The sequence below is a fragment of the Syngnathus scovelli genome, unplaced genomic scaffold (genome assembly GCF_024217435.2).
Source record: "Syngnathus scovelli strain Florida unplaced genomic scaffold, RoL_Ssco_1.2 HiC_scaffold_36, whole genome shotgun sequence".
Lineage (NCBI taxonomy): Eukaryota > Metazoa > Chordata > Actinopteri > Syngnathiformes > Syngnathidae > Syngnathus > Syngnathus scovelli.
The window spans coordinates 441,129-513,217 of NW_026061455.1; the positions used below are offsets into that span (position 1 = coordinate 441,129).

Consider the following 72,089-nt stretch of genomic DNA (forward strand, 5'->3'; position numbering starts at 1 on the left):
ATGCATAACAACTGTAAATCTACTAAACAAAACAGCGGTTGCTATATGACATCTGCCACGTCGTGGTCACGTGACATACGTGACGTCGATGGGCGTAACTTTCGCCGGAATTCAAATCCGCGGGGAGAGTTAACTTGTTTAAAAGAGAGTGGGCAGAAGAATTATTTAATTTATTTAAATCTATTTGGTGTGTGCGCCATTATGTCAATGCATAACAACTGTAAGTCTACTAAACAAAACAGCGGTTGCTATATGACGTCTGCCACGTCGTGGTCACGTGACGCGGACGTGACGTCGACGCCTACTTTACATCCCACCGATCACAGGACCCCTCGGCTGCATAACCGTGCCCCCTTCCCAACCAATCGGATTTGCTATACGCGAAAACGACGCCAATGGAAAGAGCTTCCGCCCAAATTTAAATCCGTGGGCGTGGCTCGCAGCAGGAAGTAGGAAAATGGCGGCGATGTTGACAAAGACACAGCGGATGGTAACATACGACTAACAAGAGAAATATTTTTATTTTCTGCTTGCAACTGGACCGTCCAGAGCGTACACGGTAAGTACAACTCATCGTTTTTAAAAAGAAGTACTTTTGTTGTCCTGAAAAGCGAGTGAGCGTGGCGTTTGTGGGGGACGTCGAATTTCGACGATTCTTTCTGGTCAACGGTTGTAAATGATTGTGTTGATTAAAAAAGAAAACTTGATGTAACTCTACTTTTAACTGCCGTTTCAGATAGATTTGGAATTGCATCACATCCAATTTTGCCTAGAGCGTACACGGTAAGTAACACTCGTTGTGTTTAAGGAGATTTACGTTTGTAATAGCAGAAGTGTAGCCGCGTTGCGTTGTACGTGTGAATGTTGGTCCAGGCGAAATGTTAATGTTTAATTTCATTCCTTTAGGTTCCACGGTGTTTGTTGGCTGCAAGTTTTCCACTGCAAGAAGAGGCTCATATCATTGACCAGGAGCGAGCTACAATGGTGAGTAGCCATAACATTTATGTTAAACACTTCCTATTTCATGTCTAACAGTACTTGATTTAACAAATAACCATAAATAAATACAGTGTGGGCACTGAAGTTAACATATGTGATTATACTGCCTAATCTGTCACCGAGTAGATTGTTGCAAAGTAATATAAGATCCAAAGTTGTAATTCAGAATAGTTTTCAAAAGAAGGCCATTAGAATTATATACAAGTCTGATTACCCTGAACAAGCTATTAATTAAATCACAAATTCTTCAATTCAAAGATTTGGTAGATTATCAGACAAATAATGTCTAACAGTAATTGATTTAACACATCACGATAAGTAGATTGAGTGTGGGCACTCTCAAATTAACATATATGATTATACTGCCTAATCTGTTACAGAGTATGTTGTTGCCAAGTAATGTAGAATAGATCCAAAGTAGTAATCCAGAATAGTTTTGAAGAGGCCATTAGAATAATAAACAAATCTGATTACCTTGAACATAATAACAAGCTAAGTGTTTAATATGTCCTATGAAGTCGAAATTGGGCACCGTCATGTGGTGAAATTTGGAATTGCATCACATCCAATTTTGCCTGGGAACAAACAGATTAAATAAATCTTAGTTTTGAATAAGCCACTCCTTCTCAAACAAGTAAACTCTGCCCATTTCGCGCAGTAGATGTTCTGTTAATATCTAGTATTTATACAAAGTCATAATTTAAATTGCTTTCAACCTTCATTCATCGGTTCAACCAACATTACTCGCTCTTACTACCAACTTGTATTGATTTAACTAAGCGTTTAATACTTCCTATCAGGTCTCAAGGCAAGATTTGGCAAAATACAGTTTCAGCAAATCCAATTTTGCCAGGGAACAAAAATAGATTAAATAAACTAAATAAGTCTTCTTCCCAATAAATAAATCAGAAAAGTCTGTCTTGTAACCAGTCCTCTTCAAACAAGTAAAGTCTGCCCATTTTGTGCCGTAGATTTTGTGTCCATGCCTAGTATTTAAACAAAATCATAATTTAAACGACTTCTTGCCTTCATTCACTTTGGAAATTTGGAATTGCAGCAAATCGAATTTTGCCAGGGAACAAAAATAGATCAATTAAACTAAGTCTTCTTCCCATTAAATAAATTAAAAAAGTCTGTCTTGTAACCAGTCCTTTTCAAACAAGTAAAGTCTGCCCATTTTGTGCCGTCGATTTTGTGTTAATGCCTAGTATTTATACAAAATCATAATTTAAAGGACTTCATTCCTTCATTCACTTTGGAAATTTGGAATTGCAGCACATCAAATTTTGCCTGGGAAGAAAAGTAGATTAAATAAATTTAATAAGTCTTACTACTTCCCATTAAATAAATTAAATACGTCTTACTTGTTCCCACTCCTTTTCAAAACAGTAGTTTAAAACGAGGGCCCTTCACTCAACCTTTAACCCTATTTATTCACCTTCTAGGCTAAGTGTTAAAGGCTAAGTGTTAAAGGCTAAGTGTTAAAGGCTAAGTGTTAAAGGCTAAGTGTTAAAGGCTAAGTGTTAAAGGCTAAGTGTTAGAGGCTAAGTGCCAGAGGCTAGGCGCCAGAGGCGAGTTTTTGTGGGCTGAAGTTTTAGTGGGGTTAGTGTGAATACAATCCAAAAGAATACAACAGAATACAATACAATAGAATATAATACATAGATTAAATTCAATAGCTCTTACTACTTCCCATTAAATAAATTAAATACGTCTTACTTGTTCCCAATCCTTTTCAAAAAAGTAGTTTAAAACGAGGGCCCTTCACTCAACCTTTAACCTCAACCCCGCACGTCACATTGTGTTGTATCTGTGAATGTTGGTTGTGGCCAAATGATAGTTTTCTTTCATTCGTTTAGGTTCCACGGTGTTTGTTGGCTATGTTTTCCACTGTCAGAAGGATGAAAATACAAAGTACAACGCTTGGACGTGGGCGAAGACGTCACCGGTGAGTCCTTCCTTCCTATTTATTTACCTTCTAGATGCTAGAGGCTAAGTGTTAGAGGCTAAGTGTTAGAGGCTAAGTGTTAAAGGCAACACAATACGAACAACACAACACAATACGAACAACTCAACACAATATGAACAACACAATATGAACAACACAACACAATACGAACAACACAACACAATACGAACAACACAACACAATACGAACAACACAACACATTACGAACAACACAACACAATACGAACAACACAACGATACTGCACTGAACAACACGATACCGCACTGAGAAACACGATACCGCACTGAACAACACGATACCGCACTGAACAACACCATGCCGCACTGAACACCATCCCGCACTGAACAACACCATGCCGCACTAAACAACACCATGCCGCACTGAACAACACCATGCCTCACTGAACGACACCATGCCGCACTGAAAGACACCATGCCGCACTGAACGACACCATGCCGCACTGAAAGACACCATCCCGCACTGAACACCATGCCGCACTGAACAACACCATCCTGCACTGAACAACACCATCCCGCACTGAACAACACCATGCCGCACTGAACAACATTATGCCGCACTGAACAACATTATGCCTCACTGAACATTATGCCGCACTGAACAACACCATGCCGCACTGAACAACACCATGCCGCACTGAACAACACCATGCCGCACTGAACAACACCATGCCGCACTGAACAACACCATGCCGCACTGAACAACACCATGCCGCACTGAACAACATTATGCCGCACTGAACAACACCATGCCGCACTGAACAACACCATCCTGCACTGAACAACACCATTCCGCATTGAACACCATGCCGCACTGAACAACACCATCCCGCACTGAACAACACCATCCCGCACTGAACAACATTATGCCGCACTGAACAACATTATGCCGCACTGAACAACACCATGCCGCACTGAACAACACCATGCCGCACTGAACAACACCATGCCGCACTGAACAACACCATGCCGCACTGAACAACACGATCCCGCATTGAACAACACCATGCCGCACTGAACAACACCATCCTGCACTGAACAACACCATCCCGCACTGAACAACACCATGCCGCACTGAACAACATTATGGCGCACTGAACAACATTATGCCGCACTGAACAACACCATGCCACACTGAACAACACCATGCCGCACTGAACAACACCATGCCGCACTGAACAACACCATGCCGCACTGAACAACACCATCCCGCACTGAACAACACCATGCCGCACTGAGCAACACCATGCCGCACTGAACAACACCATCCCGCACTGAACAACACCATGCCGCACTGAACAACACCATTCCGCACTGAACAACACCATGCCGCACTGAACAACATTACGCTGCACTGAACAACACCATGCCGCACTGAACAACACCATGCCGCACTGAACAACACCATGCCGCATTGAACAACACCATGCCGCATTGAACAACACCATGCCGCACTGAACAACACCATCCTGCACTGAACAACACCATGCCGCATTGAACAACACCATGCCGCACTGAACAACACCATCCTGCACTGAACAACACCATCCCGCACTGAACAACACCATCCCGCATTGAACAACACCATCCTGCACTGAACAACACCATGCCGCACTGAACAACACCATGCCGCACTGAACAACACCATTCCGCACTGAACAACACCATGCCGCACTGAACAACACCATCCCGCACTGAACAACACCATCCCGCACTGAACAACACCATGCCGCATTGAACAACACCATCCTGCACTGAACAACACCATCCTGCACTGAACAACACCATGCCGCACTGAACAACACCATGCCGCACTGAACAACACCATGCCGCACTGAACAACACCATGCCGCACTGAACAACATTATGCCGCACTGAACAACATTATGTCGCACTGAACAACACCATGCCGCACTGAACAACACCATGCTGCACTGAACAACATTATGCCGCACTGAAAAACACCATGCCGCACTGAACAACACCATCCCGCACTGAACAACACCATGCCGCATTGAACAACACCATGCCGCACTGAACAACACCATGCTGCACTGAACAACACCATGCTGCACTGAACAACACGATCCTGCATTGAACAACACCATGCCGCACTGAACAACACCATCCTGCACTGAACAACACCATCCTGCACTGAACAACACCACCCCGTACTGAACAACACGATCCCGCATTGAACAACACCATCCCACACTGAACAACACCATGCCGCACTGAACAACACCATTCCGCACTGAACAACACCATGCCGCACTGAACAACACCATGCCGCACTGAACAACACCATGCCGCACTGAACAACACCATGCCGCACTGAACAACACCATGCCGCATTGAACAACACCATGCCGCACTGAACAACACCATCCCGCACTGAACAACACCATGCCGCATTGAACAACACCATGCCGCACTGAACAACACCATCCTGCACTGAACAACACCATCCCGCACTGAACAACACCATGCCGCACTGAACAACATTATGGCTTACTGAACAACATTATGCCGCACTGAACAACACCATGCCGCACTGAACAACACCATGCCGCACTGAACAACACCATGCCGCACTGAACAACATTATGCCGCACTGAACAACACCATGCCGCACTGAACAACACCATGCCGCACTGAACAACACCATGCCGCACTGAACAACACCATGCCGCACTGAACAACACAACGTCGCACTGAACAACACGACGCCGCACAGAACAACACGACGCCGCACAGAATAACACAATACCGCACAGAACAACACAATACCACACAAACAGTTTTAGATAATATTACGTCGCAGTCATGTCACGCGGACATGACGTCAATAGGCGGAACTCACGGCAAAATTATAATCCGTGGGCGTGGCTTGCAACAGGAAGTAGGAAAGCGGCAATTCTGGCAAACAAGACACAGCGGTTAGTAACACGATGACTTACAAGGCAAATATTTTTGTTTTCAGCTTGCAACTTGACCGTCTAGAGCGTACAAGGTAATTACAACTGTTTTTTTTTAGCCCTGAAAAGCGAGGGAGTGTGGCGTTTGGGAGGAATGTCGAACTCGGCGTCTGCTTCCAGCCACAGACGCCAAATTTCGACGATTATTTCGACTGGTCAACGGTTGTAAATTATTGCGTTGACTAAAAACTTTATTTAACTCTACTCTTAACTTTGCCGTTTCAGATATGCGGGTATTACACCGCGGAAATGACGTCAATAGGCTGAACTCTCGCCAAAATTCAAATCTGTGGGCGCAATGGCCTTGAGCGAGACACCGGATACAAACACGACGATTATCAACAGAAATATCTTTATTTTCTGCTTGCAAGTGGACCGTCTAGAGCGTACACGGTAAGTACAACTCATTGTGTTTAAAAAGATTTACGTTTGTGTAGTTTGCGTTGCGTTGTATCTGTGAATGTTGGTTGAGGCTAAATGTTAATGTTTAATTTCATTCCTTTAGGTTCCACGGTGTTTGTTGGCTGTATGTTTTCCACTGCAAGAAGAGGCTCGTATCATTGACCAGCAGGAGCTACAATGGTGAGTACCCCTTTCGTCTTCCATTTATGTTAAACACTTCCTATTTCATGTCTAACAGTACTCGATTTAACAAATAACCATAAATAAATACAGTGTGGGCAGTCACGTTAACATATGTGATTATCCTGCCTAATATGTCTATCACAAATATGTCACTAATCACTAATATGTTTATTTGTTTATCACAACACCTTTGGACCTTCAGCAATCGATTATTTCCCTTCATCTACATAGAGACAGAACGATGGTGTCTTAAACATCTCATTCATTTCACCAAATAACTTCACGCAGGTGGATAACGGCCGTCTCGGTCACGCTATGTTGCGTGATGCAGTTTTGAAGAACCAAATGCATTTATTCAATGAATAAGTCAAGCTAGTTCTATGTTTATGATGTTGTAAGTTACGGTACCGATTGAAGTTGAGTTCGAAGCCAGTGGAAAACAGCGCTGCGTTTGTGCTCTCCAGGTACAAATGTTGTGATCTCTGACTGACGACCGGGCGAGACTCGAGTAAGAGATGTCCAAACGAGCTCCGGCAGGGCGGGCCAAGGCGGAGCGAACGGACGCCCTTCAGGCCGCCAATGACGAGCTGAGAACCAAACTGATGGACGTCCAGTTAGAACTTCAGCAGGAGAAGAACAAGGTGAAAACCTCAACAGACAGACACTGCCTGCCTCCCTGCCTGCCTCCCTGCCTGCCTCCCTGCCTGCCTCCCTCCCTCCCAGTTTTCCCGATGTAGATTAGACATGCGTGTGCCATGACTGTGTCAGCCTACATCAACAAATGCACCGAGGACGTCAGCACCACTAAGAATATCATCACCCGGGGCAACCAACGACCCTGGATGACTGAGGAGGTACGTCAAACGCTACGAGCGCGGAACTCTGCCTTCAAGTCTGGCGACAAGGAGACACTGAGGACAGCGAGAGCCAACTTGAACCGTGCCATCAGGATAGCGAAGCGAGACCGCAGTCGAAAATTTCAGGATCGTTTCCACGACGTCAAAAACATCAGGAGTATGTGGCAAGGCATACGGGCGATTACAGACGACAACTCACCCTCCCCCCCCCGGTGGGTGTAGTTGATGCTGACTTTCTAAATGGTCTAAATAACTTCTTTGGGAGGTTCGAGGCACTAAACGGCACTCCAGCAGTTAAAACTGTCCCCCATCAGGAAGAGGAGGTACTCTGCCTTGACTCCGCCGATGTGTTGAAGACCCTGAGGAGAGTCAACCCCTGTAAGGCCCCTGGCCCGGACAACATTCCTGGGCGTGTGTTCAGGGAATGTGCAAGTCATCTGGCTGGGGTCATCACAGACATTTTTAACACCTCGCTGGGCCAAGCCACAGTGCCGGCGTGCTTTAAGACTGCCTCCATCATTCCGGTGCCGAAGAAACCTCAAATCACCTCATTTAATGATTACCAGCCTGTTGCACTGACTCCGGTTATGATGAAGTGCTTCGAAAGGCTGCTTAAAGGTCACATCGTTTCCAGACTCCCCCTATTATTTGACCCGTTCCAGTTTGCCGACCGGCAAAACCGCTCCACTCAGGAAGCCATCTCCTCCGTTCTTCACCTGAGCCTGGCTCACCTGGAGGAGAAGAACACCCATGTGCGGAGGCTGTTCCTGGACTTCAGCTCAGCGTTTAACACCATCATCCCACAGCATCTGGTAGGAAAATTGGAACACCTGGGCTTCAACACCCCCCTTCGCAACTGGCTGCTAGACTTCCTCACCAACAGACCTCAGTCAGTCCGGGTCGGACAGAACACCTCTGATGTCATCACCCTCAGCACAGGCTCCCTTCAGGGCTGCGTCCTGAGCCCCCTGCTGTGCACCCTGATGACACACGACTGCGTCCTCAGGTTCACCACCAATCACATCGTGAAGTCAGCAGACGACACAACGGTGGTGGGGCTCATCAGAGACAACAACGACCTGGACTACAGAGAGGAGGTGGAGCAGCTGGTGGGCTGGTGCAGAGAAAACAGCCTGATCCTGAATGAGGAGAAGATGAAGGAGATCATCGTCGACTTCAGGAAAAAACAGCCTCACCACGCTCCACTGATCATCAACAGCTCAGCTGTGGAGGTGGTCAGCAGCACCAAATTCCTGGGGGTCCACATCACAGAAGACCTCACCTGGACTATGAACACTACGGCACTGGTCAAGAGGGCACAGAAGCGCTTGTACTTCCTGCGGAGGATGAGGAGAGCCCACCTGCCCCCACCCATCATGAGGACGTTCTACAGGAGCACCATAGAGAGCATTCTGACAAGCTGTCTCTCTGTGTGGTGTGGAGGCTGCACCGCCTCCGATTGGAAGAACGTGAGGAGAGTGGTGAGGACAGCAGAGAGGATCATAGGGGCTCCTCTTCCCTCCATTCAGGACATTTCATCATTTCATTCATCTTTATACTTATTTTTAATATATATATATATATATATATATATATATATATATATATATATATAGTATATGTATATATATATATATATATATTTTCATAGGATATGTTACTTCTATTCAACTGCAATATCACTACTTTGTTGTAAGACGTATGCAACGGAATTTCGTTTTGTATGCACCATGTGCAGACAAGATGACAATAAAGTTTGTCTAAGTCTAAGTCTAAGTCATGTCAGGTCAGCTGTCTGGAGAGAGAGAGAAGTCAGGACCTGCGGGCGGAGCACCACCGTGCCACCGCCGCCATGACGGAACTCAAAAGCAAACTCCATGAGGAGAAGCAGAAAGAGTTAGCCATTACCAGGGAGACATTACTGCGGCAGCATGAAATGGAGCTGATGAGAGTGATCAAAATCAAAGATGGAGAGATCCAGCGACTGAATGCCTTGGTCCTCAGCCTGAGGGACGGCTCCATGGACAAGGTGATCCGCTCTATCCGTGTCTGACTATCCGCACGCCACGTCGGGCTTCGATGCGGCCGCTACCGTATTGTGTAGCTTGTCCCCAGTAAGCGTCGCGGCGCTCCGTTGCGGTCTCAACGGCCCGGTGTGGCGCAATGTCTGCTCAGGTGAGGAGGGGGGGCGCTTTGCTGGCGGAGGTGGAGGAGACGCGGCGGTGTCGGGAGACCGAGCGGTGTCGCCTCCACCAGGAGCGCGGAAGAAGCCCTGGCAGCGGCCCAGCAGGCCTGGCAGTCCCGAGCGGCCGAGCTCCGATCGGCTCATCACCAGCATCGGGAGGAGATGAGCCGAACCAAGAGAGACTGCGAGAGGGAGATCCGCCGACTGGTAGGACTGATCAGATGCGCGGTGCGTGGCTATGTTCCCAATTTCGTTGTATACCTGCAGTGCAATGACACCTAAGGCATTCTATTCTATTCTATTTCACAAGAAGAAAATGTCCGGTTGCTCGCTTCGCTTTTGTCACAGCAAAGGTGTTCTAGTCGATTCAAGAAAAAAATTGGCCGGTTGCTCTCTTTGTTTTTGTCACAATTCTGGCAAATGAGTTTGCCCGCCTGCCTGAGCGCTCCCCGTTTGTACATCCAGACGGATGAGATCAAGCTGAAAGACAGAGCGGTTAGTGTTTTGGATGAAGCCCTGGGGCCGGCCACGTCCACCGCCTTCAGCTGCAGACTCAGGCTGCCGAGCAGCAGATCGCTGCCCTGAGGGATTCCCAAAGGGCGGGCCTAAACTACCCTGGAAGTGGGGTCAACGCCGCTACTAGCAATCCTCTTCATTGCATAAGCCACCTCATCACACACTTGCAGTACGCATGACTTAGTTCGTTGCTGGAGGAAGGTAGCACAAAAACAGTTTTGAACTTTGAACGAGTGCTTGTGTGTGTGTGTTGCGGGGCGTTTTCAGTCTCAGGAGGATCGGGACACGCGACGGTTTCATCTGAAAATCGCTGAGCTCAGCGCAGTCATCAGGAAACTGGAGGATCGAAACGCCCTGCTTTCTGAAGAGCGCAATGAACTGGTAATTTATTGACGGCACGCTTGAAGGTTTGCGCTACGTTTGATGCGCGCCATCCAGCGAGGCACCCATTGCGCTTGCTTATTAGTTGAGCGGCGCGGCGAGTCGGTTGCCTGGTAGATGTCTTTTATTGGGAGCCAAAGCCACGATTCCGTTCAAACCGATGCAAAAGGAATGGATACGTTCTGGCCCGCGTGTTGTGCGTCTTTCACATCCCGCACTTCATGCTTGCAGCTAAAGCGACTGAGAGAAACAGAAAGCCAGTTTCTGCCACTCCTGTACAAAAACAAACGCCTGAGCAGGAAGAATGAAGAACTCTCGCTGGTGCTGTGTCGCCTTGAAAACAAAGTGCGCTTTGTCACCCAGGAGAACGAGGAGATGGCAAGCTTGGTAAGTCGACGCGGACAACGGCGGCGTGCCAACAGAGTCCACTGCATTTGTGTTCCACAGAGAAGGCCTAGTTCGCTCAATGACCTGGACCGCGGTTGCGGCCAGCAGGACGGTGAAATGGAGTTCCTTCAAGTTGTGGAGCAGCGGCACATCATCGACGACTTGTCCAAGGTCTTCAGGCAGGCGACTCGGTGCACGTACGGCAGCGCCGCGCTCGCTCGCTGTCGCCAGGAAACCTTTTCCGTCCAAAGCTTGGCCGGCGGCCGCCATCCAAAAAATTGGCCCCTTAAATTCCGACCTTTCAAGCAGGAGCATTGTGCGCACGCGTTTGAACACGCTTTAGACTTGTTTTGCCGTTTTCAGCAGCTCAAAGCTCCCGTTTTGTCAGCGCCTTTGCCACTCGCTGTGCGCTGAAAACGACGGACTTGCCCGGCTGCTCAGCCCGTCAACCATGAGCCGCGAGCGCGACGTCATTGTCCGTAGGCAGCTAGTGGCAAAATGCACCCTGTTAGAGTTGCGCTCGCTCCAACTTATTTTGCAAGAACCACACGGGAGACAAGTAAGTTCTTTTGGACACCTGCAGGTGGAGAGTCCATCCGTTGTACGAATGAAGTCTGACTCTCGGCTCCTGCACGAGCATTTTAATTAAGAGAAACAGGGTGGGTGTAAGAGTGGATTGAATAGAGGAAGCCCTTGACCTCTAGTCAAAACATAGCAAGGGGTGTTTTACGACTTTGTGTAGGAAGGGATAAGCGATAGGGATAAATAAGGGATAAATAATATTATTTATTACAGGTCGCAGTCAAAGTCAAAGCAACACAATGATACGATAAAGATAATCTGGAAAACCCTGACACACCCTGTAGTTGTCACTTTTGGAAAAGACGAGCGTCCCTCCAATCATCGCCGGTGACGTGTTTTTCAGGCTCTGGAGACAGGAGCTCATGTCAGAAATGTCATTGTGAGTCGCGTTTGTTTCTGCGCCGGAGCCGTTCGTTCCCTTTGCATCCAAAGAATCTCAAAGGCGGATTATTTGTGTCGACAGGAGAGAGATTTGCTGCTACGATACCGACGTCGAGAATCTCTGAGGAGGAACAAAGCGTGAGGTCCTGCAAGGTGAGTCTGTTTGTTTGCGGCTGCTTGGTGTTGCGCAAGATGAAATGGCCTTTTTCTCGCTATCGTTCCTCTCGTCGATTCATCGTGAGGTGTCGCTTCAGTTTGTTCAGAGAGATGTTTGCTTCCGCGCCCGCAGGTCATCGAAACATTTTACGGCTACGACGAAGACGTGTTGGTGGACTCGGACGGATCGTCCTTGTCTTTTCACACCGACAGAACCCCCGACACGGAACCCGAAGAGGTAGCCCGCCATTTCTGCCAGCGTATTGGCACCAAACATTCCTCTTCAGCCTGGAATCGGACTCGTCTTTGCGTCGCGGGTGCTTTGTCGCCGGTCTGACTGATTCTGGTACTAGTGCTGTGTTGCATTGGTGTGTGCATGAAGAGGCGGAGCTTCGCTACCGCCAGCTGACGCAAGAATATCAAGCGCTGCAACGAGCCTACGCTCTGCTAGCCCAGACCAGCGAAGGGGACTACGACGCCGAGAAGGAGATCAAGGTGGCGCCCCTTCCCGCAACCCCCGGCCGGGTCGCAGCCTCCCCGTTCTCACCCAGCCTCGGGTGTTCTCTGGTCTGAAAGGAGGAGGAGGAGCCTCCCTCCTCCTCCTTTCAGACCAGAGAAAAGCTGATGGTAGAAATGGGTCACTATCAAAGCAGAGTAGCAGATCTGGAGTCAGCGCTGAAGCAACAAGGACAGGTAAGCTCATCAATGAGCACACCTTTTTCTCAGACAAAATAGCTACATTCTTCAGTCACTCATCCGTCTGGCATTACTGGACCAGAATCTCACCAACGAGGAGCAGGTGGTCGTGATTCACGCCAGGACCCTTCTCACCCTAGCCGAGAAGGTAACGCGCACGTCCACGCACGCTCTCGCATTCTGCTTATGTGACAGCAGCCTTTCCTCAGTGGTTAGAATACATCAAAGTGACCAAGTCAGCACTTCAACAGAAGATGTTGGACATTGAAAGTGAGAAGGTAGACAGACACGCGACATCAGCCAAGGGGAACTCCGGCAATGTGCCCCAACAATTCTGACCTTGAGCTGTGCTAGGATATGTTCTGCAAGCAGAAGGGCTACCTGGATGAAGAGTTGGACTTCAGGAAGTGTTCCATGGACCAGGCTCATAAGGTAAGCCGCCCTCAAATCTCCCGCCGGACCACTGATGGACGAGGATTGCGGCCCAGAGGATCCTGGAGCTGGAGGCCATGTTGTACGAGGCGCTACCGCAGCGGGACTGCCCCGCCACGGACGGCGAAAAAGCCAGCCACGCTGGCGTGAATGACGTGCTGACGGCGGATCAGAGAGAAGAGCTTAGGAGCGCCGTGGACCAATGGAAGCGAGCCCTGATGTGCGAGTTGAGGGAGCGCGACGCTTGCATCCTCCAAGAGAGAATGGATCTGCTGCACAGCGCGCAACAGGTAAGGGCCCAAAGCCAGCCCGGCACTTACTTGCACGCTTACTGGCTTTTGAATGCCACTTTCCATTTGTCCGTCCTAGAGGAACAAAGAGCTGAAAGAATTCATCGAAGCTCAGAAGAGACAAATCAAACAATTGGAGGAGAAGTTTCTGTTTCTCTTTCTATTCTTCTCCTTGGCCTTCATTCTGTGGCCCTAACACCAGCTGGTGAGTGAGCTCCAGCGGCACCGCACTCGACACCTCCGATACACTGCCAGCCGGTCTCAGACGTTGGCAGACGCTCCGATGCCAACGTATACCCCCCGCCACGGTGACAGAGGCACCGCGTCACACCGGCGCTCATCCAATCAGAAGGCAGGAAAAGCAAATTCACATGCAGGGCACTTTTGAACCAGAAGAGAGCGCCACAAAAAACGGTTGTTGCCCCAAACGCGCACTAAAAAGGGTCAGAATAACAAGAGTCCCACTGGCCAGCCGGGGCCACCCGTCCAGCTGTTTCTTCAGGGGGGAAAAAAATTGGAGTCACCGGTGAGTACATTTTGCATTTAGCTCTGCTTTTCTGCTTCTGTCTTCAAGTGTGTGGCATCCTGCGATCAAAGATTCAGCCAACCCCAAAGCGGTTGACCTCAACGTCCCACCACCATGCCTACCAGAGCAGGTGACGTGATGCTTTGGACATCCTTCCGTCTCAGATGCCCAAAAGTACTCTTTGCCACATCTGCGGCAATACGGTGTCTTTTCAAAGGTGCAAATAAATCCAGCGTGGGCGGAACACGCACGTCTTCGGTTTTTCCCGCTTTGTTTGTGTGACAGCTGTTGTGAAAATTTTATACAAATAAAGTTGTATAGTACAGGTTTGGCCAAGCCGCAACTCCCGAACCGCATGCGGCTCTTTTATGTTCATATCAACATTTGTGTGTGTGGGGGGGGTTGTGCGTGTTGGCTTCACTTGAGTTCAATTTGGTATTTTGGTCAAAAGCGCATGTGGTGAAATTCCACAAAGTAGGATGGGCAAACACATTTCTTTAAACTATGAGTGTCAATTGGGCTCTCGAAATGGCAGGGAAAAGATGCACAGCAAAACGAAAATACGTAGATGAACACAGGACGTTTTAATCAGAGTGGGAAAGTTTCTATTTTTTGTTGAACGTGATGGCAAACCATTCTGCCTGATATGTCAGACCTCAGCGCATTTCAAAGATTCAAATCTTCAGCGCCATGCGCTTCAGCTCACTCCATGCTAACATTGATCAGGCGTCGAACCCGCAACATCATGCTTAAGAGGTGGCCATGCTAACCAGTGCGCCATTATGTCAACGCATAATAACTAAGTCTACTGATCAAAACAGCGGTTACTATATGACGTCACTACGTCGTGGTCACGTGACGCAGACAAGACGTCAATGGACGTGGGCAGAGTTAACTTGTTTAAAAGGGAGTGGGCAGAAGAAATATTTAATTTATTTAAATCTATTTTGAGTGCACACCATTATGCCAATGCATAACAACTGTAAATCTACTAAACAAAACAGCGGTTGCTATATGACATCTGCCACGTCGTGGTCACGTGACATACGTGACGTCGATGGGCGTAACTTTCGCCGGAATTCAAATCCGCGGGGAGAGTTAACTTGTTTAAAAGAGAGTGGGCAGAAGAATTATTTAATTTATTTAAATCTATTTGGTGTGTGCGCCATTATGTCAATGCATAACAACTGTAAGTCTACTAAACAAAACAGCGGTTGCTATATGACGTCTGCCACGTCGTGGTCACGTGACGCGGACGTGACGTCGACGCCTACTTTACATCCCACCGATCACAGGACCCCTCGGCTGCATAACCGTGCCCCCTTCCCAACCAATCGGATTTGCTATACGCGAAAACGACGCCAATGGAAAGAGCTTCCGCCCAAATTTAAATCCGTGGGCGTGGCTCGCAGCAGGAAGTAGGAAAATGGCGGCGATGTTGACAAAGACACAGCGGATGGTAACATACGACTAACAAGAGAAATATTTTTATTTTCTGCTTGCAACTGGACCGTCCAGAGCGTACACGGTAAGTACAACTCATCGTTTTTAAAAAGAAGTACTTTTGTTGCCCTGAAAAGCGAGTGAGCGTGGCGTTTGTGGGGGACGTCGAATTTCGACGATTCTTTCTGGTCAACGGTTGTAAATGATTGTGTTGATTAAAAAAGAAAACTTGATGTAACTCTACTTTTAACTGCCGTTTCAGATAGATTTGGAATTGCATCACATCCAATTTTGCCTAGAGCGTACACGGTAAGTAACACTCGTTGTGTTTAAGGAGATTTACGTTTGTAATAGCAGAAGTGTAGCCGCGTTGCGTTGTACGTGTGAATGTTGGTCCAGGCGAAATGTTAATGTTTAATTTCATTCCTGTAGGTTCCACGGTGTTTGTTGGCTGCAAGTTTTCCACTGCAAGAAGAGGCTCATATCATTGACCAGGAGCGAGCTACAATGGTGAGTAGCCATAACATTTATGTTAAACACTTCCTATTTCATGTCTAACAGTACTTGATTTAACAAATAACCATAAATAAATACAGTGTGGGCACTGAAGTTAACATATGTGATTATACTGCCTAATCTGTCACCGAGTAGATTGTTGCAAAGTAATATAAGATCCAAAGTTGTAATTCAGAATAGTTTTCAAAAGAAGGCCATTAGAATTATATACAAGTCTGATTACCCTGAACAAGCTATTAATTAAATCACAAATTCTTCAATTCAAAGATTTGGTAGATTATCAGACAAATAATGTCTAACAGTAATTGATTTAACACATCACGATAAGTAGATTGAGTGTGGGCACTCTCAAATTAACATATATGATTATACTGCCTAATCTGTTACAGAGTATATTGTTGCCAAGTAATGTAGAATAGATCCAAAGTAGTAATCCAGAATAGTTTTGAAGAGGCCATTAGAATAATAAACAAATCTGATTACCTTGAACATAATAACAAGCTAAGTGTTTAATATGTCCTATGAAGTCGAAATTGGGCACCGTCATGTGGTGAAATTTGGAATTGCATCACATCCAATTTTGCCTGGGAACAAACAGATTAAATAAATCTTAGTTTTGAATAAGCCACTCCTTCTCAAACAAGTAAACTCTGCCCATTTCGCGCAGTAGATGTTCTGTTAATATCTAGTATTTATACAAAGTCATAATTTAAATTGCTTTCAACCTTCATTCATCGGTTCAACCAACATTACTCGCTCTTACTACCAACTTGTATTGATTTAACTAAGCGTTTAATACTTCCTATCAGGTCTCAAGGCAAGATTTGGCAAAATACAGTTTCAGCAAATCCAATTTTGCCAGGGAACAAAAATAGATTAAATAAACTAAATAAGTCTTCTTCCCAATAAATAAATCAGAAAAGTCTGTCTTGTAACCAGTCCTCTTCAAACAAGTAAAGTCTGCCCATTTTGTGCCGTAGATTTTGTGTCCATGCCTAGTATTTAAACAAAATCATAATTTAAACGACTTCTTGCCTTCATTCACTTTGGAAATTTGGAATTGCAGCAAATCGAATTTTGCCAGGGAACAAAAATAGATCAATTAAACTAAGTCTTCTTCCCATTAAATAAATTAAAAAAGTCTGTCTTGTAACCAGTCCTTTTCAAACAAGTAAAGTCTGCCCATTTTGTGCCGTTGATTTTGTGTTAATGCCTAGTATTTATACAAAATCATAATTTAAAGGACTTCATTCCTTCATTCACTTTGGAAATTTGGAATTGCAGCACATCAAATTTTGCCTGGGAAGAAAAGTAGATTAAATAAATTTAATAAGTCTTACTACTTCCCATTAAATAAATTAAATACGTCTTACTTGTTCCCACTCCTTTTCAAAACAGTAGTTTAAAACGAGGGCCCTTCACTCAACCTTTAACCCTATTTATTCACCTTCTAGGCTAAGTGTTAAAGGCTAAGTGTTAAAGGCTAAGTGTTAAAGGCTAAGTGTTAAAGGCTAAGTGTTAAAGGCTAAGTGTTAGAGGCTAAGTGCCAGAGGCTAGGCGCCAGAGGCGAGTTTTTGTGGGCTGAAGTTTTAGTGGGGTTAGTGTGAATACAATCCAAAAGAATACAACAGAATACAATACAATAGAATATAATACATAGATTAAATTCAATAGCTCTTACTACTTCCCATTAAATAAATTAAATACGTCTTACTTGTTCCCAATCCTTTTCAAAAAAGTAGTTTAAAACGAGGGCCCTTCACTCAACCTTTAACCTCAACCCCGCACGTCACATTGTGTTGTATCTGTGAATGTTGGTTGTGGCCAAATGATAGTTTTCTTTCATTCGTTTAGGTTCCACGGTGTTTGTTGGCTATGTTTTCCACTGTCAGAAGGATGAAAATACAAAGTACAACGCTTGGACGTGGGCGAAGACGTCACCGGTGAGTCCTTCCTTCCTATTTATTTACCTTCTAGATGCTAGAGGCTAAGTGTTAGAGGCTAAGTGTTAGAGGCTAAGTGTTAGAGGCTAAGTGTTGAAGGCAACACAATACGAACAACACAACACAATACGAACAACTCAACACAATATGAACAACACAATATGAACAACACAACACAATACGAACAACACAACACAATACGAACAACACAACACAATACGAACAACACAACACATTACGAACAACACAACACAATACGAACAACACAACGATACTGCACTGAGAAACACGATACCGCACTGAGAAACACGATACCGCACTGAACAACACGATACCGCACTGAACAACACCATGCCGCACTGAACACCATGCCACACTGAACAACACCATCCCGCACTGAACAACACCATGCCGCACTAAACAACACCATGCCGCACTGAACAACACCATGCCTCACTGAACGACACCATGCCGCACTGAAAGACACCATGCCGCACTGAACGACACCATGCCGCACTGAAAGACACCATGCCGCACTGAAAGACACCATGCCGCACTGAACAACACCATCCTGCACTGAACAACACCATCCCGCACTGAACAACACCATCCCGCACTGAACAACACCATGCCGCACTGAACAACATTATGCCGCACTGAACAACATTATGCCGCACTGAACATTATGCCGCACTGAACAACACCATGCCGCACTGAACAACACCATGCCGCACTGAACAACACCATGCCGCACTGAACAACACCATGCCGCACTGAACAACACCATGCCGCACTGAACAACACCATGCCGCACTGAACAACACCATGCCGCACTGAACAACACCATGCCGCACTGAACAACATTATGCCGCACTGAACAACACCATGCCGCACTGAACAACACCATCCTGCACTGAACAACACCATTCCGCATTGAACACCATGCCGCACTGAACAACACCATCCCGCACTGAACAACACCATCCCGCACTGAACAACATTATGCCGCACTGAACAACATTATGCCGCACTGAACAACACCATGCCGCACTGAACAACACCATGCCGCACTGAACAACACCATGCCGCACTGAACAACATTATAACGCACTGAACAACACCATCCCGCACTGAACAACACCATGCCGCACTAAACAACATTATGCCGCACTGAACAACATTATGCCGAAATGAACAACACCATGCCGCACTAAACAACACCATGCCGCACTGAACAACACCATGCCGCACTGAACAACACCATGCCGCACTGAACAACACGATCCCGCATTGAACACCATCCCGCACTGAACAACACCATGCCGCACTGAACAACACCATGCCGCACTGAACAACACCATGCCGCACTGAACAACACCATGCCGCACTGAACAACACCATGCCGCACTGAACAACACCATTCCGCACTGAACAACACCATGCCGCACTGAACAACATTATGCTGCACTGAACAACACCATGCCGCACTGAACAACAACATGCCGCACTGAAAAACATTATGCCGCACTGAACAACACCATGCCGCACTGAACAACACCATCCCGAACTGAACAACACCATGCCGCATTGAACAACACCATGCCACACTGAACAACACCATCCTGCACTGAACAACACCATCCCGCACTGAACAACACCATGCCGCACTGAACAACACCATGCCGCACTGAACAACACCATGCCGCAATGAACAACACCATCCCGCACTGAACAACATTATGCCGCACTGAACAACATTATGCCGCACTGAACAACATTATGCCGCACTGAACAACATTATGCCGCACTGAACAACATTATGCCGCACTGAACAACACCATGCCGCACTGAACAACACCATGCCGCACTGAACAACACCATGCCGCACTGAACAACACCATGCCGCACTGAACAACACGATCCCGCATTGAACAACACCATGCCGCACTGAACAACACCATCCTGCACTGAACAACACCATCCCGCACTGAACAACACCATGCCGCACTGAACAACATTATGGCGCACTGAACAACATTATGCCGCACTGAACAACACCATGCCGCACTGAACAACACCATGCCGCACTGAACAACACCATGCCGCACTGAACAACACCATCCCGCACTGAACAACACCATGCCGCACTGAGCAACACCATGCCGCACTGAACAACACCATCCCGCACTGAACAACACCATGCCGCACTGAACAACACCATTCCGCACTGAACAACACCATGCCGCACTGAACAACATTACGCTGCACTGAACAACACCATACCGCACTGAACAACACCATGCCGCACTGAACAACACCATGCCGCATTGAACAACACCATGCCGCATTGAACAACACCATGCCGCACTGAACAACACCATCCTGCACTGAACAACACCATGCCGCATTGAACAACACCATGCCGCACTGAACAACACCATCCTGCACTGAACAACACCATCCCGCACTGAACAACACCATCCCGCATTGAACAACACCATCCTGCACTGAACAACACCATGCCGCACTGAACAACACCATGCCGCACTGAACAACACCATGCCGCACTGAACAACACCATTCCGCACTGAACAACACCATGCCGCACTGAACAACACCATCCTGCACTGAACAACACCATCCCGCACTGAACAACACCATGCCGCATTGAACAACACCATCCTGCACTGAACAACACCATCCTGCACTGAACAACACCATGCCGCACTGAACAACACCATGCCGCACTGAACAACACCATGCCGCACTGAAAAACACCATGCCGCACTGAACAACATTATGCCGCACTGAACAACATTATGTCGCACTGAACAACACCATGCCGCACTGAACAACACCATGCTGCACTGAACAACATTATGCCGCACTGAAAAACACCATGCCGCACTGAACAACACCATCCCGCACTGAACAACACCATGCCGCATTGAACAACACCATGCCGCACTGAACAACACCATGCTGCACTGAACAACACCATGCTGCACTGAACAACACGATCCTGCATTGAACAACACCATGCCGCACTGAACAACACCATCCTGCACTGAACAACACCATCCTGCACTGAACAACACCACCCCGTACTGAACAACACGATCCCGCATTGAACAACACCATCCCACACTGAACAACACCATGCCGCACTGAACAACACCATTCCGCACTGAACAACACCATGCCGCACTGAACAACACCATGCCGCACTGAACAACACCATGCCGCACTGAACAACACCATGCCGCATTGAACAACACCATGCCGCACTGAACAACACCATCCTGCACTGAACAACACCATCCCGCACTGAACAACACCATGCCGCATTGAACAACACCATGCCGCACTGAACAACACCATCCTGCACTGAACAACACCATCCCGCACTGAACAACACCATGCCGCACTGAACAACATTATGGCCTACTGAACAACATTATGCCGCACTGAACAACACCATGCCGCACTGAACAACACCATGCCGCACTGAACAACACCATGCCGCACTGAACAACATTATGCCGCACTGAACAACATTATGCCGCACTGAACAACACCATGCCGCACTGAACAACACCATGCCGCACTGAACAACACCATGCCGCACTGAACAACACGACGTCGCACTGAACAACACGACGCCGCACAGAACAACACGACGCCGCACAGAATAACACAATACCGCACAGAACAACACAATACCGCACAAACAGTTTTAGATAATATTACGTCGCAGTCATGTGACGCGGACATGACGTCAATAGGCGGAACTCACGGCAAAATTATAATCCGTGGGCGTGGCTTGCAACAGGAAGTAGGAAAGCGGCAATTCTGGCAAACAAGACACAGCGGTTAGTAACACGATGACTTACAAGGCAAATATTTTTGTTTTCAGCTTGCAACTTGACCGTCTAGAGCGTACAAGGTAATTACAACTGTTTTTTTTTAGCCCTGAAAAGCAAGGGAGTGTGGCGTTTGGGAGGAATGTCGAACTCGGCGTCTGCTTCCAGCCACAGACGCCAAATTTCGACGATTATTTCGACTGGTCAACGGTTGTAAATTATTGCGTTGACTAAAAACTTTATTTAACTCTACTCTTAACTTTGCCGTTTCAGATATGCGGGTATTACACCGCGGAAATGACGTCAATAGGCTGAACTCTCGCCAAAATTCAAATCTGTGGGCGCAATGGCCTTGAGCGAGACACCGGATACAAACACGATGATTATCAACAGAAATATCTTTATTTTCTGCTTGCAAGTGGACCGTCTAGAGCGTACACGGTAAGTACAACTCATTGTGTTTAAAAAGATTTACGTTTGTGTAGTTTGCGTTGCGTTGTATCTGTGAATGTTGGTTGAGGCTAAATGTTAATGTTTAATTTCATTCCTTTAGGTTCCACGGTGTTTGTTGGCTGTATGTTTTCCACTGCAAGAAGAGGCTCGTATCATTGACCAGCAGGAGCTACAATGGTGAGTACCCCTTTCGTCTTCCATTTATGTTAAACACTTCCTATTTCATGTCTAACAGTACTCGATTTAACAAATAACCATAAATAAATACAGTGTGGGCAGTCACGTTAACATATGTGATTATCCTGCCTAATATGTTTATCACAAATATGTCACTAATCACTAATATGTTTATTTGTTTATCACAACACCTTTGGACCTTCAGCAATCGATTATTTCCCTTCATCTACATAGAGACAGAACGATGGTGTCTTAAACATCTCATTCATTTCACCAAATAACTTCACGCAGGTGGATAACGGCCGTCTCGGTCACGCTATGTTGCGTGATGCAGTTTTGAAGAACCAAATGCATTTATTCAATGAATAAGTCAAGCTAGTTCTATGTTTATGATGTTGTAAGTTACGGTACCGATTGAAGTTGAGTTCGAAGCCAGTGGAAAACAGCGCTGCGTTTGTGCTCTCCAGGTACAAATGTTGTGATCTCTGACTGACGACCGGGCGAGACTCGAGTAAGAGATGTCCAAACGAGCTCCGGCAGGGCGGGCCAAGGCGGAGCGAACGGACGCCCTTCAGGCCGCCAATGACGAGCTGAGAACCAAACTGATGGACGTCCAGTTAGAACTTCAGCAGGAGAAGAACAAGGTGAAAACCTCAACAGACAGACACTGCCTGCCTCCCTGCCTGCCTCCCTGCCTGCCTCCCTGCCTGCCTCCCTCCCTCCCAGTTTTCCCGATGTAGATTAGACATGCGTGTGCCATGACTGTGTCAGCCTACATCAACAAATGCACCGAGGACGTCAGCACCACTAAGAATATCATCACCCGGGGCAACCAACGACCCTGGATGACTGAGGAGGTACGTCAAACGCTACGAGCGCGGAACTCTGCCTTCAAGTCTGGCGACAAGGAGACACTGAGGACAGCGAGAGCCAACTTGAACCGTGCCATCAGGATAGCGAAGCGAGACCGCAGTCGAAAATTTCAGGATCGTTTCCACGACGTCAAAAACATCAGGAGTATGTGGCAAGGCATACGGGCGATTACAGACGACAACTCACCCTCCCCCCCCCGGTGGGTGTAGTTGATGCTGACTTTCTAAATGGTCTAAATAACTTCTTTGGGAGGTTCGAGGCACTAAACGGCACTCCAGCAGTTAAAACTGTCCCCCATCAGGAAGAGGAGGTACTCTGCCTTGACTCCGCCGATGTGTTGAAGACCCTGAGGAGAGTCAACCCCTGTAAGGCCCCTGGCCCGGACAACATTCCTGGGCGTGTGTTCAGGGAATGTGCAAGTCATCTGGCTGGGGTCATCACAGACATTTTTAACACCTCGCTGGGCCAAGCCACAGTGCCGGCGTGCTTTAAGACTGCCTCCATCATTCCGGTGCCGAAGAAACCTCAAATCACCTCATTTAATGATTACCGGCCTGTTGCACTGACTCCGGTTATGATGAAGTGCTTCGAAAGGCTGCTTAAAGGTCACATCGTTTCCAGACTCCCCCTATTATTTGACCCGTTCCAGTTTGCCGACCGGCAAAACCGCTCCACTCAGGAAGCCATCTCCTCCGTTCTTCACCTGAGCCTGGCTCACCTGGAGGAGAAGAACACCCATGTGCGGAGGCTGTTCCTGGACTTCAGCTCAGCGTTTAACACCATCATCCCACAGCATCTGGTAGGAAAATTGGAACACCTGGGCTTCAACACCCCCCTTCGCAACTGGCTGCTAGACTTCCTCACCAACAGACCTCAGTCAGTCCGGGTCGGACAGAACACCTCTGATGTCATCACCCTCAGCACAGGCTCCCTTCAGGGCTGCGTCCTGAGCCCCCTGCTGTGCACCCTGATGACACACGACTGCGTCCTCAGGTTCACCACCAATCACATCGTGAAGTCAGCAGACGACACAACGGTGGTGGGGCTCATCAGAGACAACAACGACCTGGACTACAGAGAGGAGGTGGAGCAGCTGGTGGGCTGGTGCAGAGAAAACAGCCTGATCCTGAATGAGGAGAAGATGAAGGAGATCATCGTCGACTTCAGGAAAAAACAGCCTCACCACGCTCCACTGATCATCAACAGCTCAGCTGTGGAGGTGGTCAGCAGCACCAAATTCCTGGGGGTCCACATCACAGAAGACCTCACCTGGACTATGAACACTACGGCACTGGTCAAGAGGGCACAGAAGCGCTTGTACTTCCTGCGGAGGATGAGGAGAGCCCACCTGCCCCCACCCATCATGAGGACGTTCTACAGGAGCACCATAGAGAGCATTCTGACAAGCTGTCTCTCTGTGTGGTGTGGAGGCTGCACCGCCTCCGATTGGAAGAACGTGAGGAGAGTGGTGAGGACAGCAGAGAGGATCATAGGGGCTCCTCTTCCCTCCATTCAGGACATTTCATCATTTCATTCATCTTTATACTTATTTTTAATATATATATATATATATATATATATATATATAGTATATGTATATATATATATATATATTTTCATAGGATATGTTACTTCTATTCAACTGCAATATCACTACTTTGTTGTAAGACGTATGCAACGGAATTTCGTTTTGTATGCACCATGTGCAGACAAGATGACAATAAAGTTTGTCTAAGTCTAAGTCATGTCAGGTCAGCTGTCTGGAGAGAGAGAGAAGTCAGGACCTGCGGGCGGAGCACCACCGTGCCACCGCCGCCATGACGGAACTCAAAAGCAAACTCCATGAGGAGAAGCAGAAAGAGTTAGCCATTACCAGGGAGACATTACTGCGGCAGCATGAAATGGAGCTGATGAGAGTGATCAAAATCAAAGATGGAGAGATCCAGCGACTGAATGCCTTGGTCCTCAGCCTGAGGGACGGCTCCATGGACAAGGTGATCCGCTCTATCCGTGTCTGACTATCCGCACGCCACGTCGGGCTTCGATGCGGCCGCTACCGTATTGTGTAGCTTGTCCCCAGTAAGCGTTGCGGCGCTCCGTTGCGGTCTCAACGGCCCGGTGTGGCGCAATGTCTGCTCAGGTGAGGAGGGGGGGCGCTTTGCTGGCGGAGGTGGAGGAGACGCGGCGGTGTCGGGAGACCGAGCGGTGTCGCCTCCACCAGGAGCGCGGAAGAAGCCCTGGCAGCGGCCCAGCAGGCCTGGCAGTCCCGAGCGGCCGAGCTCCGATCGGCTCATCACCAGCATCGGGAGGAGATGAGCCGAACCAAGAGAGACTGCGAGAGGGAGATCCGCCGACTGGTAGGACTGATCAGATGCGCGGTGCGTGGCTATGTTCCCAATTTCGTTGTATACCTGCAGTGCAATGACACCTAAGGCATTCTATTCTATTCTATTTCACAAGAAGAAAATGTCCGGTTGCTCGCTTCGCTTTTGTCACAGCAAAGGTGTTCTAGTCGATTCAAGAAAAAAATTGGCCGGTTGCTCTCTTTGTTTTTGTCACAATTCTGGCAAATGAGTTTGCCCGCCTGCCTGAGCGCTCCCCGTTTGTACATCCAGACGGATGAGATCAAGCTGAAAGACAGAGCGGTTAGTGTTTTGGATGAAGCCCTGGGGCCGGCCACGTCCACCGCCTTCAGCTGCAGACTCAGGCTGCCGAGCAGCAGATCGCTGCCCTGAGGGATTCCCAAAGGGCGGGCCTAAACTACCCTGGAAGTGGGGTCAACGCCGCTACTAGCAATCCTCTTCATTGCGTAAGCCACCTCATCACACACTTGCAGTACGCATGACTTAGTTCGTTGCTGGAGGAAGGTAGCACAAAAACAGTTTTGAACTTTGAACGAGTGCTTGTGTGTGTGTGTTGCGGGGCGTTTTCAGTCTCAGGAGGATCGGGACATGCGACGGTTTCATCTGAAAATCGCTGAGCTCAGCGCAGTCATCAGGAAACTGGAGGATCGAAACGCCCTGCTTTCTGAAGAGCGCAATGAACTGGTAATTTATTGACGGCACGCTTGAAGGTTTGCGCTACGTTTGATGCGCGCCATCCAGCGAGGCACCCATTGCGCTTGCTTATTAGTTGAGCGGCGCGGCGAGTCGGTTGCCTGGTAGATGTCTTTTATTGGGAGCCAAAGCCACGATTCCGTTCAAACCGATGCAAAAGGAATGGATACGTTCTGGCCCGCGTGTTGTGCGTCTTTCACATCCCGCACTTCATGCTTGCAGCTAAAGCGACTGAGAGAAACAGAAAGCCAGTTTCTGCCACTCCTGTACAAAAACAAACGCCTGAGCAGGAAGAATGAAGAACTCTCGCTGGTGCTGTGTCGCCTTGAAAACAAAGTGCGCTTTGTCACCCAGGAGAACGAGGAGATGGCAAGCTTGGTAAGTCGACGCGGACAACGGCGGCGTGCCAACAGAGTCCACTGCATTTGTGTTCCACAGAGAAGGCCTAGTTCGCTCAATGACCTGGACCGCGGTTGCGGCCAGCAGGACGGTGAAATGGAGTTCCTTCAAGTTGTGGAGCAGCGGCACATCATCGACGACTTGTCCAAGGTCTTCAGGCAGGCGACTCGGTGCACGTACGGCAGCGCCGCGCTCGCTCGCTGTCGCCAGGAAACCTTTTCCGTCCAAAGCTTGGCCGGCGGCCGCCATCCAAAAAATTGGCCCCTTAAATTCCGACCTTTCAAGCAGGAGCATTGTGCGCACGCGTTTGAACACGCTTTAGACTTGTTTTGCCGTTTTCAGCAGCTCAAAGCTCCCGTTTTGTCAGCGCCTTTGCCACTCGCTGTGCGCTGAAAACGACGGACTTGCCCGGCTGCTCAGCCCGTCAACCATGAGCCGCGAGCGCGACGTCATTGTCCGTAGGCAGCTAGTGGCAAAATGCACCCTGTTAGAGTTGCGCTCGCTCCAACTTATTTTGCAAGAACCACACGGGAGACAAGTAAGTTCTTTTGGACACCTGCAGGTGGAGAGTCCATCCGTTGTACGAATGAAGTCTGACTCTCGGCTCCTGCACGAGCATTTTAATTAAGAGAAACAGGGTGGGTGTAAGAGTGGATTGAATAGAGGAAGCCCTTGACCTCTAGTCAAAACATAGCAAGGGGTGTTTTACGACTTTGTGTAGGAAGGGATAAGCGATAGGGATAAATAAGGGATAAATAATATTATTTATTACAGGTCGCAGTCAAAGTCAAAGCAACACAATGATACGATAAAGATAATCTGGAAAACCCTGACACACCCTGTAGTTGTCACTTTTGGAAAAGACGAGCGTCCCTCCAATCATCGCCGGTGACGTGTTTTTCAGGCTCTGGAGACAGGAGCTCATGTCAGAAATGTCATTGTGAGTCGCGTTTGTTTCTGCGCCGGAGCCGTTCGTTCCCTTTGCATCCAAAGAATCTCAAAGGCGGATTATTTGTGTCGACAGGAGAGAGATTTGCTGCTACGATACCGACGTCGAGAATCTCTGAGGAGGAACAAAGCGTGAGGTCCTGCAAGGTGAGTCTGTTTGTTTGCGGCTGCTTGGTGTTGCGCAAGATGAAATGGCCTTTTTCTCGCTATCGTTCCTCTCGTCGATTCATCGTGAGGTGTCGCTTCAGTTTGTTCAGAGAGATGTTTGCTTCCGCGCCCGCAGGTCATCGAAACATTTTACGGCTACGACGAAGACGTGTTGGTGGACCCGGACGGATCGTCCTTGTCTTTTCACACCGACAGAACCCCCGACACGGAACCCGAAGAGGTAGCCCGCCATTTCTGCCAGCGTATTGGCACCAAACATTCCTCTTCAGCCTGGAATCGGACTCGTCTTTGCGTCGCGGGTGCTTTGTCGCCGGTCTGACTGATTCTGGTACTAGTGCTGTGTTGCATTGGTGTGTGCATGAAGAGGCGGAGCTTCGCTACCGCCAGCTGACGCAAGAATATCAAGCGCTGCAACGAGCCTACGCTCTGCTAGCCCAGACCAGCGAAGGGGACTACGACGCCGAGAAGGAGATCAAGGTGGCGCCCCTTCCCGCAACCCCCGGCCGGGTCGCAGCCTCCCCGTTCTCACCCAGCCTCGGGTGTTCTCTGGTCTGAAAGGAGGAGGAGGAGCCTCCCTCCTCCTCCTTTCAGACCAGAGAAAAGCTGATGGTAGAAATGGGTCACTATCAAAGCAGAGTAGCAGATCTGGAGTCAGCGCTGAAGCAACAAGGACAGGTAAGCTCATCAATGAGCACACCTTTTTCTCAGACAAAATAGCTACATTCTTCAGTCACTCATCCGTCTGGCATTACTGGACCAACCCCCCCCCCCCCCCCCCCCGAACGTGGCTGGGAAAATGCGGAGAAAAGCAAATGTCATTTTCCAGTCAACCAAAGAATTTGTGGATGAAAATGACACAACATTCCAAAGCTGTCCACGCGTTTGTCTCTTCTAGAATGTCAAGTGGGTGGAGGAGAAGCAGCTGCTGCGTCAGAGCAATCAGCAGTTGGCCGAAAAGGTGACGGAAAGAAAGGCGCTGGGCGGAGTCGCTTGGCGTCACACCTGTCGGGAAGCCCCGCAGATGAGGTCTGACTGTCTTTTCAGGTCAGGCGGATGGAGGCGGAAGAAGCGCGTCTGAAAGAGCACATCCAGGATATCCGAGACCAAAACGAACTGCTTGAGTTCCGCATCCTGGAGCTGGAGGTGGGAAGACTCGCACAAGCGTGTTGAGGCCAGAGATGTGACGGACGGACGGACGGACGGATGCATGCCTCTGCCTTTCAGGAGAGGGAGTGGCGCTCCCCCGTCTTGAAGTTTCTGCAAGTCCGTTTCCCAGACGGCCTCAGCCCTTTGCAGATCTACTGCGAGGCCGAGGGCGTGAGCGTACGTAAGGCGTCCCTCGCAACCCTAACCTTAACCCGAGGTCCCAGAACACCTTACATTGCTCCTTGCGCCTTTCCCCCGGACATCGTCATCAGTGATCTGATGAAGAAGCTGGACATCCTGGGCTATAACGCCGTAAGTGTATGTCGAACTCCTTATGTTCGCACTCCACGAGACTCGGCGGCTCAAATGTGACTTTTGGAAGGCTTTGCGCTGAAAGAAGCTTGTTGACGCTGTGCCTTTGGGCTCTTGCAGAATCTCACCAACGAGGAGCAGGTGGTCGTGATTCACGCCAGGACCCTTCTCACCCTAGCCGAGAAGGTAACGCGCACGTCCACGCACGCTCTCGCATTCTGCTTATGTGACAGCAGCCTTTCCTCAGTGGTTAGAATACATCAAAGTGACCAAGTCAGCACTTCAACAGAAGATGTTGGACATTGAAAGACAGACACGCGACATCAGCCAAGGGGAACTCCGGCAATGTGCCCCAACAATTCTGACCTTGAGCTGTGCTAGGATATGTTCTGCAAGCAGAAGGGCTACCTGGATGAAGAGTTGGACTTCAGGAAGTGTTCCATGGACCAGGCTCATAAGGTAAGCCGCCCTCAAATCTCCCGCCGGACCACTGATGGACGAGGATTGCGGCCCAGAGGATCCTGGAGCTGGAGGCCATGTTGTACGAGGCGCTACCGCAGCGGGACTGCCCCGCCACGGACGGCGAAAAAGCCAGCCACGCTGGCGTGAATGACGTGCTGACGGCGGATCAGAGAGAAGAGCTTAGGAGCGCCGTGGACCAATGGAAGCGAGCCCTGATGTGCGAGTTGAGGGAGCGCGACGCTTGCATCCTCCAAGAGAGAATGGATCTGCTGCACAGCGCGCAACAGGTAAGGGCCCAAAGCCAGCCCGGCACTTACTTGCACGCTTACTGGCTTTTGAATGCCACTTTCCATTTGTCCGTCCTAGAGGAACAAAGAGCTGAAAGAATTCATCGAAGCTCAGAAGAGACAAATCAAACAATTGGAGGAGAAGTTTCTGTTTCTCTTTCTATTCTTCTCCTTGGCCTTCATTCTGTGGCCCTAACACCAGCTGGTGAGTGAGCTCCAGCGGCACCGCACTCGACACCTCCGATACACTGCCAGCCGGTCTCAGACGTTGGCAGACGCTCCGATGCCAACGTATACCCCCCGCCACGGTGACAGAGGCACCGCGTCACACCGGCGCTCATCCAATCAGAAGGCAGGAAAAGCAAATTCACATGCAGGGCACTTTTGAACCAGAAGAGAGCGCCACAAAAAACGGTTGTTGCCCCAAACGCGCACTAAAAAGGGTCAGAATAACAAGAGTCCCACTGGACAGCCGGGGCCACCCGTCCAGCTGTTTCTTCAGGGGGGAAAAAAATTGGAGTCACCGGTGAGTACATTTTGCATTTAGCTCTGCTTTTCTGCTTCTGTCTTCAAGTGTGTGGCATCCTGCGATCAAAGATTCAGCCAACCCCAAAGCGGTTGACCTCAACGTCCCACCACCATGCCTACCAGAGCAGGTGACGTGATGCTTTGGACATCCTTCCGTCTCAGATGCCCAAAAGTACTCTTTGCCACATCTGCGGCAATACGGTGTCTTTTCAAAGGTGCAAATAAATCCAGCGTGGGCGGAACACGCACGTCTTCGGTTTTTCCCGCTTTGTTTGTGTGACAGCTGTTGTGAAAATTTTATACAAATAAAGTTGTATAGTACAGGTTTGGCCAAGCCGCAACTCCCGAACCGCATGCGGCTCTTTTATGTTCATATCAACATTTGTGTGTGTGTGTGTGGGGGGGGGTTGTGCGTGTTGGCTTCACTTGAGTTCAATTAGGTATTTTGGTCAAAAGCGCATGTGGTGAAATTCCACAAAGTAGGATGGGCAAACACATTTCTTTAAACTATGAGTGTCAATTGGGCTCTCGAAATGGCAGGGAAAAGATGCACAGCAAAACGAAAATACGTAGATGAACACAGGACGTTTTAATCAGAGTGGGAAAGTTTCTATTTTTTGTTGAACGTGATGGCAAACCATTCTGCCTGATATGTCAGACCTCAGCGCATTTCAAAGATTCAAATCTTCAGCGCCATGCACTTCAGCTCACTCCATGATAACATTGATCAGGCGTCGAACCCGCAACATCATGCTGAAGAGGTGGCCATGCTAACCAGTGCGCCATTATGTCAACGCATAATAACTGTAAGTCTACTGATCAAAACAGCGGTTACTATATGACGTCGCTACGTCGTGGTCACGTGACGCAGACAAGACGTCAATGGACGTGGGCAGAGTTAACTTGTTTAAAAGGGAGTGGGCAGAAGAAATATTTAATTTATTTAAATCTATTTTGAGTGCACACCATTATGCCAATGCATAACAACTGTAAATCTACTAAACAAAACAGCGGTTGCTATATGACATCTGCCACGTCGTGGTCACGTGACATTCGTGACGTCGATGGGCGTAACTTTCGCCGGAATTCAAATCCGCGGGGAGAGTTAACTTGTTTAAAAGAGAGTGGGCAGAAGAATTATTTAATTTATTTAAATCTATTTGGTGTGTGCGCCATTATGTCAATGCATAACAACTGTAAGTCTACTAAACAAAACAGCGGTTGCTATATGACGTCTGCCACGTCGTGGTCACGTGACGCGGACGTGACGTCGACGCCTACTTTACATCCCACCGATCACAGGACCCCTCGGCTGCATAACCGTGCCCTCTTCCCAACCAATCGGATTTGCTATACGCGAAAACGACGCCAATGGAAAGAGCTTCCGCCCAAATTTAAATCCGTGGGCGTGGCTCGCAGCAGGAAGTAGGAAAACGGCGGCGATGTTGACAAAGACACAGCGGATGGTAACATACGACTAACAAGAGAAATATTTTTATTTTCTGCTTGCAACTGGACCGTCCAGAGCGTACACGGTAACTACAACTCATCGTTTTTAAAAAGAAGTACTTTTGTTGCCCTGAAAAGCGAGTGAGCGTGGCGTTTGTGGGGGACGTCGAATTTCGACGATTCTTTCTGGTCAACGGTTGTAAATGATTGTGTTGATTAAAAAAGAAAACTTGATGTAACTCTACTTTTAACTGCCGTTTCAGATAGATTTGGAATTGCATCACATCCAATTTTGCCTAGAGCGTACACGGTAAGTAACACTCATTGTGTTTAAGGAGATTTACGTTTGTAATAGCAGAAGTGTAGCCGCGTTGCGTTGTACGTGTGAAAATTGGTCGAGGCGAAATGTTAATGTTTAATTTCATTCCTTTAGGTTCCACGGTGTTTGTTGGCTGCAAGTTTTCCACTGCAAGAAGAGGCTCGTATCATTGACCAGGAGCGAGCTACAATGGTGAGTAGCCATAACATTTATGTTAAACACTTCCTATTTCATGTCTAACAGTACTTGATTTAACAAATAACCATAAATAAATACAGTGTGGGCACTGAAGTTAACATATGTGATTATACTGCCTAATCTGTCACCGAGTAGATTGTTGCAAAGTAATATAAGATCCAAAGTTGTAATTCAGAATAGTTTTCAAAAGAAGGCCATTAGAATTATATACAAGTCTGATTACCCTGAACAAGCTATTAATTAAATCACAAATTCTTCAATTCAAAGATTTGGTAGATTATCAGACAAATAATGTCTAACAGTAATTGATTTAACACATCACGATAAGTAGATTGAGTGTGGGCACTCTCAAGTTAACATATGTGATTATACTGCCTAATCTGTTACAGAGTATGTTGTTGCCAAGTAATGTAGAATAGATCCAAAGTAGTAATCCAGAATAGTTTTGAAGAGGCCATTAGAATGATAAACAAATCTGATTACCTTGAACATAATAACAAGCTAAGTGTTTAATATGTCCTATAAAGTCAAAATTGGGCACCATCATGTGGTGAAATTTGGAATTGCATCACATCCAATTTTGCCTGGGAACAAACAGATTACATAAATCTTAGTTTTTAATAAACCACTCCTTCTCAAACAAGTAAACTCTGCGCATTTTGCGCAGTAGATGTTCTGTTAATATCTAGTATTTATACAAAGTCATAATTTAAATTGCTTTCAACCTTCATTCATCGGTTCAACCAACATTACTCGCTCTTATTACCAACTAAGCGTTTAATACTTCCTATCAGGTCTCAAATCGAGATTTGGCAAAATACAATTTCAGCAAATCCAATTTTGCCAGGGAACAAAAATAGATTAAATAAACTAAATAAGTCCTCTTCCCATTAAATAAATCAGAAAAGTCTGTCTTGTAACCAGTCCTCTTTAAACAAGTAAAGTCTGCCCATTTTGTGCCGTAGATTTTGTGTCTATGCCTAGTATTTAAACAAAATCATAATTTAAACGACTTCTTTCCTTCATTCACTTTGGAAATTTGGAATTGCAGCAAATCGAATTTTGCCAGGGAACAAAAATAGATCAATTAAACTAAATAAGTCTTCTTCCCATTAAATAAATTAAAAAAGTCTGTCTTGTAACCAGTCCTTTTCAAACAAGTAAAGTCTGCCCATTTTGTGCCGTCGATTTTGTGTTTATGCCTAGTATTTATACAAAATCATAATTTAAAGGACTTCATTCCTTCATTCACTTTGGAAATTTGGAATTGCAGCACATCAAATTTTGCCTGGGAAGAAAAGTAGATTAAATAAATTTAATAAATCTTACTACTTCCCATTAAATAAATTAAATACGTCTTACTCGTTTCCACTCCTTTTCAAAACAGTAGTTTAAAACGAGGGCCCTTCACTCAATCTTTAACCTCAACCCCGCACGTTGTGTTGTATCTGTGAATGTTGGTTGTGGCCAAATGATAGTTTTCTTTCATTCGTTTAGGTTCCAAGAAAACTTGATGTAACTCTACTTTTAACTGCCGTTTCAGATAAGCGGGTATTACGTCGCAGTCATGTGCCGCGGATATGACGTAATTGCCGGAACCTCCGCCAAAATTCAAATCTGTTGGCGCGATGGCCGTGAGCCACTGAGCAGCGACGATTATCAACAGAAATATCTTTATTTTCTGCTTGCAACTGGACCGTCTAGAGCGTACACGGTAAGTAACACTCATTGTGTTTAAGGAGATTTACGTTTGTAATAGCAGAAGTGTAGCCGCGTTGCGTTGTACGTGTGAAAATTGGTCGAGGCGAAATGTTAATGTTTAATTTCATTCCTTTAGGTTCCACGGTGTTTGTTGGCTGCAAGTTTTCCACTGCAAGAAGAGGCTCGTATCATTGACCAGGAGCGAGCTACAATGGTGAGTAGCCATAACATTTATGTTAAACACTTCCTATTTCATGTCTAACAGTACTTGATTTAACAAATAACCATAAATAAATACAGTGTGGGCACTGAAGTTAACATATGTGATTATACTGCCTAATCTGTCACCGAGTAGATTGTTGCAAAGTAATATAAGATCCAAAGTTGTAATTCAGAATAGTTTTCAAAAGAAGGCCATTAGAATTATATACAAGTCTGATTACCCTGAACAAGCTATTAATTAAATCACAAATTCTTCAATTCAAAGATTTGGTAGATTATCAGACAAATAATGTCTAACAGTAATTGATTTAACACATCACGATAAGTAGATTGAGTGTGGGCACTCTCAAGTTAACATATGTGATTATACTGCCTAATCTGTTACAGAGTATGTTGTTGCCAAGTAATGTAGAATAGATCCAAAGTAGTAATCCAGAATAGTTTTGAAGAGGCCATTAGAATGATAAACAAATCTGATTACCTTGAACATAATAACAAGCTAAGTGTTTAATATGTCCTATAAAGTCAAAATTGGGCACCATCATGTGGTGAAATTTGGAATTGCATCACATCCAATTTTGCCTGGGAACAAACAGATTACATAAATCTTAGTTTTTAATAAACCACTCCTTCTCAAACAAGTAAACTCTGCGCATTTTGCGCAGTAGATGTTCTGTTAATATCTAGTATTTATACAAAGTCATAATTTAAATTGCTTTCAACCTTCATTCATCGGTTCAACCAACATTACTCGCTCTTATTACCAACTAAGCGTTTAATACTTCCTATCAGGTCTCAAATCGAGATTTGGCAAAATACAATTTCAGCAAATCCAATTTTGCCAGGGAACAAAAATAGATTAAATAAACTAAATAAGTCCTCTTCCCATTAAATAAATCAGAAAAGTCTGTCTTGTAACCAGTCCTCTTTAAACAAGTAAAGTCTGCCCATTTTGTGCCGTAGATTTTGTGTCTATGCCTAGTATTTAAACAAAATCATAATTTAAACGACTTCTTTCCTTCATTCACTTTGGAAATTTGGAATTGCAGCAAATCGAATTTTGCCAGGGAACAAAAATAGATCAATTAAACTAAATAAGTCTTCTTCCCATTAAATAAATTAAAAAAGTCTGTCTTGTAACCAGTCCTTTTCAAACAAGTAAAGTCTGCCCATTTTGTGCCGTCGATTTTGTGTTTATGCCTAGTATTTATACAAAATCATAATTTAAAGGACTTCATTCCTTCATTCACTTTGGAAATTTGGAATTGCAGCACATCAAATTTTGCCTGGGAAGAAAAGTAGATTAAATAAATTTAATAAGTCTTACTACTTCCCATTAAATAAATTAAATACGTCTTACTCGTTTCCACTCCTTTTCAAAACAGTAGTTTAAAACGAGGGCCCTTCACTCAATCTTTAACCTCAACCCCGCACGTTGTGTTGTATCTGTGAATGTTGGTTGTGGCCAAATGATAGTTTTCTTTCATTCGTTTAGGTTCCAAGAAAACTTGATGTAACTCTACTTTTAACTGCCGTTTCAGATAAGCGGGTATTACGTCGCAGTCATGTGCCGCGGATATGACGTAATTGCCGGAACCTCCGCCAAAATTCAAATCTGTTGGCGCGATGGCCGTGAGCCACTGAGCAGCGACGATTATCAACAGAAATATCTTTATTTTCTGCTTGCAACTGGACCGTCTAGAGCGTACACGGTAAGTAACACTCATTGTGTTTAAGGAGATTTACGTTTGTAATAGCAGAAGTGTAGCCGCGTTGCGTTGTACGTGTGAAAATTGGTCGAGGCGAAATGTTAATGTTTAATTTCATTCCTTTAGGTTCCACGGTGTTTGTTGGCTGCAAGTTTTCCACTGCAAGAAGAGGCTCGTATCATTGACCAGGAGCGAGCTACAATGGTGAGTAGCCATTACATTTATGTTAAACACTTCCTATTTCATGTCTAACAGTACTTGATTTAACAAATAACCATAAATAAATACAGTGTGGGCACTGAAGTTAACATATGTGATTATACTGCCTAATCTGTCACCGAGTAGATTGTTGCAAAGTAATATAAGATCCAAAGTTGTAATTCAGAATAGTTTTCAAAAGAAGGCCATTAGAATTATATACAAGTCTGATTACCCTGAACATAACAACAAGCTATTAATTAAATCACAAATTCTTCAATTCAAAGATTTGGTAGATTATCAGACAAATAATGTCTAACAGTAATTGATTTAACACATCACGATAAGTAGATTGAGTGTGGGCACTCTCAAGTTAACATATATGATTATACTGCCTAATCTGTTACAGAGTATGTTGTTGCCAAGTAATGTAGAATAGATCCAAAGTAGTAATCCAGAATAGTTTTGAAGAGGCCATTAGAATAATAAACAAATCTGATTACCTTGAACATAATAACAAGCTAAGTGTTTAATATGTCCTATGAAGTCGAAATTGGGCACCGTCATGTGGTGAAATTTGGAATTGCATCACATCCAATTTTGCCTGGGAACAAACAGATTAAATAAATCTTAGTTTTGAATAAGCCACTCCTTCTCAAACAAGTAAACTCTGCCCATTTCGCGCAGTAGATGTTCTGTTAATATCTAGTATTTATACAAAGTCATAATTTAAATTGCTTTCAACCTTCATTCATCGGTTCAACCAACATTACTCGCTCTTACTACCAACTTGTATTGATTTAACTAAGCGTTTAATACTTCCTATCAGGTCTCAAGGCAAGATTTGGCAAAATACAGTTTCAGCAAATCCAATTTTGCCAGGGAACAAAAATAGATTAAATAAACTAAATAAGTCTTCTTCCCAATAAATAAATCAGAAAAGTCTGTCTTGTAACCAGTCCTCTTCAAACAAGTAAAGTCTGCCCATTTTGTGCCGTAGATTTTGTGTCCATGCCTAGTATTTAAACAAAATCATAATTTAAACGACTTCTTGCCTTCATTCACTTTGGAAATTTGGAATTGCAGCAAATCGAATTTTGCCAGGGAACAAAAATAGATCAATTAAACTAAGTCTTCTTCCCATTAAATAAATTAAAAAAGTCTGTCTTGTAACCAGTCCTTTTCAAACAAGTAAAGTCTGCCCATTTTGTGCCGTCGATTTTGTGTTAATGCCTAGTATTTATACAAAATCATAATTTAAAGGACTTCATTCCTTCATTCACTTTGGAAATTTGGAATTGCAGCACATCAAATTTTGCCTGGGAAGAAAAGTAGATTAAATAAATTTAATAAGTCTTACTACTTCCCATTAAATAAATTAAATACGTCTTACTTGTTCCCACTCCTTTTCAAAACAGTAGTTTAAAACGAGGGCCCTTCACTCAACCTTTAACCCTATTTATTCACCTTCTAGGCTAAGTGTTAAAGGCTAAGTGTTAAAGGCTAAGTGTTAAAGGCTAAGTGTTAAAGGCTAAGTGTTAAAGGCTAAGTGTTAAAGGCTAAGTGTTAGAGGCTAAGTGCCAGAGGCTAGGCGCCAGAGGCGAGTTTTTGTGGGCTGAAGTTTTAGTGGGGTTAGTGTGAATACAATCCAAAAGAATACAACAGAATACAATACAATAGAATATAATACATAGATTAAATTCAATAGCTCTTACTACTTCCCATTAAATAAATTGAATACGTCTTACTTGTTCCCAATCCTTTTCAAAAAAGTAGTTTAAAACGAGGGCCCTTCACTCAACCTTTAACCTCAACCCCGCACGTCACATTGTGTTGTATCTGTGAATGTTGGTTGTGGCCAACTGATAGTTTTCTTTCATTCGTTTAGGTTCCACAGTGTTTTTTTTGGCTATGTTTTCCACTTTCAGAAGGATGAAAATACAAAGTACAACGCTTGGACGTGGGCGAAGACGTCACCGGTGAGTCCTTCCTTCCTATTTATTTACCTTCTAGATGCTAGAGGCTAAGTGTTAGAGGCTAAGTGTTAGAGGCTAAGTGTTAAAGGCAACACAATACGAACAACACAACACAATACGAACAACTCAAAACAATATGAACAACACAATATGAACAACACAACACAATACGAACAACACAACACAATACGAACAACACAACACAATACGAACAACACAACACAATACGAACAACACAACACATTACGAACAACACAACACAATACGAACAACACAACGATACTGCACTGAACAACACGATACCGCACTGAGAAACACGATACCGCACTGAACAACACGATACCGCACTGAACAACACCATGCCGCACTGAACACCATGCCACACTGAACAACACCATCCCGCACTGAACAACACCATGCCGCACTAAACAACACCATGCCGCACTGAACAACACCATGCCTCACTGAACGACACCATGCCGCACTGAAAGACACCATGCCGCACTGAACGACACCATGCCGCACTGAAAGACACCATCCCGCACTGAACACCATGCCGCACTGAACAACACCATCCTGCACTGAACAACACCATCCCGCACTGAACAACACCATGCCGCACTGAACAACATTATGCCGCACTGAACAACATTATGCCTCACTGAACATTATGCCGCACTGAACAACACCATGCCGCACTGAACAACACCATGCCGCACTGAACAACACCATGCCGCACTGAACAACACCATGCCGCACTGAACAACACCATGCCGCACTGAACAACACCATGCCGCACTGAACAACATTATGCCGCACTGAACAACACCATGCCGCACTGAACAACACCATGCCGCACTGAACAACACCATCCTGCACTGAACAACACCATTCCGCATTGAACAACACCATTCCGCATTGAACAACACCATCCCGCACTGAACAACATTATGCCGCACTGAACAACATTATGCCGCACTGAACAACACCATGCCGCACTGAACAACACCATGCCGCACTGAACAACACCATGCCGCACTGAACAACACCATGCCGCACTGAACAACATTATAACGCACTGAACAACACCATCCCGCACTGAACAACACCATCCCGCACTGAACAACACCATGCCGCACTAAACAACATTATGCCGCACTGAACAACATTATGCCGAAATGAACAACACCATGCCGCACTGAACAACACCATGCCGCACTGAACAACACCATGCCGCACTGAACAACACCATGCCGCACTGAACAACACCATCCCGCACTGAACAACACCATGCCGCACTGAACAACACCATGCCGCACTGAACAACACCATGCCGCACTGAACAACACCATGCCGCAATGAACAACACCATGCCGCAATGAACAACACCATCCCGCACTGAACAACATTATGCCGCACTGAACAACATTATGCCGCACTGAACAACATTATGCCGCACTGAACAACATTATGCCGCACTGAACAACATTATGCCGCACTGAACAACATTATGCCGCACTGAACAACACCATGCCGCACTGAACAACACCATGCCGCACTGAACAACACCATGCCGCACTGAACAACACCATGCCGCACTGAACAACACGATCCCGCATTGAACAACACCATGCCGCACTGAACAACACCATCCTGCACTGAACAACACCATCCCGCACTGAACAACACCATGCCGCACTGAACAACATTATGGCGCACTGAACAACATTATGCCGCACTGAACAACACCATGCCGCACTGAACAACACCATGCCGCACTGAACAACACCATGCCGCACTGAACAACACCATCCCGCACTGAACAACACCATGCCGCACTGAGCAACACCATGCCGCACTGAACAACACCATCCCGCACTGAACAACACCATGCCGCACTGAACAACACCATTCCGCACTGAACAACACCATGCCGCACTGAACAACATTACGCTGCACTGAACAACACCATGCCGCACTGAACAACACCATGCCGCACTGAACAACACCATGCCGCATTGAACAACACCATGCCGCATTGAACAACACCATCCTGCACTGAACAACACCATGCCGCATTGAACAACACCATGCCGCATTGAACAACACCATGCCGCACTGAACAACACCATCCTGCACTGAACAACACCATCCCGCACTGAACAACACCATCCCGCATTGAACAACACCATCCTGCACTGAACAACACCATGCCGCACTGAACAACACCATGCCGCACTGAACAACACCATGCCGCACTGAACAACACCATGCCGCACTGAACAACACCATCCTGCACTGAACAACACCATCCCGCACTGAACAACACCATGCCGCATTGAACAACACCATGCCGCATTGAACAACACCATCCTGCACTGAACAACACCATCCTGCACTGAACAACACCATGCCGCACTGAACAACACCATGCCGCACTGAACAACACCATGCCGCACTGAACAACATTATGCCGCACTGAACAACATTATGTCGCACTGAACAACACCATGCCGCACTGAACAACACCATGCTGCACTGAACAACATTATGCCGCACTGAAAAACACCATGCCGCACTGAACAACACCATCCCGCACTGAACAACACCATGCCGCATTGAACAACACCATGCCGCACTGACCAACACCATGCTGCACTGAACAACACCATGCTGCACTGAACAACACGATCCTGCATTGAACAACACCATGCCGCACTGAACAACACCATCCTGCACTGAACAACACCATCCTGCACTGAACAACACCACCCCGTACTGAACAACACGATCCCGCATTGAACAACACCATCCCACACTGAACAACACCATGCCGCACTGAACAACACCATTCCGCACTGAACAACACCATGCCGCACTGAACAACACCATGCCGCACTGAACAACACCATGCCGCACTGAACAACACCATGCCGCATTGAACAACACCATGCCGCACTGAACAACACCATCCTGCACTGAACAACACCATCCCGCACTGAACAACACCATGCCGCATTGAACAACACCATGCCGCACTGAACAACACCATCCTGCACTGAACAACACCATCCCGCACTGAACAACACCATGCCGCACTGAACAACATTATGGCTTACTGAACAACATTATGCCGCACTGAACAACACCATGCCGCACTGAACAACACCATGCCGCACTGAACAACACCATGCCGCACTGAACAACACTATGCCGCACTGAACAACATTATGCCGCACTGAACAACACCATGCCGCACTGAACAACACCATGCCGCACTGAACAACACCATGCCGCACTGAACAACACGACGTCGCACTGAACAACACGACGCCGCACAGAACAACACGACGCCGCACAGAATAACACAATACCGCACAGAACAACACAATACCGCACAAACAGTTTTAGATAATATTACGTCGCAGTCATGTGACGCGGACATGACGTCAATAGGCGGAACTCACGGCAAAATTATAATCCGTGGGCGTGGCTTGCAACAGGAAGTAGGAAAGCGGCAATTCTGGCAAACAAGACACAGCGGTTAGTAACACGATGACTTACAAGGCAAATATTTTTGTTTTCAGCTTGCAACTTGACCGTCTAGAGCGTACAAGGTAATTACAACTGTTTTTTTTTAGCCCTGAAAAGCGAGGGAGTGTGGCGTTTGGGAGGAATGTCGAACTCGGCGTCTGCTTCCAGCCACAGACGCCAAATTTCGACGATTATTTCGACTGGTCAACGGTTGTAAATTATTGCGTTGACTAAAAACTTTATTTAACTCTACTCTTAACTTTGCCGTTTCAGATATGCGGGTATTACACCGCGGAAATGACGTCAATAGGCTGAACTCTCGCCAAAATTCAAATCTGTGGGCGCAATGGCCTTGAGCGAGACACCGGATACAAACACGACGATTATCAACAGAAATATCTTTATTTTCTGCTTGCAAGTGGACCGTCTAGAGCGTACACGGTAAGTACAACTCATTGTGTTTAAAAAGATTTACGTTTGTGTAGTTTGCGTTGCGTTGTATCTGTGAATGTTGGTTTAGGCTAAATGTTAATGTTTAATTTCATTCCTTTAGGTTCCACGGTGTTTGTTGGCTGTATGTTTTCCACTGCAAGAAGAGGCTCGTATCATTGACCAGCAGGAGCTACAATGGTGAGTACCCCTTTCGTCTTCCATTTATGTTAAACACTTCCTATTTCATGTCTAACAGTACTCGATTTAACAAATAACCATAAATAAATACAGTGTGGGCAGTCACGTTAACATATGTGATTATCCTGCCTAATATGTTTATCACAAATATGTCACTAATCACTAATATGTTTATTTGTTTATCACAACACCTTTGGACCTTCAGCAATCGATTATTTCCCTTCATCTACATAGAGACAGAACGATGGTGTCTTAAACATCTCATTCATTTCACCAAATAACTTCACGCAGGTGGATAACGGCCGTCTCGGTCACGCTATGTTGCGTGATGCAGTTTTGAAGAACCAAATGCATTTATTCAATGAATAAGTCAAGCTAGTTCTATGTTTATGATGTTGTAAGTTACGGTACCGATTGAAGTTGAGTTCGAAGCCAGTGGAAAACAGCGCTGCGTTTGTGCTCTCCAGGTACAAATGTTGTGATCTCTGACTGACGACCGGGCGAGACTCGAGTAAGAGATGTCCAAACGAGCTCCGGCAGGGCGGGCCAAGGCGGAGCGAACGGACGCCCTTCAGGCCGCCAATGACGAGCTGAGAACCAAACTGATGGACGTCCAGTTAGAACTTCAGCAGGAGAAGAACAAGGTGAAAACCTCAACAGACAGACACTGCCTGCCTCCCTGCCTGCCTCCCTGCCTGCCTCCCTGCCTGCCTCCCTGCCTGCCTCCCTCCCTCCCAGTTTTCCCGATGTAGATTAGACATGCGTGTGCCATGACTGTGTCAGCCTACATCAACAAATGCACCGAGGACGTCAGCACCACTAAGAATATCATCACCCGGGGCAACCAACGACCCTGGATGACTGAGGAGGTACGTCAAACGCTACGAGCGCGGAACTCTGCCTTCAAGTCTGGCGACAAGGAGACACTGAGGACAGCGAGAGCCAACTTGAACCGTGCCATCAGGATAGCGAAGCGAGACCGCAGTCGAAAATTTCAGGATCGTTTCCACGACGTCAAAAACATCAGGAGTATGGAGTACGGAACTCAAAAGCAAACTCCATGAGGAGAAGCAGAAAGAGTTAGCCATTACCAGGGAGACATTACTGCGGCAGCATGAAATGGAGCTGATGAGAGTGATCAAAATCAAAGATGGAGAGATCCAGCGACTGAATGCCTTGGTCCTCAGCCTGAGGGACGGCTCCATGGACAAGGTGATCCGCTCTATCCGTGTCTGACTATCCGCACGCCACGTCGGGCTTCGATGCGGCCGCTACCGTATTGTGTAGCTTGTCCCCAGTAAGCGTCGCGGCGCTCCGTTGCGGTCTCAACGGCCCGGTGTGGCGCAATGTCTGCTCAGGTGAGGAGGGGGGGCGCTTTGCTGGCGGAGGTGGAGGAGACGCGGCGGTGTCGGGAGACCGAGCGGTGTCGCCTCCACCAGGAGCGCGGAAGAAGCCCTGGCAGCGGCCCAGCAGGCCTGGCAGTCCCGAGCGGCCGAGCTCCGATCGGCTCATCACCAGCATCGGGAGGAGCTGAGCCGAACCAAGAGAGACTGCGAGAGGGAGATCCGCCGACTGGTAGGACTGATCAGATGCGCGGTGCGTGGCTATGTTCCCAATTTCGTTGTATACCTGCAGTGCAATGACACCTAAGGCATTCTATTCTATTCTATTTCACAAGAAGAAAATGTCCGGTTGCTCGCTTCGCTTTTGTCACAGCAAAGGTGTTCTAGTCGATTCAAGAAAAAAATTGGCCGGTTGCTCTCTTTGTTTTTGTCACAATTCTGGCAAATGAGTTTGCCCGCCTGCCTGAGCGCTCCCCGTTTGTACATCCAGACGGATGAGATCAAGCTGAAAGACAGAGCGGTTAGTGTTTTGGATGAAGCCCTGGGGCCGGCCACGTCCACCGCCTTCAGCTGCAGACTCAGGCTGCCGAGCAGCAGATCGCTGCCCTGAGGGATTCCCAAAGGGCGGGCCTAAACTACCCTGGAAGTGGGGTCAACGCCGCTACTAGCAATCCTCTTCATTGCGTAAGCCACCTCATCACACACTTGCAGTACGCATGACTTAGTTCGTTGCTGGAGGAAGGTAGCACAAAAACAGTTTTGAACTTTGAACGAGTGCTTGTGTGTGTGTGTTGCGGGGCGTTTTCAGTCTCAGGAGGATCGGGACACGCGACGGTTTCATCTGAAAATCGCTGAGCTCAGCGCAGTCATCAGGAAACTGGAGGATCGAAACGCCCTGCTTTCTGAAGAGCGCAATGAACTGGTAATTTATTGACGGCACGCTTGAAGGTTTGCGCTACGTTTGATGCGCGCCATCCAGCGAGGCACCCATTGCGCTTGCTTATTAGTTGAGCGGCGCGGCGAGTCGGTTGCCTGGTAGATGTCTTTTATTGGGAGCCAAAGCCACGATTCCGTTCAAACCGATGCAAAAGGAATGGATACGTTCTGGCCCGCGTGTTGTGCGTCTTTCACATCCCGCACTTCATGCTTGCAGCTAAAGCGACTGAGAGAAACAGAAAGCCAGTTTCTGCCACTCCTGTACAAAAACAAACGCCTGAGCAGGAAGAATGAAGAACTCTCGCTGGTGCTGTGTCGCCTTGAAAACAAAGTGCGCTTTGTCACCCAGGAGAACGAGGAGATGGCAAGCTTGGTAAGTCGACGCGGACAACGGCGGCGTGCCAACAGAGTCCACTGCATTTGTGTTCCACAGAGAAGGCCTAGTTCGCTCAATGACCTGGACCGCGGTTGCGGCCAGCAGGACGGTGAAATGGAGTTCCTTCAAGTTGTGGAGCAGCGGCACATCATCGACGACTTGTCCAAGGTCTTCAGGCAGGCGACTCGGTGCACGTACGGCAGCGCCGCGCTCGCTCGCTGTCGCCAGGAAACCTTTTCCGTCCAAAGCTTGGCCGGCGGCCGCCATCCAAAAAATTGGCCCCTTAAATTCCGACCTTTCAAGCAGGAGCATTGTGCGCACGCGTTTGAACACGCTTTAGACTTGTTTTGCCGTTTTCAGCAGCTCAAAGCTCCCGTTTTGTCAGCGCCTTTGCCACTCGCTGTGCGCTGAAAACGACGGACTTGCCCGGCTGCTCAGCCCGTCAACCATGAGCCGCGAGCGCGACGTCATTGTCCGTAGGCAGCTAGTGGCAAAATGCACCCTGTTAGAGTTGCGCTCGCTCCAACTTATTTTGCAAGAACCACACGGGAGACAAGTAAGTTCTTTTGGACACCTGCAGGTGAAGAGTCCATCCGTTGTACGAATGAAGTCTGACTCTCGGCTCCTGCACGAGCATTTTAATTAAGAGAAACAGGGTGGGTGTAAGAGTGGATTGAATAGAGGAAGCCCTTGACCTCTAGTCAAAACATAGCAAGGGGTGTTTTACGACTTTGTGTAGGAAGGGATAAGCGATAGGGATAAATAAGGGATAAATAATATTATTTATTACAGGTCGCAGTCAAAGTCAAAGCAACACAATGATACGATAAAGATAATCTGGAAAACCCTGACACACCCTGTAGTTGTCACTTTTGGAAAAGACGAGCGTCCCTCCAATCATCGCCGGTGACGTGTTTTTCAGGCTCTGGAGACAGGAGCTCATGTCAGAAATGTCATTGTGAGTCGCGTTTGTTTCTGCGCCGGAGCCGTTCGTTCCCTTTGCATCCAAAGAATCTCAAAGGCGGATTATTTGTGTCGACAGGAGAGAGATTTGCTGCTACGATACCGACGTCGAGAATCTCTGAGGAGGAACAAAGCGTGAGGTCCTGCAAGGTGAGTCTGTTTGTTTGCGGCTGCTTGGTGTTGCGCAAGATGAAATGGCCTTTTTCTCGCTATCGTTCCTCTCGTCGATTCATCGTGAGGTGTCGCTTCAGTTTGTTCAGAGAGATGTTTGCTTCCGCGCCCGCAGGTCATCGAAACATTTTACGGCTACGACGAAGACGTGTTGGTGGACCCGGACGGATCGTCCTTGTCTTTTCACACCGACAGAACCCCCGACACGGAACCCGAAGAGGTAGCCCGCCATTTCTGCCAGCGTATTGGCACCAAACATTCCTCTTCAGCCTGTGTTAGAGATTTGCTCACTCCAACTTATTTTGCAAGAACGAAACAGGAGACAAGCAAGTTCTTTTAGACACCTGCAGGTGGAGAGTCCATTCGTCGCTGTCTGAACAGCGATTATCGAATGAAGTCTAAAAGTCTCCTCCCTGCAAGGGCATATTTATTAGGAGGAACAGAGTGGGGGTGGGAGTGGACAGGTTTGGTGAACCCCCGGCCTCTGATAAGATCAGAGCAGGGGGTGTTTTACACTATTGTGGGAAACAGACTCTGCATTGTGAGGGCCAGACGTGATTGATTTAATTATTACATTGTGAGGGCCAGACGTGATTGATTTAATCATTACATTGTGAGGGCAAGACAGGATTGATTTAATCATTACAGTCTACATTCCAACATAATCATAGGATCAAACTAACCTGAAAACCCTAACAGCCTGGAATCGGACTCGTCTTTGCGTCGCGGGTGCTTTGTCGCCGGTCTGACTGATTCTGGTACTAGTGCTGTGTTGCATTGGTGTGTGCATGAAGAGGCGGAGCTTCGCTACCGCCAGCTGACGCAAGAATATCAAGCGCTGCAACGAGCCTACGCTCTGCTAGCCCAGACCAGCGAAGGGGACTACGACGCCGAGAAGGAGATCAAGGTGGCGCCCCTTCCCGCAACCCCCGGCCGGGTCGCAGCCTCCCCGTTCTCACCCAGCCTCGGGTGTTCTCTGGTCTGAAAGGAGGAGGAGGAGCCTCCCTCCTCCTCCTTTCAGACCAGAGAAAAGCTGATGGTAGAAATGGGTCACTATCAAAGCAGAGTAGCAGATCTGGAGTCAGCGCTGAAGTAACAAGGACAGGTAAGCTCATCAATGAGCACACCTTTTTCTCAGACAAAATAGCTACATTCTTCAGTCACTCATCCGTCTGGCATTACTGGACCAACCCCCCCCCCCCCCCGAACGTGGCTGGGAAAATGCGGAGAAAAGCAAATGTCATTTTCCAGTCAACCAAAGAATTTGTGGATGAAAATGACACAACATTCCAAAGCTGTCCACGCGTTTGTCTCTTCTAGAATGTCAAGTGGGTGGAGGAGAAGCAGCTGCTGCGTCAGAGCAATCAGCATTTGGCCGAAAAGGTGACGGAAAGAAAGGCGCTGGGCGGAGTCGCTTGGCGTCACACCTGTCGGGAAGCCCCGCAGATGAGGTCTGACTGTCTTTTCAGGTCAGGCGGATGGAGGCGGAAGAAGCGCGTCTGAAAGAGCACATCCAGGATATCCGAGACCAAAACGAACTGCTTGAGTTCCGCATCCTGGAGCTGGAGGTGGGAAGACTCGCACAAGCGTGTTGAGGCCAGAGATGTGACGGACGGACGGACGGACGGACGGACGGATGCATGCCTCTGCCTTTCAGGAGAGGGAGTGGCGCTCCCCCGTCTTGAAGTTTCTGCAAGTCCGTTTCCCAGACGGCCTCAGCCCTTTGCAGATCTACTGCGAGGCCGAGGGCGTGAGCGTACGTAAGGCGTCCCTTGCAACCCTAACCTTAACCCGAGGTCCCAGAACACCTTACATTGCTCCTTGCGCCTTTCCCCCGGACATCGTCATCAGTGATCTGATGAAGAAGCTGGACATCCTGGGCTATAACGCCGTAAGTGTATGTCGAACTCCTTATGTTCGCACTCCACGAGACTCGGCGGCTCAAATGTGACTTTTGGAAGGCTTTGCGCTGAAAGAAGCTTGTTGACGCTGTGCCTTTGGGCTCTTGCAGAATCTCACCAACGAGGAGCAGGTGGTCGTGATTCACGCCAGGACCCTTCTCACCCTAGCCGAGAAGGTAACGCGCACGTCCACGCACGCTCTCGCATTCTGCTTATGTGACAGCAGCCTTTCCTCAGTGGTTAGAATACATCAAAGTGACCAAGTCAGCACTTCAACAGAAGATGTTGGACATTGAAAGTGAGAAGGTAGACAGACACGCGACATCAGCCAAGGGGAACTCCGGCAATGTGCCCCAACAATTCTGACCTTGAGCTGTGCTAGGATATGTTCTGCAAGCAGAAGGGCTACCTGGATGAAGAGTTGGACTTCAGGAAGTGTTCCATGGACCAGGCTCATAAGGTAAGCCGCCCTCAAATCTCCCGCCGGACCACTGATGGACGAGGATTGCGGCCCAGAGGATCCTGGAGCTGGAGGCCATGTTGTACGAGGCGCTACCGCAGCGGGACTGCCCCGCCACGGACGGCGAAAAAGCCAGCCACGCTGGCGTGAATGACGTGCTGACGGCGGATCAGAGAGAAGAGCTTAGGAGCGCCGTGGACCAATGGAAGCGAGCCCTGATGTGCGAGTTGAGGGAGCGCGACGCTTGCATCCTCCAAGAGAGAATGGATCTGCTGCACAGCGCGCAACAGGTAAGGGCCCAAAGCCAGCCCGGCACTTACTTGCACGCTTACTGGCTTTTGAATGCCACTTTCCATTTGTCCGTCCTAGAGGAACAAAGAGCTGAAAGAATTCATCGAAGCTCAGAAGAGACAAATCAAACAATTGGAGGAGAAGTTTCTGTTCCTCTTTCTATTCTTCTCCTTGGCCTTCATTCTGTGGCCCTAACACCAGCTGGTGAGTGAGCTCCAGCGGCACCGCACTCGACACCTCCGATACACTGCCAGCCGGTCTCAGACGTTGGCAGACGCTCCGATGCCAACGTATACCCCCCGCCACGGTGACAGAGGCACCGCGTCACACCGGCGCTCATCCAATCAGAAGGCAGGAAAAGCAAATTCACATGCAGGGCACTTTTGAACCAGAAGAGAGCGCCACAAAAAACGGTTGTTGCCCCAAACGCGCACTCAAAAGGGTCAGAATAACAAGAGTCCCACTGGCCAGCCGGGGCCACCCGTCCAGCTGTTTCTTCAGGGGGGAAAAAAATTGGAGTCACCGGTGAGTACATTTTGCATTTAGCTCTGCTTTTCTGCTTCTGTCTTCAAGTGTGTGGCATCCTGCGATCAAAGATTCAGCCAACCCCAAAGCGGTTGACCTCAACGTCCCACCACCATGCCTACCAGAGCAGGTGACGTGATGCTTTGGACATCCTTCCGTCTCAGATGCCCAAAAGTACTCTTTGCCACATCTGCGGCAATACGGTGTCTTTTCAAAGGTGCAAATAAATCCAGCGTGGGCGGAACACGCACGTCTTCGGTTTTTCCCGCTTTGTTTGTGTGACAGCTGTTGTGAAAATTTTATACAAATAAAGTGGTATAGTACAGGTTTGGCCAAGCCGCAACTCCCGAACCGCATGCGGCTCTTTTATGTTCATATCAACATTTGTGTGTGTGTGTGTGTGTGTGTGTGTGGGGGGGGGGGGGGGGGGGGGGTTGTGCGTGTTGGCTTCACTTGAGTTCAATTTGGTATTTTGGTCAAAAGCGCATGTGGTGAAATTCCACAAAGTAGGATGGGCAAACACATTTCTTTAAACTATGAGTGTCAATTGGGCTCTCGAAATGGCAGGGAAAAGATGCACAGCAAAACGAAAATACGTAGATGAACACAGGACGTTTTAATCAGAGTGGGAAAGTTTCTATTTTTTGTTGAACGTGATGGCAAACCATTCTGCCTGATATGTCAGACCTCAGCGCATTTCAAAGATTCAAATCTTCAGCGCCATGCACTTCAGCTCACTCCATGCTAACATTGATCAGGCGTCGAACCCGCAACATCATGCTTAAGAGGTGGCCATGCTAACCAGTGCGCCATTATGTCAACGCATAATAACTAAGTCTACTGATCAAAACAGCGGTTACTATATGACGTCACTACGTCGTGGTCACGTGACGCAGACAAGACGTCAATGGACGTGGGCAGAGTTAACTTGTTTAAAAGGGAGTGGGCAGAAGAAATATTTAATTTATTTAAATCTATTTTGAGTGCACACCATTATGCCAATGCATAACAACTGTAAATCTACTAAACAAAACAGCGGTTGCTATATGACATCTGCCACGTCGTGGTCACGTGACATACGTGACGTCGATGGGCGTAACTTTCGCCGGAATTCAAATCCGCGGGGAGAGTTAACTTGTTTAAAAGAGAGTGGGCAGAAGAATTATTTAATTTATTTAAATCTATTTGGTGTGTGCGCCATTATGTCAATGCATAACAACTGTAAGTCTACTAAACAAAACAGCGGTTGCTATATGACGTCTGCCACGTCGTGGTCACGTGACGCGGACGTGACGTCGACGCCTACTTTACATCCCACCGATCACAGGACCCCTCGGCTGCATAACCGTGCCCCCTTCCCAACCAATCGGATTTGCTATACGCGAAAACGACGCCAATGGAAAGAGCTTCCGCCCAAATTTAAATCCGTGGGCGTGGCTCGCAGCAGGAAGTAGGAAAACGGCGGCGATGTTGACAAAGACACAGCGGATGGTAACATACGACTAACAAGAGAAATATTTTTATTTTCTGCTTGCAACTGGACCGTCCAGAGCGTACACGGTAAGTACAACTCATCGTTTTTAAAAAGAAGTACTTTTGTTGCCCTGAAAAGCGAGTGAGCGTGGCGTTTGTGGGGGACGTCGAATTTCGACGATTCTTTCTGGTCAACGGTTGTAAATGATTGTGTTGATTAAAAAAGAAAACTTGATGTAACTCTACTTTTAACTGCCGTTTCAGATAGATTTGGAATTGCATCACATCCAATTTTGCCTAGAGCGTACACGGTAAGTAACACTCATTGTGTTTAAGGAGATTTACGTTTGTAATAGCAGAAGTGTAGCCGCGTTGCGTTGTACGTGTGAAAATTGGTCGAGGCGAAATGTTAATGTTTAATTTCATTCCTTTAGGTTCCACGGTGTTTGTTGGCTGCAAGTTTTCCACTGCAAGAAGAGGCTCGTATCATTGACCAGGAGCGAGCTACAATGGTGAGTAGCCATAACATTTATGTTAAACACTTCCTATTTCATGTCTAACAGTACTTGATTTAACAAATAACCATAAATAAATACAGTGTGGGCACTGAAGTTAACATATGTGATTATACTGCCTAATCTGTCACCGAGTAGATTGTTGCAAAGTAATATAAGATCCAAAGTTGTAATTCAGAATAGTTTTCAAAAGAAGGCCATTAGAATTATATACAAGTCTGATTACCCTGAACAAGCTATTAATTAAATCACAAATTCTTCAATTCAAAGATTTGGTAGATTATCAGACAAATAATGTCTAACAGTAATTGATTTAACACATCACGATAAGTAGATTGAGTGTGGGCACTCTCAAGTTAACATATGTGATTATACTGCCTAATCTGTTACAGAGTATGTTGTTGCCAAGTAATGTAGAATAGATCCAAAGTAGTAATCCAGAATAGTTTTGAAGAGGCCATTAGAATGATAAACAAATCTGATTACCTTGAACATAATAACAAGCTAAGTGTTTAATATGTCCTATGAAGTCAAAATTGGGCACCATCATGTGGTGAAATTTGGAATTGCATCACATCCAATTTTGCCTGGGAACAAACAGATTACATAAATCTTAGTTTTGAATAAACCACTCCTTCTCAAACAAGTAAACTCTGCCCATTTTGCGCAGTAGATGTTCTGTTAATATCTAGTATTTATACAAAGTCATAATTTAAATTGCTTTCAACCTTCATTCATCGGTTCAACCAACATTACTCGCTCTTATTACCAACTTGTATTGATTTAACTAAGCGTTTAATACTTCCTATCAGGTCTCAAATCGAGATTTGGCAAAATACAATTTCAGCAAATCCAATTTTGCCAGGGAACAAAAATAGATTAAATAAACTAAATAAGTCCTCTTCCCATTAAATAAATCAGAAAAGTCTGTCTTGTAACCAGTCCTCTTCAAACAAGTAAAGTCTGCCCATTTTGTGCCGTAGATTTTGTGTCTATGCCTAGTATTTAAACAAAATCATAATTTAAACGACTTCTTTCCTTCATTCACTTTGGAAATTTGGAATTGCAGCAAATCGAATTTTGCCAGGGAACAAAAATAGATCAATTAAACTAAATAAGTCTTCTTCCCATTAAATAAATTTAAAAAGTCTGTCTTGTAACCAGTCCTTTTCAAACAAGTAAAGTCTGCCCATTTTGTGCCGTCGATTTTGTGTTTATGCCTAGTATTTATACAAAATCATAATTTAAAGGACTTCATTCCTTCATTCACTTTGGAAATTTGGAATTGCAGCACATCAAATTTTGCCTGGGAAGAAAAGTAGATTAAATAAATTTAATAAGTCTTACTACTTCCCATTAAATAAATTAAATACGTCTTACTTGTTTCCACTCCTTTTCAAAACAGTAGTTTAAAACGAGGGCCCTTCACTCAACCTTTAACCCTATTTATTCACCTTCTAGGCTAAGTGTTAAAGGCTAAGTGTTAAAGGCTAAGTGTTAAAGGCTAAGTGTTAAAGGCTAAGTGTTAAAGGCTAAGTGTTAGAGGCTAAGTGCCAGAGGCTAGGCGCCAGAGGCGAGTTTTTGTGGGCTGAAGTTTTAGTGGGGTTAGTGTGAATACAATCCAAAAGAATACAACAGAATACAATACAATAGAATATAATACATAGATTAAATTCAATAGCTCTTACTACTTCCCATTAAATAAATTAAATACGTCTTACTTGTTCCCAATCCTTTTCAAAAAAGTAGTTTAAAACGAGGGCCCTTCACTCAACCTTTAACCTCAACCCCGCACGTCACATTGTGTTGTATCTGTGAATGTTGGTTGTGGCCAAATGATAGTTTTCTTTCATTCGTTTAGGTTCCACGGTGTTTGTTGGCTATGTTTTCCACTGTCAGAAGGATGAAAATACAAAGTACAACGCTTGGACGTGGGCGAAGACGTCACCGGTGAGTCCTTCCTTCCTATTTATTTACCTTCTAGATGCTAGAGGCTAAGTGTTAGAGGCTAAGTGTTAGAGGCTAAGTGTTAAAGGCAACACAATACGAACAACACAACACAATACGAACAACTCAACACAATATGAACAACACAATATGAACAACACAACACAATACGAAACACAACACAATACGAACAACACAACACAATACGAACAACACAACACAATACGAACAACACAACACATTACGAACAACACAACACAATACGAACAACACAACGATACTGCACTGAACAACACGATACCGCACTGAGAAACACGATACCGCACTGAACAACACGATACCGCACTGAACAACACCATGCCGCACTGAACACCATGCCACACTGAACAACACCATCCCGCACTGAACAACACCATGCCGCACTAAACAACACCATGCCGCACTGAACAACACCATGCCTCACTGAAAGACACCATGCCGCACTGAAAGACACCATGCCGCACTGAACGACACCATGCCGCACTGAAAGACACCATCCCGCACTGAACACCATGCCGCACTGAACAACACCATCCTGCACTGAACAACACCATCCCGCACTGAACAACACCATGCCGCACTGAACAACATTATGCCGCACTGAACAACATTATGCCTCACTGAACATTATGCCGCACTGAACAACACCATGCCGCACTGAACAACACCATGCCGCACTGAACAACACCATGCCGCACTGAACAACACCATGCCGCACTGAACAACACCATGCCGCACTGAACAACACCATGCCGCACTGAACAACACCATGCCGCACTGAACAACATTATGCCGCACTGAACAACACCATGCCGCACTGAACAACACCATCCTGCACTGAACAACACCATTCCGCATTGAACACCATGCCGCACTGAACAACACCATCCCGCACTGAACAACACCATCCCGCACTGAACAACACCATCCCGCACTGAACAACATTATGCCGCACTGAACAACATTATGCCGCACTGAACAACACCATGCCGCACTGAACAACACCATGCCGCACTGAACAACACCATGCCGCACTGAACAACACCATGCCGCACTGAACAACATTATAACGCACTGAACAACACCATCCCGCACTGAACAACACCATGCCGCACTAAACAACATTATGCCGCACTGAACAACACCATGCCGCACTGAACAACACCATGCCGCACTGAACAACACCATGCCGCACTGAACAACACCATGCCGCACTGAACAACACCATGCCGCACTGAACAACACGATCCCGCATTGAACACCATCCCGCACTGAACAACACCATGCCGCACTGAACAACACCATGCCGCACTGAACAACACAATGCCGCACTGAACAACACCATGCCGCACTGAACAACACCATTCCGCACTGAACAACATTATGCTGCACTGAACAACACCATGCCGCACTGAACAACAACATGCCGCCCTGAAAAACATTATGCCGCACTGAACAACACCATGCCGCACTGAACAACACCATCCCGAACTGAAAGACACCATCCCGCACTGAACACCATGCCGCACTGAACAACATTATGCCGCACTGAACAACATTATGCCTCACTGAACATTATGCCGCACTGAACAACACCATGCCGCACTGAACAACACCATGCCGCACTGAACAACACCATGCCGCACTGAACAACACCATGCCGCACTGAACAACACCATGCCGCACTGAACAACACCATGCCGCACTGAACAACATTATGCCGCACTGAACAACACCATGCCGCACTGAACAACACCATCCTGCACTGAACAACACCATTCCGCATTGAACACCATGCCGCACTGAACAACACCATGCCGCAATGAACAACACCATCCCGCACTGAACAACACCATGCCGCACTGAGCAACATTATGCCGCACTGAACAACACCATGCCGCACTGAACAACACCATGCCGCACTGAACAACACCATGCCGCACTGAACAACATTATAACGCACTGAACAACACCATCCCGCACTGAACAACACCATGCCACACTAAACAACATTATGCCGCACTGAACAACATTATGCCGAAATGAACAACACCATGCCGCACTGAACAACACCATGCCGCACTGAACAACACCATGCCGCACTGAACAACACCATGCCGCACTGAACAACACGATCCCGCATTGAACACCATCCCGCACTGAACAACACCATGCCGCACTGAACAACACCATCCCGAACTGAACAACACCATGCCGCATTGAACAACACCATGCCGCACTGAACAACACCATCCTGCACTGAACAACACCATCCCGCACTGAACAACACCATGCCGCACTGAACAACACCATGCCGCACTGAACAACACCATGCCGCAATGAACAACACCATCCCGCACTGAACAACATTATGCCGCACTGAACAACATTATGCCGCACTGAACAACATTATGCCGCACTGAACAACATTATGCCGCACTGAACAACATTATGCCGCACTGAACAACATTATGCCGCACTGAACAACACCATGCCGCACTGAACAACACCATGCCGCACTGAACAACACCATGCCGCACTGAACAACACCATGCCGCACTGAACAACACGATCCCGCATTGAACAACACCATGCCGCACTGAACAACACCATCCTGCACTGAACAACACCATCCCGCACTGAACAACACCATGCCGCACTGAACAACATTATGGCGCACTGAACAACATTATGCCGCACTGAACAACACCATGCCGCACTGAACAACACCATGCCGCACTGAACAACACCATGCCGCACTGAACAACACCATCCCGCACTGAACAACACCATGCCGCACTGAGCAACACCATGCCGCACTGAACAACACCATCCCGCACTGAACAACACCATGCCGCACTGAACAACACCATTTCGCACTGAACAACACCATGCCGCACTGAACAACATTACGCTGCACTGAACAACACCATGCCGCACTGAACAACACCATGCCGCACTGAACAACACCATGCCGCACTGAACAACACCATGCCGCATTGAACAACACCATGCCGCATTGAACAACACCATGCCGCACTGAACAACACCATCCTGCACTGAACAACACCATGCCGCATTGAACAACACCATGCCGCACTGAACAACACCATCCTGCACTGAACAACACCATCCCGCACTGAACAACACCATCCCGCATTGAACAACACCATCCTGCACTGAACAACACCATGCCGCACTGAACAACACCATGCCGCACTGAACAACACCATTCCGCACTGAACAACACCATGCCGCACTGAACAACACCATCCTGCACTGAACAACACCATCCTGCACTGAACAACACCATCCCGCACTGAACAACACCATGCCGCATTGAACAACACCATCCTGCACTGAACAACACCATGCCGCACTGAACAACACCATGCCGCACTGAACAACACCATGCCGCACTGAACAACACCATGCCGCACTGAACAACAGCATGCCGCACTGAACAACACCATGCCGCACTGAACAACACCATGCCGCACTGAACAACATTATGCCGCACTGAACAACATTATGTCGCACTGAACAACACCATGCCGCACTGAACAACACCATGCTGCACTGAACAACATTATGCCGCACTGAAAAACACCATGCCGCACTGAACAACACCATCCCGCACTGAACAACACCATGCCGCATTGAACAACACCATGCCGCACTGAACAACACCATGCTGCACTGAACAACACCATGCTGCACTGAACAACACGATCCTGCATTGAACAACACCATGCCGCACTGAACAACACCATCCTGCACTGAACAACACCATCCTGCACTGAACAACACCATGCCGCACTGAACAACACCATGCCGCACTGAACAACACCATGCCGCATTGAACAACACCATGCCGCACTGAACAACACCATCCTGCACTGAACAACACCATCCCGCACTGAACAACACCATGCCGCATTGAACAACACCATGCCGCACTGAACAACACCATCCTGCACTGAACAACACCATGCCGCATTGAACAACACCATGCCGCACTGAACAACACCATCCTGCACTGAACAACACCATCCCGCACTGAACAACACCATGCCGCATTGAACAACACCATGCCGCACTGAACAACACCATCCTGCACTGAACAACACCATCCCGCACTGAACAACACCATGCCGCACTGAACAACATTATGGCTTACTGAACAACATTATGCCGCACTGAACAACACCATGCCGCACTGAACAACACCATGCCGCACTGAACAACACCATGCCGCACTGAACAACATTATGCCGCACTGAACAACATTATGCCGCACTGAACAACACCATGCCGCACTGAACAACACCATGCCGCACTGAACAACACCATGCCGCACTGAACAACACGACGTCGCACTGAACAACACGACGCCGCACAGAATAACACAATACCGCACAGAACAACACAATACCGCACAAACAGTTTTAGATAATATTACGTCGCAGTCATGTGACGCGGACATGACGTCAATAGGCGGAACTCACGGCAAAATTATAATCCGTGGGCGTGGCTTGCAACAGGAAGTAGGAAAGCGGCAATTCTGGCAAACAAGACACAGCGGTTAGTAACACGATGACTTACAAGGCAAATATTTTTGTTTTCAGCTTGCAACTTGACCGTCTAGAGCGTACAAGGTAATTACAACTGTTTTTTTTTAGCCCTGAAAAGCGAGGGAGTGTGGCGTTTGGGAGGAATGTCGAACTCGGCGTCTGCTTCCAGCCACAGACGCCAAATTTCGACGATTATTTCGACTGGTCAACGGTTGTAAATTATTGCGTTGACTAAAAACTTTATTTAACTCTACTCTTAACTTTGCCGTTTCAGATATGCGGGTATTACACCGCGGAAATGACGTCAATAGGCTGAACTCTCGCCAAAATTCAAATCTGTGGGCGCAATGGCCTTGAGCGAGACACCGGATACAAACACGACGATTATCAACAGAAATATCTTTATTTTCTGCTTGCAAGTGGACCGTCTAGAGCGTACACGGTAAGTACAACTCATTGTGTTTAAAAAGATTTACGTTTGTGTAGTTTGCGTTGCGTTGTATCTGTGAATGTTGGTTTAGGCTAAATGTTAATGTTTAATTTCATTCCTTTAGGTTCCACGGTGTTTGTTGGCTGTATGTTTTCCACTGCAAGAAGAGGCTCGTATCATTGACCAGCAGGAGCTACAATGGTGAGTACCCCTTTCGTCTTCCATTTATGTTAAACACTTCCTATTTCATGTCTAACAGTACTCGATTTAACAAATAACCATAAATAAATACAGTGTGGGCAGTCACGTTAACATATGTGATTATCCTGCCTAATATGTTTATCACAAATATGTCACTAATCACTAATATGTTTATTTGTTTATCACAACACCTTTGGACCTTCAGCAATCGATTATTTCCCTTCATCTACATAGAGACAGAACGATGGTGTCTTAAACATCTCATTCATTTCACCAAATAACTTCACGCAGGTGGATAACGGCCGTCTCGGTCACGCTATGTTGCGTGATGCAGTTTTGAAGAACCAAATGCATTTATTCAATGAATAAGTCAAGCTAGTTCTATGTTTATGATGTTGTAAGTTACGGTACCGATTGAAGTTGAGTTCGAAGCCAGTGGAAAACAGCGCTGCGTTTGTGCTCTCCAGGTACAAATGTTGTGATCTCTGACTGACGACCGGGCGAGACTCGAGTAAGAGATGTCCAAACGAGCTCCGGCAGGGCGGGCCAAGGCGGAGCGAACGGACGCCCTTCAGGCCGCCAATGACGAGCTGAGAACCAAACTGATGGACGTCCAGTTAGAACTTCAGCAGGAGAAGAACAAGGTGAAAACCTCAACAGACAGACACTGCCTGCCTCCCTGCCTGCCTCCCTGCCTGCCTCCCTGCCTGCCTCCCTCCCTCCCAGTTTTCCCGATGTAGATTAGACATGCGTGTGCCATGACTGTGTCAGCCTACATCAACAAATGCACCGAGGACGTCAGCACCACTAAGAATATCATCACCCGGGGCAACCAACGACCCTGGATGACTGAGGAGGTACGTCAAACGCTACGAGCGCGGAACTCTGCCTTCAAGTCTGGCGACAAGGAGACACTGAGGACAGCGAGAGCCAACTTGAACCGTGCCATCAGAATAGCGAAGCGAGACCGCCGTCGAAAATTTCAGGATCGTTTCCACGACGTCAAAAACATCAGGAGTATGTGGCAAGGCATACGTACGGGCGATTACAGACGACAACTCACCCTCCCCCCCCCCGGTGGGTGTAGTTGATGCTGACTTTCTAAATGGTCTAAATAACTTCTTTGGGAGGTTCGAGGCACTAAACGGCACTCCAGCAGTTAAAACTGTCCCCCATCAGGAAGAGGAGGTACTCTGCCTTGACTCCGCCGATGTGTTGAAGACCCTGAGGAGAGTCAACCCCTGTAAGGCCCCTGGCCCGGACAACATTCCTGGGCGTGTGTTCAGGGAATGTGCAAGTCATCTGGCTGGGGTCATCACAGACATTTTTAACACCTCGCTGGGCCAAGCCACAGTGCCGGCGTGCTTTAAGACTGCCTCCATCATTCCGGTGCCGAAGAAACCTCAAATCACCTCATTTAATGATTACCGGCCTGTTGCACTGACTCCGGTTATGATGAAGTGCTTCGAAAGGCTGCTTAAAGGTCACATCGTTTCCAGACTCCCCCTATTATTTGACCCGTTCCAGTTTGCCGACCGGCAAAACCGCTCCACTCAGGAAGCCATCTCCTCCGTTCTTCACCTGAGCCTGGCTCACCTGGAGGAGAAGAACACGCATGTGCGGAGGCTGTTCCTGGACTTCAGCTCAGCGTTTAACACCATCATCCCACAGCATCTGGTAGGAAAATTGGAACACCTGGGCTTCAACACCCCCCTTCGCAACTGGCTGCTAGACTTCCTCACCAACAGACCTCAGTCAGTCCGGGTCGGACAGAACACCTCTGATGTCATCACCCTCAGCACAGGCTCCCTTCAGGGCTGCGTCCTGAGCCCCCTGCTGTGCACCCTGATGACACACGACTGCGTCCTCAGGTTCACCACCAATCACATCGTGAAGTCAGCAGACGACACAACGGTGGTGGGGCTCATCAGAGACAACAACGACCTGGACTACAGAGAGGAGGTGGAGCAGCTGGTGGGCTGGTGCAGAGAAAACAGCCTGATCCTGAATGAGGAGAAGATGAAGGAGATCATCGTCGACTTCAGGAAAAAACAGCCTCACCACGCTCCACTGATCATCAACAGCTCAGCTGCGGAGGTGGTCAGCAGCACCAAATTCCTGGGGGTCCACATCACAGAAGACCTCACCTGGACTATGAACACTACGGCACTGGTCAAGAGGGCACAGAAGCGCTTGTACTTCCTGCGGAGGATGAGGAGAGCCCACCTGCCCCCACCCATCATGAGGACGTTCTACAGGAGCACCATAGAGAGCATTCTGACAAGCTGTCTCTCTGTGTGGTGTGGAGGCTGCACCGCCTCCGATTGGAAGAACGTGAGGAGAGTGGTGAGGACAGCAGAGAGGATCATAGGGGCTCCTCTTCCCTCCATTCAGGACATTTCATCTCAGCGCTGCATGTCCCGTGCCCGTAACATCATCAATGACCCATCACACCCCCACCATGGACTGTTCTCCCTGCTGCCCTCTGGGAAGAGGTTTGCAGCATCCGCTGCAGGTCCACCAGGTTCTGCAACAGCTTTTTCCCTGCTGTCATCAGACTGTTGAACACTAGAACTGTTGAGCTCTAAACTGAACTCTGCATCACACATTCACAGAACTGTACTTTATGACACTACGGACCTCTATCTTGCACTATCTCGCACTACCAACTTTACTGAACTTGTATAAACCCTTTAAATAGAAGTTTAATACATGGTTTAGCATTCCTCTGCACACTCTTGAATACTGTTTTGCCTACTTGCACTATTGCATAATTATCACTGCTGCACTTTATACTTATTTTTAATATATATATATATAAATATATATATATATATATATATATAGTATATGTATATATATATATTTTCATAGGATATGTTACTTCTATTCAACTGCAATATCACTACTTTGTTGTAAGACGTATGCAACGGAATTTCGTTTTGTATGCACCATGTGCAGACAAGATGACAATAAAGTTTGTCTAAGTCTAAGTCTAAGTCATGTCAGGTCAGCTGTCTGGAGAGAGAGAGAAGTCAGGACCTGCGGGCGGAGCACCACCGTGCCACCGCCGCCATGACGGAACTCAAAAGCAAACTCCATGAGGAGAAGCAGAAAGAGTTAGCCATTACCAGGGAGACATTACTGCGGCAGCATGAAATGGAGCTGATGAGAGTGATCAAAATCAAAGATGGAGAGATCCAGCGACTGAATGCCTTGGTCCTCAGCCTGAGGGACGGCTCCATGGACAAGGTGATCCGCTCTATCCGTGTCTGACTATCCGCACGCCACGTCGGGCTTCGATGCGGCCGCTACCGTATTGTGTAGCTTGTCCCCAGTAAGCGTCGCGGCGCTCCGTTGCGGTCTCAACGGCCCGGTGTGGCGCAATGTCTGCTCAGGTGAGGAGGGGGGGCGCTTTGCTGGCGGAGGTGGAGGAGACGCGGCGGTGTCGGGAGACCGAGCGGTGTCGCCTTCACCAGGAGCGCGGAAGAAGCCCTGGCAGCGGCCCAGCAGGCCTGGCAGTCCCGAGCGGCCGAGCTCCGATCGGCTCATCACCAGCATCGGGAGGAGCTGAGCCGAACGAAGAGAGACTGCGAGAGGGAGATCCGCCGACTGGTAGGACTGATCAGATGCGCGGTGCGTGGCTATGTTCCCAATTTCGTTGTATACCTGCAGTGCAATGACACCTAAGGCATTCTATTCTATTCTATTTCACAAGAAGAAAATGTCCGGTTGCTCGCTTCGCTTTTGTCACAGCAAAGGTGTTCTAGTCGATTCAAGAAAAAAATTGGCCGGTTGCTCTCTTTGTTTTTGTCACAATTCTGGCAAATGAGTTTGCCCGCCTGCCTGAGCGCTCCCCGTTTGTACATCCAGACGGATGAGATCAAGCTGAAAGACAGAGCGGTTAGTGTTTTGGATGAAGCCCTGGGGCCGGCCACGTCCACCGCCTTCAGCTGCAGACTCAGGCTGCCGAGCAGCAGATCGCTGCCCTGAGGGATTCCCAAAGGGCGGGCCTAAACTACCCTGGAAGTGGGGTCAACGCCGCTACTAGCAATCCTCTTCATTGCGTAAGCCACCTCATCACACACTTGCAGTACGCATGACTTAGTTCGTTGCTGGAGGAAGGTAGCACAAAAACAGTTTTGAACTTTGAACGAGTGCTTGTGTGTGTGTGTTGCGGGGCGTTTTCAGTCTCAGGAGGATCGGGACACGCGACGGTTTCATCTGAAAATCGCTGAGCTGAGCTCAGCGCAGTCATCAGGAAACTGGAGGATCGAAACGCCCTGCTTTCTGAAGAGCGCAATGAACTGGTAATTTATTGACGGCACGCTTGAAGGTTTGCGCTACGTTTGATGCGCGCCATCCAGCGAGGCACCCATTGCGCTTGCTTATTAGTTGAGCGGCGCGGCGAGTCGGTTGCCTGGTAGATGTCTTTTATTGGGAGCCAAAGCCACGATTCCGTTCAAACCGATGCAAAAGAAATGGATACGTTCTGGCCCGCGTGTTGTGCGTCTTTCACATCCCGCACTTCATGCTTGCAGCTAAAGCGACTGAGAGAAACAGAAAGCCAGTTTCTGCCACTCCTGTACAAAAACAAACGCCTGAGCAGGAAGAATGAAGAACTCTCGCTGGTGCTGTGTCGCCTTGAAAACAAAGTGCGCTTTGTCACCCAGGAGAACGAGGAGATGGCAAGCTTGGTAAGTCGACGCGGACAACGGCGGCGTGCCAACAGAGTCCACTGCATTTGTGTTCCACAGAGAAGGCCTAGTTCGCTCAATGACCTGGACCGCGGTTGCGGCCAGCAGGACGGTGAAATGGAGTTCCTTCAAGTTGTGGAGCAGCGGCACATCATCGACGACTTGTCCAAGGTCTTCAGGCAGGCGACTCGGTGCACGTACGGCAGCGCCGCGCTCGCTCGCTGTCGCCAGGAAACCTTTTCCGTCCAAAGCTTGGCCGGCGGCCGCCATCCAAAAAATTGGCCCCTTAAATTCCGACCTTTCAAGCAGGAGCATTGTGCGCACGCGTTTGAACACGCTTTAGACTTGTTTTGCCGTTTTCAGCAGCTCAAAGCTCCCGTTTTGTCAGCGCCTTTGCCACTCGCTGTGCGCTGAAAACGACGGACTTGCCCGGCTGCTCAGCCCGTCAACCATGAGCCGCGAGCGCGACGTCATTGTCCGTAGGCAGCTAGTGGCAAAATGCACCCTGTTAGAGTTGCGCTCGCTCCAACTTATTTTGCAAGAACCACACGGGAGACAAGTAAGTTCTTTTGGACACCTGCAGGTGGAGAGTCCATCCGTTGTACGAATGAAGTCTGACTCTCGGCTCCTGCACGAGCATTTTAATTAAGAGAAACAGGGTGGGTGTAAGAGTGGATTGAATAGAGGAAGCCCTTGACCTCTAGTCAAAACATAGCAAGGGGTGTTTTACGACTTTGTGTAGGAAGGGATAAGCGATAGGGATAAATAAGGGATAAATAATATTATTTATTACAGGTCGCAGTCAAAGTCAAAGCAACACAATGATACGATAAAGATAATCTGGAAAACCCTGACACACCCTGTAGTTGTCACTTTTGGAAAAGACGAGCGTCCCTCCAATCATCGCCGGTGACGTGTTTTTCAGGCTCTGGAGACAGGAGCTCATGTCAGAAATGTCATTGTGAGTCGCGTTTGTTTCTGCGCCGGAGCCGTTCGTTCCCTTTGCATCCAAAGAATCTCAAAGGCGGATTATTTGTGTCGACAGGAGAGAGATTTGCTGCTACGATACCGACGTCGAGAATCTCTGAGGAGGAACAAAGCGTGAGGTCCTGCAAGGTGAGTCTGTTTGTTTGCGGCTGCTTGGTGTTGCGCAAGATGAAATGGCCTTTTTCTCGCTATCGTTCCTCTCGTCGATTCATCGTGAGGTGTCGCTTCAGTTTGTTCAGAGAGATGTTTGCTTCCGCGCCCGCAGGTCATCGAAACATTTTACGGCTACGACGAAGACGTGTTGGTGGACCCGGACGGATCGTCCTTGTCTTTTCACACCGACAGAACACCCGACACGGAACCCGAAGAGGTAGCCCGCCATTTCTGCCAGCGTATTGGCACCAAACATTCCTCTTCAGCCTGGAATCGGACTCGTCTTTGCGTCGCGGGTGCTTTGTCGCCGGTCTGACTGATTCTGGTACTAGTGCTGTGTTGCATTGGTGTGTGCATGAAGAGGCGGAGCTTCGCTACCGCCAGCTGACGCAAGAATATCAAGCGCTGCAACGAGCCTACGCTCTGCTAGCCCAGACCAGCGAAGGGGACTACGACGCCGAGAAGGAGATCAAGGTGGCGCCCCTTCCCGCAACCCCCGGCCGGGTCGCAGCCTCCCCGTTCTCACCCAGCCTCGGGTGTTCTCTGGTCTGAAAGGAGGAGGAGGAGCCTCCCTCCTCCTCCTTTCAGACCAGAGAAAAGCTGATGGTAGAAATGGGTCACTATCAAAGCAGAGTAGCAGATCTGGAGTCAGCGCTGAAGCAACAAGGACAGGTAAGCTCATCAATGAGCACACCTTTTTCTCAGACAAAATAGCTACATTCTTCAGTCACTCATCCGTCTGGCATTACTGGACCAACCCCCCCCCCCCCCCCGAACGTGGCTGGGAAAATGCGGAGAAAAGCAAATGTCATTTTCCAGTCAACCAAAGAATTTGTGGATGAAAATGACACAACATTCCAAAGCTGTCCACGCGTTTGTCTCTTCTAGAATGTCAAGTGGGTGGAGGAGAAGCAGCTGCTGCGTCAGAGCAATCAGCAGTTGGCCGAAAAGGTGACGGAAAGAAAGGCGCTGGGCGGAGTCGCTTGGCGTCACACCCGTCGGGAAGCCCCGCAGATGAGGTCTGACTGTCTTTTCAGGTCAGGCGGATGGAGGCGGAAGAAGCGCGTCTGAAAGAGCACATCCAGGATATCCGAGACCAAAACGAACTGCTTGAGTTCCGCATCCTGGAGCTGGAGGTGGGAAGACTCGCACAAGCGTGTTGAGGCCAGAGATGTGACGGACGGACGGACGGACGGACGGACGGACGGATGCATGCCTCTGCCTTTCAGGAGAGGGAGTGGCGCTCCCCCGTCTTGAAGTTTCTGCAAGTCCGTTTCCCAGACGGCCTCAGCCCTTTGCAGATCTACTGCGAGGCCGAGGGCGTGAGCGTACGTAAGGCGTCCCTCGCAACCCTAACCTTAACCCGAGGTCCCAGAACACCTTACATTGCTCCTTGCGCCTTTCCCCCGGACATCGTCATCAGTGATCTGATGAAGAAGCTGGACATCCTGGGCTATAACGCCGTAAGTGTATGTCGAACTCCTTATGTTTGCACTCCACGAGACTCGGCGGCTCAAATGTGACTTTTGGAAGGCTTTGCGCTGAAAGAAGCTTGTTGACGCTGTGCCTTTGGGCTCTTGCAGAATCTCACCAACGAGGAGCAGGTGGTCGTGATTCACGCCAGGACCCTTCTCACCCTAGCCGAGAAGGTAACGCGCACGTCCACGCACGCTCTTGCATTCTGCTTATGTGACAGCAGCCTTTCCTCAGTGGTTAGAATACATCAAAGTGACCAAGTCAGCACTTCAACAGAAGATGTTGGACATTGAAAGTGAGAAGGTAGACAGACACGCGACATCAGCCAAGGGGAACTCCGGCAATGTGCCCCAACAATTCTGACCTTGAGCTGTGCTAGGATATGTTCTGCAAGCAGAAGGGCTACCTGGATGAAGAGTTGGACTTCAGGAAGTGTTCCATGGACCAGGCTCATAAGGTAAGCCGCCCTCAAATCTCCCGCCGGACCACTGATGGACGAGGATTGCGGCCCAGAGGATCCTGGAGCTGGAGGCCATGTTGTACGAGGCGCTACCGCAGCGGGACTGCCCCGCCACGGACGGCGAAAAAGCCAGCCACGCTGGCGTGAATGACGTGCTGACGGCGGATCAGAGAGAAGAGCTTAGGAGCGCCGTGGACCAATGGAAGCGAGCCCTGATGTGCGAGTTGAGGGAGCGCGACGCTTGCATCCTCCAAGAGAGAATGGATCTGCTGCACAGCGCGCAACAGGTAAGGGCCCAAAGCCAGCCCGGCACTTACTTGCACGCTTACTGGCTTTTGAATGCCACTTTCCATTTGTCCGTCCTAGAGGAACAAAGAGCTGAAAGAATTCATCGAAGCTCAGAAGAGACAAATCAAACAATTGGAGGAGAAGTTTCTGTTTCTCTTTCTATTCTTCTCCTTGGCCTTCATTCTGTGGCCCTAACACCAGCTGGTGAGTGAGCTCCAGCGGCACCGCACTCGACACCTCCGATACACTGCCAGCCGGTCTCAGACGTTGGCAGACGCTCCGATGCCAACGTATACCCCCCGCCACGGTGACAGAGGCACCGCGTCACACCGGCGCTCATCCAATCAGAAGGCAGGAAAAGCAAATTCACATGCAGGGCACTTTTGAACCAGAAGAGAGCGCCACAAAAAACGGTTGTTGCCCCAAACGCGCACTAAAAAGGGTCAGAATAACAAGAGTCCCACTGGCCAGCCGGGGCCACCCGTCCAGCTGTTTCTTCAGGGGGGAAAAAAATTGGAGTCACCGGTGAGTACATTTTGCATTTAGCTCTGCTTTTCTGCTTCTGTCTTCAAGTGTGTGGCATCCTGCGATCAAAGATTCAGCCAACCCCAAAGCGGTTGACCTCAACGTCCCACCACCATGCCTACCAGAGCAGGTGACGTGATGCTTTGGACATCCTTCCGTCTCAGATGCCCAAAAGTACTCTTTGCCACATCTGCGGCAATACGGTGTCTTTTCAAAGGTGCAAATAAATCCAGCGTGGGCGGAACACGCACGTCTTCGGTTTTTCCCGCTTTGTTTGTGTGACAGCTGTTGTGAAAATTTTATACAAATAAAGTTGTATAGTACAGGTTTGGCCAAGCCGCAACTCCCGAACCGCATGCGGCTCTTTTATGTTCATATCAACATTTGTGTGTGTGTGGGGGGTTGTGCGTGTTGGCTTCACTTGAGTTCAATTTGGTATTTTGGTCAAAAGCGCATGTGGTGAAATTCCACAAAGTAGGATGGGCAAACACATTTCTTTAAACTATGAGTGTCAATTGGGCTCTCGAAATGGCAGGGAAAAGATGCACAGCAAAACGAAAATACGTAGATGAACACAGGACGTTTTAATCAGAGTGGGAAAGTTTCTATTTTTTGTTGAACGTGATGGCAAACCATTCTGCCTGATATGTCAGACCTCAGCGCATTTCAAAGATTCAAATCTTCAGCGCCATGCACTTCAGCTCACTCCATGCTAACATTGATCAGGCGTCGAACCCGCAACATCATGCTTAAGAGGTGGCCATGCTAACCAGTGCGCCATTATGTCAACGCATAATAACTAAGTCTACTGATCAAAACAGCGGTTACTATATGACGTCACTACGTCGTGGTCACGTGACGCAGACAAGACGTCAATGGACGTGGGCAGAGTTAACTTGTTTAAAAGGGAGTGGGCAGAAGAAATATTTAATTTATTTAAATCTATTTTGAGTGCACACCATTATGCCAATGCATAACAACTGTAAATCTACTAAACAAAACAGCGGTTGCTATATGACATCTGCCACGTCGTGGTCACGTGACATACGTGACGTCGATGGGCGTAACTTTCGCCGGAATTCAAATCCGCGGGGAGAGTTAACTTGTTTAAAAGAGAGTGGGCAGAAGAATTATTTAATTTATTTAAATCTATTTGGTGTGTGCGCCATTATGTCAATGCATAACAACTGTAAGTCTACTAAACAAAACAGCGGTTGCTATATGACGTCTGCCACGTCGTGGTCACGTGACGCGGACGTGACGTCGACGCCTACTTTACATCCCACCGATCACAGGACCCCTCGGCTGCATAACCGTGCCCCCTTCCCAACCAATCGGATTTGCTATACGCGAAAACGACGCCAATGGAAAGAGCTTCCGCCCAAATTTAAATCCGTGGGCGTGGCTCGCAGCAGGAAGTAGGAAAACGGCGGCGATGTTGACAAAGACACAGCGGATGGTAACATACGACTAACAAGAGAAATATTTTTATTTTCTGCTTGCAACTGGACCGTCCAGAGCGTACACGGTAAGTACAACTCATCGTTTTTAAAAAGAAGTACTTTTGTTGCCCTGAAAAGCGAGTGAGCGTGGCGTTTGTGGGGGACGTCGAATTTCGACGATTCTTTCTGGTCAACGGTTGTAAATGATTGTGTTGATTAAAAAAGAAAACTTGATGTAACTCTACTTTTAACTGCCGTTTCAGATAGATTTGGAATTGCATCACATCCAATTTTGCCTAGAGCGTACACGGTAAGTAACACTCATTGTGTTTAAGGAGATTTACGTTTGTAATAGCAGAAGTGTAGCCGCGTTGCGTTGTACGTGTGAAAATTGGTCGAGGCGAAATGTTAATGTTTAATTTCATTCCTTTAGGTTCCACGGTGTTTGTTGGCTGCAAGTTTTCCACTGCAAGAAGAGGCTCGTATCATTGACCAGGAGCGAGCTACAATGGTGAGTAGCCATAACATTTATGTTAAACACTTCCTATTTCATGTCTAACAGTACTTGATTTAACAAATAACCATAAATAAATACAGTGTGGGCACTGAAGTTAACATATGTGATTATACTGCCTAATCTGTCACCGAGTAGATTGTTGCAAAGTAATATAAGATCCAAAGTTGTAATTCAGAATAGTTTTCAAAAGAAGGCCATTAGAATTATATACAAGTCTGATTACCCTGAACAAGCTATTAATTAAATCACAAATTCTTCAATTCAAAGATTTGGTAGATTATCAGACAAATAATGTCTAACAGTAATTGATTTAACACATCACGATAAGTAGATTGAGTGTGGGCACTCTCAAGTTAACATATGTGATTATACTGCCTAATCTGTTACAGAGTATGTTGTTGCCAAGTAATGTAGAATAGATCCAAAGTAGTAATCCAGAATAGTTTTGAAGAGGCCATTAGAATGATAAACAAATCTGATTACCTTGAACATAATAACAAGCTAAGTGTTTAATATGTCCTATGAAGTCAAAATTGGGCACCATCATGTGGTGAAATTTGGAATTGCATCACATCCAATTTTGCCTGGGAACAAACAGATTACATAAATCTTAGTTTTGAATAAACCACTCCTTCTCAAACAAGTAAACTCTGCCCATTTTGCGCAGTAGATGTTCTGTTAATATCTAGTATTTATACAAAGTCATAATTTAAATTGCTTTCAACCTTCATTCATCGGTTCAACCAACATTACTCGCTCTTATTACCAACTTGTATTGATTTAACTAAGCGTTTAATACTTCCTATCAGGTCTCAAATCGAGATTTGGCAAAATACAATTTCAGCAAATCCAATTTTGCCAGGGAACAAAAATAGATTAAATAAACTAAATAAGTCCTCTTCCCATTAAATAAATCAGAAAAGTCTGTCTTGTAACCAGTCCTCTTCAAACAAGTAAAGTCTGCCCATTTTGTGCCGTAGATTTTGTGTCTATGCCTAGTATTTAAACAAAATCATAATTTAAACGACTTCTTTCCTTCATTCACTTTGGAAATTTGGAATTGCAGCAAATCGAATTTTGCCAGGGAACAAAAATAGATCAATTAAACTAAATAAGTCTTCTTCCCATTAAATAAATTAAAAAAGTCTGTCTTGTAACCAGTCCTTTTCAAACAAGTAAAGTCTGCCCATTTTGTGCCGTCGATTTTGTGTTTATGCCTAGTATTTATACAAAATCATAATTTAAAGGACTTCATTCCTTCATTCACTTTGGAAATTTGGAATTGCAGCACATCAAATTTTGCCTGGGAAGAAAAGTAGATTAAATAAATTTAATAAGTCTTACTACTTCCCATTAAATAAATTAAATACGTCTTACTTGTTTCCACTCCTTTTCAAAACAGTAGTTTAAAACGAGGGCCCTTCACTCAACCTTTAACCCTATTTATTCACCTTCTAGGCTAAGTGTTAAAGGCTAAGTGTTAAAGGCTAAGTGTTAAAGGCTAAATGTTAAAGGCTAAGTGTTAAAGGCTAAGTGTTAAAGGCTAAGTGTTAGAGGCTAAGTGCCAGAGGCTAGGCGCCAGAGGCGAGTTTTTGTGGGCTGAAGTTTTAGTGGGGTTAGTGTGAATACAATCCAAAAGAATACAACAGAATACAATACAATAGAATATAATACATAGATTAAATTCAATAGCTCTTACTACTTCCCATTAAATAAATTAAATACGTCTTACTTGTTCCCAATCCTTTTCAAAAAAGTAGTTTAAAACGAGGGCCCTTCACTCAACCTTTAACCTCAACCCCGCACGTCACATTGTGTTGTATCTGTGAATGTTGGTTGTGGCCAAATGATAGTTTTCTTTCATTCGTTTAGGTTCCACGGTGTTTGTTGGCTATGTTTTCCACTGTCAGAAGGATGAAAATACAAAGTACAACGCTTGGACGTGGGCGAAGACGTCACCGGTGAGTCCTTCCTTCCTATTTATTTACCTTCTAGATGCTAGAGGCTAAGTGTTAGAGGCTAAGTGTTAGAGGCTAAGTGTTAAAGGCAACACAATACGAACAACACAACACAATACGAACAACTCAACACAATATGAACAACACAATATGAACAACACAACACAATACGAAACACAACACAATACGAACAACACAACACAATACGAACAACACAACACAATACGAACAACACAACACATTACGAACAACACAACACAATACGAACAACACAACGATACTGCACTGAACAACACGATACCGCACTGAGAAACACGATACCGCACTGAACAACACGATACCGCACTGAACAACACCATGCCGCACTGAACACCATGCCACACTGAACAACACCATCCCGCACTGAACAACACCATGCCGCACTAAACAACACCATGCCGCACTGAACAACACCATGCCTCACTGAAAGACACCATGCCGCACTGAAAGACACCATGCCGCACTGAACGACACCATGCCGCACTGAAAGACACCATCCCGCACTGAACACCATGCCGCACTGAACAACACCATCCTGCACTGAACAACACCATCCCGCACTGAACAACACCATGCCGCACTGAACAACATTATGCCGCACTGAACAACATTATGCCTCACTGAACATTATGCCGCACTGAACAACACCATGCCGCACTGAACAACACCATGCCGCACTGAACAACACCATGCCGCACTGAACAACACCATGCCGCACTGAACAACACCATGCCGCACTGAACAACACCATGCCGCACTGAACAACACCATGCCGCACTGAACAACATTATGCCGCACTGAACAACACCATGCCGCACTGAACAACACCATCCTGCACTGAACAACACCATTCCGCATTGAACACCATGCCGCACTGAACAACACCATCCCGCACTGAACAACACCATCCCGCACTGAACAACACCATCCCGCACTGAACAACATTATGCCGCA

At 47.3% G+C, this 72,089-nt stretch overlaps 2 protein-coding genes, 3 long non-coding RNA genes and 2 pseudogenes across 5 annotated transcripts; all 7 read left to right on the forward strand.

Moving 5' to 3' along the window:
• Positions 1-15,812: 15,812 nt before the first annotated feature.
• LOC137840024 (uncharacterized) lies at positions 15,813-41,904 on the forward strand. Its single transcript, XR_011086415.1, has 3 exons — positions 15,813-15,891; positions 38,197-38,287; positions 41,872-41,904. It is a non-coding gene; the product is annotated as an uncharacterized lncRNA (long non-coding RNA).
• On the forward strand, positions 22,852-25,364 carry LOC137840027 (janus kinase and microtubule-interacting protein 3-like). The gene is made up of 2 exons (XM_068649823.1): positions 22,852-22,977; positions 24,958-25,364. The coding sequence occupies exons 1-2, from the start codon at positions 22,852-22,854 to the stop codon at positions 25,222-25,224; spliced, it is 393 nt and encodes a 130-aa protein (XP_068505924.1). The 3' UTR covers positions 25,225-25,364.
• LOC137840025 (janus kinase and microtubule-interacting protein 3-like) lies at positions 25,438-28,947 on the forward strand (annotated as a pseudogene).
• LOC137840022 (uncharacterized) lies at positions 29,027-29,773 on the forward strand. Its single transcript, XR_011086414.1, has 3 exons — positions 29,027-29,235; positions 29,356-29,421; positions 29,483-29,773. It is a non-coding gene; the product is annotated as an uncharacterized lncRNA (long non-coding RNA).
• Positions 41,905-42,927: 1,023 nt separating the features above from the next.
• On the forward strand, positions 42,928-44,422 carry LOC137840028 (janus kinase and microtubule-interacting protein 2-like). The gene is made up of 3 exons (XM_068649824.1): positions 42,928-43,660; positions 43,807-44,023; positions 44,282-44,422. The coding sequence occupies exons 1-3, from the start codon at positions 43,568-43,570 to the stop codon at positions 44,287-44,289; spliced, it is 318 nt and encodes a 105-aa protein (XP_068505925.1). The 5' UTR covers positions 42,928-43,567; the 3' UTR covers positions 44,290-44,422.
• A 1,662-nt stretch (positions 44,423-46,084) lies between these two features.
• LOC125966489 (janus kinase and microtubule-interacting protein 3-like) lies at positions 46,085-49,770 on the forward strand (annotated as a pseudogene).
• A 12,704-nt stretch (positions 49,771-62,474) lies between these two features.
• LOC137840026 (uncharacterized) lies at positions 62,475-63,351 on the forward strand. Its single transcript, XR_011086418.1, has 3 exons — positions 62,475-62,660; positions 62,785-62,903; positions 63,135-63,351. It is a non-coding gene; the product is annotated as an uncharacterized lncRNA (long non-coding RNA).
• Positions 63,352-72,089: the final 8,738 nt, after the last annotated feature.

Bases quoted from the DNA above. Each gene is read 5' to 3' on its own strand.
- LOC137840027 (XM_068649823.1), top strand. From the start codon at position 22,852: ATGTCCAAACGAGCTCCGGCAGGGCGGGCCAAGGCGGAGCGAACGGAC. The intron at 22,978-24,957 runs GTGAAAACCTCA...AAGTCATGTCAG, and splicing joins TTCAGCAGGAGAAGAACAAG to GTCAGCTGTCTGGAGAGAGA.
- LOC137840028 (XM_068649824.1), top strand. From the start codon at position 43,568: ATGGAGCTGATGAGAGTGATCAAAATCAAAGATGGAGAGATCCAGCGA. The intron at 43,661-43,806 runs GTGATCCGCTCT...ATGTCTGCTCAG, and splicing joins GGGACGGCTCCATGGACAAG to GTGAGGAGGGGGGGCGCTTT.